The sequence below is a fragment of the Lampetra fluviatilis genome, chromosome 69 (assembly GCF_964198595.1).
Source record: "Lampetra fluviatilis chromosome 69, kcLamFluv1.1, whole genome shotgun sequence".
Lineage (NCBI taxonomy): Eukaryota > Metazoa > Chordata > Hyperoartia > Petromyzontiformes > Petromyzontidae > Lampetra > Lampetra fluviatilis.
Genome location: NC_136343.1, coordinates 4,951,412 through 5,023,010, shown reverse-complemented (window position 1 = coordinate 5,023,010; position 71,599 = coordinate 4,951,412). Strand labels below are relative to the sequence as shown.

At 48.4% G+C, this 71,599-nt stretch overlaps 3 protein-coding genes across 5 annotated transcripts; all 3 read left to right on the top strand.

The window, feature by feature from the left end:
- Positions 1-23,699: 23,699 nt before the first annotated feature.
- LOC144952681 (uncharacterized) lies at positions 23,700-39,352 on the top strand. The gene is made up of 11 exons (XM_078883157.1): positions 23,700-23,760; positions 25,669-25,728; positions 26,420-26,488; positions 27,032-27,088; positions 28,971-29,498; positions 30,723-30,764; positions 31,239-31,304; positions 31,987-32,043; positions 32,772-32,837; positions 37,482-37,523; positions 38,505-39,352. Exons 1-11 carry the CDS (start codon positions 23,700-23,702, stop codon positions 38,579-38,581), a joined length of 1,125 nt encoding a protein of 374 aa, XP_078739283.1. The 3' UTR covers positions 38,582-39,352.
- Positions 39,353-47,183: 7,831 nt separating this feature from the next.
- On the top strand, positions 47,184-54,702 carry LOC144952755 (lamprin 0.9-like). 2 transcript variants are annotated; one of them, XM_078883244.1, is made up of 8 exons: positions 47,184-47,259; positions 48,131-48,190; positions 49,232-49,345; positions 50,135-50,191; positions 51,820-51,894; positions 52,117-52,161; positions 52,812-52,853; positions 53,526-54,702. In XM_078883244.1, the coding sequence occupies exons 1-6, from the start codon at positions 47,199-47,201 to the stop codon at positions 52,149-52,151; spliced, it is 402 nt and encodes a 133-aa protein (XP_078739370.1). In that variant the 5' UTR covers positions 47,184-47,198; the 3' UTR covers positions 52,152-52,161; positions 52,812-52,853; positions 53,526-54,702. The 2 variants fall into 2 exon arrangements, with proteins under 2 accessions (XP_078739370.1, XP_078739371.1); XM_078883245.1 differs by lacking the exon at positions 50,135-50,191.
- Positions 54,703-61,365: 6,663 nt separating this feature from the next.
- LOC144952623 (lamprin 0.9-like) lies at positions 61,366-68,969 on the top strand. Of its 2 annotated transcripts, XM_078883107.1 has the most exons (7): positions 61,366-61,547; positions 62,528-62,587; positions 63,409-63,561; positions 65,961-66,035; positions 66,261-66,305; positions 66,955-66,993; positions 67,670-68,969. In XM_078883107.1, the coding sequence occupies exons 1-5, from the start codon at positions 61,487-61,489 to the stop codon at positions 66,293-66,295; spliced, it is 384 nt and encodes a 127-aa protein (XP_078739233.1). In that variant the 5' UTR covers positions 61,366-61,486; the 3' UTR covers positions 66,296-66,305; positions 66,955-66,993; positions 67,670-68,969. The 2 variants fall into 2 exon arrangements, with proteins under 2 accessions (XP_078739233.1, XP_078739234.1); XM_078883108.1 differs by lacking the exon at positions 66,955-66,993.
- The last annotated feature ends 2,630 nt before the right edge of the window (positions 68,970-71,599 follow it).

Genomic DNA, 71,599 nt, shown 5'->3' with positions numbered 1-71,599 from the left:
GGCTAGGTGCAGGAGGTCACGGGACAGACCCAGCAGGTGCCATGGGTTGACCTTACTGAGATGACCACTGGTAGATGCACCATCAGCTGTAACCCCCCCTACTGTGCCAGGCAATGTGCAGGAGGTCACGGGACAGACCCAGCAGGTGCCATGGGTTGACCTTACTGAGATGACCGCTAGATGCACCACCACCAGCCGTAACCCCCCCTTCCCCCCCGTGATGTCGCCCCCACAGTTCGCTCCCTGCAGTGCTACCAGTGCGTGTCCGTGGGCAGTCTGATTGACTGCGAACGGAACGGCACCGGGCCGTGCGGTGACGGTCAGGACACGTGCATGACCACGGCAGTGACGGTTCTGTCAGGTAAGGGGGAGGGGGGGACCCGCACACAGAGACCCATAGATTCATCATGCAGAGACCCATAGACTCATCACAAAGAGACCCATAGACTCATCACAAAGAGACCCATAGATGCATCTTACAGAGACCAATAGACTCATCACGCAGAGATCCATAGACTCATCACACAGAGACCCATAGACTCACTATACAGAAACCCATAGCCTCATCACACAGAGACCCATAGACTCATCACGCAGAGACCCATAGACTCATCACGCAGAGACCCATAGACTTACTACACAGAGACCCATAGACTCACCACACAGAGACCCATAGACTCACTACACAAAGACCCATAGACTGACCACACAGAGACCCATAGACTGACCACACAGAGACCCATAGACTGACTACACAGAAACCTATAGACTCACCACACAGAGACCCATAGATTGACCACACAGAGACCCATAGACTGACCACACAGAGACCTATAGATTGACCACACAGAGACCCATAGACTGATCACACAGAGACCCATAGACTGACCACACAGAGACCTATAGACTCATCACACAGACACCAATAGAATCATCACGCAGAGACCCATAGACTCACTACACAGAGACCCATAGACTCACCACACAGAGACCCATAGACTGACCACACAGAGAGCCATAGACTGACCACACAGAGACCCATAGACTCACCACACAGAGACCCATAGACTCACCACACAGAGACCCATAGACTCACCACACAGAGACCCATAGACTGACCACACAGAGACCCATAGACTGACCACACAGAGACCTATAGACTCATTACACAGACACCAATAGAATCATCACGCAGAGACCCATAGACTCACTACACAGAGACCCATAGACTCACCACACAGAAATCCATAGACTGACCACACAGAGACCTATAGACTCATCACACAGACACCAATAGAATCATCACGCAGAGACCCATAGACTCACTACACAGAGACCCATAGACTCACCACACAGAAACCCATAGACTGACCACACAGAGACCCATAGACTCACTACACAGAAACCCATAGACTCACCACACAGAGACCCATAGACTGTCTACACAGAAACCCATAGACTCACCACACAGAGACCCATAGACTGGCCACACAGAGACCCATAGACTGACCACACAGAGACCCATAGACTGACCACACAGATACCTATAGACTGGCATAAATTGAAAAATCTGGTAAGAGGCAAACAGCACACAGAGTGTGCTGTCCAGGGGCTGAACTCTGGAAACAAGTAAACCCGTAAAAACAAAGTTTTTCACTATAAATCCTTTATATGCGTGGCGGCTAGAGTCTTCTCGTCCTCTGGCTTGAGATGGCTGCCACCTATGGGTCAGATGATTGTCTGCCAGTATTAAGCAATTGGTAATTAAATATTTCATTTGTTTTCCCTAAACAGTGTAACATTTTGGGATTTTTTTTTCACGAACATTAATTGTCTCGCACAACGAGTCTGTGTGGAAAATGTCAGCTCGATTGGATCACGGGAAGTGGGTTAAAAAACGTCCAAAAGATTTGCACGGTCGTAAGCAAGCAAGCACGCAAGCAAGCAAGCACGCAAGCAAGCAATCGAACTTAATATAAAGGATTTAAAAATCCAGAACCTCGCCACGCTCTCCGGGAGACACGGGGGACCCGATCTTAATTTTTATTGTCATAATTTGCTACTTTAAAATGTTTTTTTTTTTATCACAAATTATCGCTCAGCGAGGTGGCATGGCTTGAGGCGTCACGTTTACTCGGGAGATGTCGACTGCCTCGCCTGGTGTACGGGCGAATCGTAGGAGAATAGGATTTTCCCCTTTTTAAATCCTTTATATTAAGTTCACTTGCTTGCTTGCTTGCGCGCTTACGACCGTGCAAATCTTTCGGTCGTTTTTTAACCCACTTCCCGTGATCCAATCGAGCTGACATTTGCACACAGACTCGTTGTGCGTGACGATTTATTTTCGTGAAAATTTTTTCCCCAAATGTTATACTTTTTAGGAAAAAATAAATTATATTTAATTACCAATTGCTTAATGGTGGCAGGCAATCATCTGACCCATAGGTGGCAGCCATCTCAAGCCAGAGGACGAGAGGACTCTAGCCGCCACGCTTATAAAGGATTTATAGTGAAAAACTTTGTTTTTACGGGTTAGTTTTTTTTATTATGGCAACAAAAACAGCCGTTTTGAGATGTTAAAACACCAAACTGAAACCTTTTACGAGGAATCATGTCACTGCATTAACCACAATACTTGTGGTCGGAATGCAAGGCTTTTTGGCGTCCTCTGGTCTAACACCGAATTTGAGACGAGGCTCAAAATAAAGCTGTCTCTGGTGTGGACCAATCAGTTTCAAAGACGATGCATCATATACTATCAGAGCGTGTTTTTTCTCATATTTTCGTACTGGCAAAGGAGGTCCCATGAGTCGTAGGTTCGATCCGGACCATGACGACTCCTGCTGTATATTTGGAGTCTGCGTCTCCCCCCCCACCATCTCCACCCACCTCGCCCCACCCAACCTCTCCTCCCTTCTCCCTCCCCACCACCACCAAGTCACCACGTACACGAAATGCTACACAGCTCAGTGCGGCCTTACTTAATAAAATAAAATTATTTAGTTGATGTTCTTGGGTTTTTTCGGTAAAGTCACGTAGGTAAAAAATAAAAATTCATAAAAGTGTAGGGCTGTTACGGGAGGGCTGTAAGTGCATACGATCCAATGGGTAACAAACACAGTGGGCGGAGTTACGGGAGTACACGGGGGGGGTGCCCGCAGCGACGTCCGCATCAGGCAGCCTGGGGGGTTGTGATCCTGATGGGGGGTATAAAGGGGGAGGACAAAGAGAGCTCGGGGCTCAGTCTGGGAACAAAGGAGGAAGAGTGAAGATCCTCTAGCTAGAGCCCTGGACTCCCCTCGACGCCGCCCTTGTCAGGGCTGCAGAGGAGCGAGCCAGAGGCATGGTTCCGTGAACCAGGGTTAGACCCTGGGACTCCGGAGACCGTAGCCCGACTCACCAGTGTCGGGCCAGTTAGCCTCCCCTAGCTCGTTAGAGGAGGACTTGGGGATAGGTGAGATTAGCTAGGGGGTATCCCCAGTTATCCGGGTGAGGGGGCCGCTACCCCCTCTAGTGTTGTCCTGTACCGATAAGCTGAAAATAAATATACGTGTGCCTCAACCTGGGTGTCCAGCGTCTTCACCGGTACTTCATCTGGTGTCAGAAGTACTACGGACATGGAAACACGTCAGACAGCTCGAGCCAGAGTACCGGAGGAGGACACTGCTGAAGTCGTTGAGCCCGAGGCGGCTCACCAAGACATGGCGCAGCCGGGGGCCGACGCGTTCCTACCGGGGCATCGGCATGAAGAGGGGCCGCAGCCAGACGCGCTACGGCTGGCTCACGAGAGACTGGCGGAGCTACTGTACGCCGCTGCCGCCACGCTGGAAAACATCACGCGGCTGGGGGCTGGTGGTCCACCACGGGGCGAGGGGAGCCGTCAACCTGAGCGCCTTCCCGCCATTTCTGAAAACTCAAGCTTTGAATTTCCCGCCATCGTCACGGCAGCTGCGGAGGGCGTGGCCGGGCTCAACCTTGGGTCCGACACCGCTCTCGCTGGGACAGCTGCGTCATCTCCAGCGGAGGGAGCGTCATCACATCCGCGACAGGCGATTCCATCTGCCATTCGCGCCGACGCACAGCCGAGTCCCGGGGATAGCAGCCTACAGACGTCCAAGGCGAACGCTGCGCTACAACAACGGCTGCCTCCGCTTAAAGAATTTGTTGGTGCAGAGGGCGACTGGGGCGGCTTCCAGCGACGCCTCATCGCCCACCAAGAAATGGCAAGGTGGTCCGACGATGAAGCCCTCTGCGCGCTGCCGGCGCTCCTCGACGCAGACGCGCTCGCCGCCCTCACATCGGCGCCGAAAGAGAAGCGGTCTACTCTGCCGAAGGCACTACAGCTGCTGGCCGGGGTCTATGGACCTTCAGCGGAATGCAGAGAGCGGTTCTACGAGCGCAAGCGGGGTGAGAAGGAGTCGCCCCTGGCATACAGGACGAGCCTCCTAGCGCTGGCTAAGACGGCTTTTCCCCGTATGGACGACGATGGCGTGGACGCGATGGTCACGGAGAAAATACTCCTCCTGGCAGACGACCTGGACATCGCTGTCGTCGCACAGGAGGACGCCGAGATGACCTCTCTTCAGGCGGCGCGCCTCCTTCACGCCAACCTTCTGACCCTGCGGCGGAAAGCCAGCAGGGCATCGGCAGGGCGTGCGGTGGCTGCAGCCACCCTTCCGACGGAGGAGCTCTTCGCCGTCGACCATCGACGGCAACAGGCGCAAGAAGTACGGTCGGCCCGGGACGGGTCAAGCCGTTTCAACCGCCCGTCGTCTCCACCGGGGCTCCCGCGGTGTTTCAACTGCGGCGTCCGGGGCCACGTCGCCTCGGGGTGCCGCTCTCCTCGACAGCGCGGGACGACGGCTCGACGGGACGCCGGGCCTCCTCCTCCCAAGCTCCAGCAACATGACCCGGCGAGTCGCGGCACCACACATGTTTGGCCAAAGCACCTACCCGTTGCACGCTCTCGCACCACAACAAACGGGGGGCCGATGTCGCGTTGCGAGGGGCTAACGCGGATCACTGCGGGGACTCAAATCGAGCCCAAACAGTGGTCCGTGTTGGCCCATCGCGTGGTAGCCGCGTCGTCAGGGTCGTCGGCCGTAGTCGGACACATTGACGGGGTAGAAGTACGCATCTTGGTCGATACGGGGGCATCGGCGACAATCATTTCGGAATTAATTTACAATATTCTGCCCGTACAAAGCCGGCCTTTACTGCCGGTTAACGTCCCATTCTATGCCGCTAACGGGGGCTCTCTCGGCATCATGGGACAGATTCGAGCGCAAATTTCTATTGGGGACATCAAATTGTCGGGGCCGATTTTCGTTTCCTCCTCGCTGGCGGTTCCGTGCCTGCTGGGGACGGATTTCTTAGGTAAAATGCCCATTCGTATTTTGATCGACCAAGGATGCATTGAGCTTCCATCGGGGCGGCGCATGGCGTTCCTGCCATCCCCTGCGGCAGCTCGGTCGGCGTTCGCGACGGTACCGGCGTTCGTCGTTAAAACTGTTCGTGTGCCGCCGGGAGCTCAAATGCTAGTGCCTCTGAAACTTCGTAGGCCCTTCGCTAAGGGCATAGGGGATCAGGGTGTTTTGCTGGGACCGTCTAGGGCCGGGGTTAATGGGCCTCATTTGATTCCGGCCCAGACCGTCGTAAGAGGGGACGGGGACCCTTTCATCGCGGTCCTCAATGTGGGATCGCAGACGGTGGTGGTTCCTCAAGGGACGGTGCTCGCTCACGCGACACCAGTGCCCTGCGAGGAACCTGTCGCGAACCACGTTGGCACTGCTTCCCGGATGCTCCCACATTCGGACAGCGATGAAGGGTGGATCGACGCGCTTTGTGCGGGATCGACGGACCTGACAAATTCAGAGCGCCAACAGCTTAGAACGCTACTGAGGGAATTTTCCGACGTTTTCAGTCGTGATAAATATGATTTGGGTTGCACTCACCTGCTGCGTCACCATATTGACACGGGTGACAGCGCGCCAATTCGCCAAAATCCGTTTCGGTTAAGTCCCGCCGAAAAGGACCATGTCAAATCGGCTGTTGATGACATGTTAGCCGCCGACATCATTTCTCCCTCCACCAGCCCGTGGGGAGCGCCGATCGTCCTGGTTAAAAAGCAGGACGGCTCGTTGCGGTTTTGCGTTGATTTTCGGCGCCTTAATAAAATTTCGGTTGCCGACGCATACCCGCTCCCACGGATGGACGAATCGCTGGACGCTTTGGCGGGAGCGCGATTCTTCTCCACACTAGATTTACTTTCGGGATTCTGGCAGCTTCCTCTGGACGATGATTCTAAGCCTAAAACTGCTTTCCGTACACCGCACGGCCTGTTCCAATTCAACCGGTTGCCGATGGGCTTACACTCAGCGCCGGCAACTTTCCAGCGATTGATGGAATTGGTTTTGGCTGGATTGCAATGGGAATCGTGCCTGATTTATTTGGATGACGTTATTGTCTTTGGTAAAACTTTTGATGAACATCTCCAGAGGTTGCGGGCGGTTTTCCTAAAGATGCGGGCTGCTAATTTGAAATTTAAGCCCCAAAAATGCCATTTGTTACGCGAGTCGGTGCGTTATTTGGGGCACATCGTAGGGCGCTCGGGTATTGCTACCGATCCCGCCAAAACGCAGTGTGTCAGCTCCTGGCCGACTCCCACCTCGGTGGGAGAGGTCAGGAGTTTTATTGGCTTCGCATCATATTACCGACGCTTCGTCGCTAATTTTGCAACGATTGCCAAACCCCTACACGCGTTAACATCTAAAGGGGTTCGGTTCCACTGGGGTCAGGATGAGGAAGCTGCTTTCTGCTCCCTTCGGGACGCGCTGGTGAAGGCTCCTCCCTTGATTTACCCAGATTTTTCGAGGCCGTTTTTGCTCGACACCGACGCGAGCAACACGGGTATTGGAGGCGTGCTTTCCCAGGTGGTTGACGGCGTGGAACGGGTGGTCGCGTACGGCAGTCGGGTGTTGTCTCCAACGGAGCAAAGATATTGTGTCACCCGTAGGGAACTGTTGGCAATTGTCTATTTCATCCAACAGTATCGCCCATATCTGTACGGTCGGCATTTCACCGTCCGCACAGATCATGCGGCACTGCAGTACGCCCTGAAGGTTCAACAGCCATCGGGACAATTGTCCCGATGGCTGGAGGTCCTCCAGGATTTCAGTTTTGAAACCACTTATCGTAAGGGCGTTCGCCACACCAACGCTGACGCTCTGTCACGGATGCCAACCGCCTCCGAATGCGCATGTCTCCTGGGGTCGGGGCGTTGCAAGCCAGTAGGGGACATGATGGTTCCGGTCCTGGCGGCGGCCGCCGACGATGAAACGGTAGTCCCCATTGATATCGCCGAACAGGGGAGAGATTCCCTGCTTGGATTGCCCGTTGATGAATGGGGGCGCCTCCAGTTGGAGGATGCCTCCCTCCTCGCGTTGCGTCGTCGCGCCGGGGAGAGGGGGCGTGTGACGGGTCATGCCGACGCATGGGAAACCCATGCGGGCTTGCTTATGCATTGGGACGGGAAATCCCAGCGTCACCGGCTGGTGGTCCCTTCTGGCCTACGAGGTAAGGTGGTGTGGGCTGCTCATGAGCGCCTCCTCCACCTAGGTACCCAGAAAACACTCGCCTTGCTCCAGCTGAATTTTTTTTGGCCGGGTATGACAAAGGATGTCACTGATCTGTTGGCGGCATGCCCTCAGTGTGCGCAGCGCAAACCACCGGCACGGGAGTCGAACCCGCCCTTGCAATCCATCCAGGTCTCCAGAATAAATGAACTGGTCGCACTGGATATTCTGGGGCCATTCCCCGCCACCTCCAGGGGAAATAAATATTTGCTTACTGGGGTCGAATATTTTACGCGCTGGCCTATGGCCTGGCCCCTGGCGAATCAGTCGGCAGCAGCCATCGTCGACGCCTTTGTCCAAGGTTATGTCATGGACAAAGGTGCCCCGGAGCGGTTGTTGACCGACCAGGGTAGAAATTTTTCGGGGAAACTCCTAAAACAAGTCTGTGATCTCCTGGGAACGAAAAAAATTCGAACCTCCCCCTATCACCCGCAAACGGACGGGATGGTCGAGCGTCTGCATCGCACCATCACGTCTATGTTGTCGCAGCAAGTTTCGGACTCACAGGCTGATTGGGACTTACATATTCAAGGGGTTCTAGCGGCATACAGATTGGCTCCCCATGCTGCGACGGGGTTTTCACCTTTCTTTCTTATGTATGGCCGCGAACCCGACCCACCTGTTCGGGCACAGTTGCAGATCCCCGTGCCGCTGGGCAAATCTAAATTGGACGATCACGTTAAATTTAATCTTGACAAACTGACTGAGGCGCGGGATGCGGCGAGGCTAAATTCTGACAGGCGTCAGAAGGCGAACGAGCGCCTCAGACTGGCTCGCGCGCACGTGCTGCAGTGGAAGCCGGGGGACAGGGCATGGCTGCACTGTCCCCAGGTACCACTCGCGACCTCCTCTAAACTCGTACGCCCGTGGCGGGGCCCCGTCGAGGTTGTTGAGGTTTTGAGGCCTCAGTGCGTTCGAATCCAATGGGGGAGGCGCCGGTGGTTTGTACACCCCTCTAGGCTGAAGCCGTTTGTTGCGGTGCGGGGGCCCACGCCACGCACGCGAGGCCAAGCATGTGGGGGGTCGACCGACTCGGAGGGTCCGTCGCTGCTCTCGCCTGATGTGTTGCCGGCTGTCCCACCCACAGGTGTACCGGGAATGACGGGCTCACGCCCTGGAACCCCCACAGGTGATGCCGACAGTCGCGCGACTTCAATCGCGACCTCACCTCGAATGGGACAGCCGCCACCGGATGGTCCGCCGTCCGGGGTTGCCCCGTGTGACGGGCCTGCGGCAAGGACGCGCGCTAAAATGCGCAGACTCTTATAATATACAGCAGGAAGAAAAAAAAAAAAAAACTTTTCTTATTTATTTTCCTTCACGTGTCATGGTTACTGTATGCTGCGTCGGTGGTGTGCTCCTTGCACACTGAGTGTGTTGTGTTGTGTGGGCGCGGTGTGTGTGTTGTGGGTGCGTTGTGTGTCGTGGGTGTGCTGTGTGTGATGGGGGAGTTCCTGGCTAGTTGTACATACGTGCTTACGGATTTCGTATTTATGCGGGGGGGGGGGTGCGTCGGACATTCCCTTCGGGGGTATGGTTGTTGTTCTTGTTGTTGTTCTGCTATTTGCATTTTGTTGAAAAAATGAGGCACACACGGGGTCGAGGGGTAATTGTTCCTTTATTTGGAATTGTTGCAGCCGGGACGGCTGCGAGCTGTAATGGGGGGGGTGATGTAGGGCTGTTACGGGAGGGCTGTAAGTGCATACGATCCAATGGGTAACAAACACAGTGGGCGGAGTTACGGGAGTACACGGGGGGGGTGCCCGCAGCGACGTCCGCATCAGGCAGCCTGGGGGGTTGTGATCCTGATGGGGGGTATAAAGGGGGAGGACAAAGAGAGCTCGGGGCTCAGTCTGGGAACAAAGGAGGAAGAGTGAAGATCCTCTAGCTAGAGCCCTGGACTCCCCTCGACGCCGCCCTTGTCAGGGCTGCAGAGGAGCGAGCCAGAGGCATGGTTCCGTGAACCAGGGTTAGACCCTGGGACTCCGGAGACCGTAGCCCGACTCACCAGTGTCGGGCCAGTTAGCCTCCCCTAGCTCGTTAGAGGAGGACTTGGGGATAGGTGAGATTAGCTAGGGGGTATCCCCAGTTATCCGGGTGAGGGGGCCGCTACCCCCTCTAGTGTTGTCCTGTACCGATAAGCTGAAAATAAATATACGTGTGCCTCAACCTGGGTGTCCAGCGTCTTCACCGGTACTTCAAAAGTAAAATAAAAATAAAATAAAAATCACGACGTTTCGGAGGCAACACAAGCTTCCGTCTTCAGGTGGAACCGTCACAGTACGCTTACTATATCAAGTAAATGATTTTACCTACGTGACTTTACCGAAAAAAAACAAGAATATGAATCCTTGCAGTCACGAAAGCTTCAAATCTAGAATTATTTAGTTGATAGTTTCACGTTACCTCTTTCTTGTTCTTTCTCCCCCCACCTCCCCCCACCATCTCCACCCACCTCTCCCCACCTTCACCCACCCAACCTCTCCTCCCTTCTCCCTCCCCCCCCCTCCCCACCAAGTCACCACGTACACCAAGAGCTGCTCCCTGGCCAGCCTCTGCATCCCCACAGACGTGCACGTGGCCGGGATCGGCACCAAGGTCACATGCTGCACCACCGACCTGTGCAACGCGTCTGGGGCTGGGCCCGGCTTCGGACGTCGGACACCGACCACGGCGGGCCCCAGCCTCGCCTTGGCTTTGCTGGTGGCGGTGGCCGGCCGATGTTGACCACCTAGCCTGGTGTGCAGGAGGTCGTGGGTTCGATTTCCGTGACCCTCACGACCCCTGCTCTATGTTTGCAGTTTGCATCTCTCTCTCTCTCTCCCCCCTCTTGGAGATATATTATGATTGTATTCTTGGTTCTTTCGGTAAAGTCACGTAGAAGGGAAATAATAAAATAATAAAACAATTACATTCTCAGGACGTTTCGATTGCAACACAAGCACTCATCATCAGGTGTGAAAACCACGGCAAGGATTTTTTTGTTTAAAAAGTGGCGTTTTTTTCTTAACGTCAGCACCACAGACAGCGACTGGCAGTTGTTCAGATGGACGAGTCCATCTATGTTCGGAAAAGAGGAGGGGTGAGATGAGAATGGAACGCGGTCTGAAAGTCACCGTAAGCATGAACACAATCAATCAAGACCCAGACATGTTTGATCACATCCTTCCAATGATTGCTAAGCCAACAATCCATCTTCTCGGTTGAAATTGTCTCTGTGTTTGTATATGTGGATGGCCTCATGAACGAATCTCTCATGGAGATGTTGACTACCTCGCCTGGTGCGCAGGAGGTCGTGGGTTCGATCCCGTGACCCTCACGACGCCTGCTCGATATACAGGTGTAATAAAGGTCGTTGAGGCGACTTCTGGAATCCGGTCTTTTATTCACTTTGCATTACAGCTTTCCTTCACGCTGCTGACAGGCAGCGTGAGAGGGATAGACAGAGAGAGACGCACTGCCACGTGGGAACCCGGAGCCCCGCCCCCGCGTGGACCCTTTCCTCCGTTCGTTCCCGTTCTGACCACGTGTCGTTCGTCTCCACCCCTATTTAATACCCGGGTCACGTGGTACGTTTCCACCAATCCTGGTTAGCCTCTATGGAATCTTCCAGGCTCCCTCGTAGGCTCCCGGGACCACGCCCCTGACTCATCTCCCCATTGGCTGTGGCCAAAGCCAGCAGAACCAATCATCTACTTACAGCTGTCACCTTTCCATTACGTCAGGGCCACGCCCCTGACTCGTCTCCCCATTGGCTGTGGCCAAAGCCAGCAGAACCAATCATCTACTTGCAGCTGTCACCTTCCCGTGACATCAGGGCCACGCCCCTGACTCGTCTCCCCATTGGCTGTGGCCAAAGCCAGCAGAACCAATCCTTACAGCTGTCACCTTTCCATTACGTCAGGGCCACGCCCCCTAGGCTTCCCCTCATTCATTGGCTATGGACCAGGACCGGCAGAGCCAATCATCGTGACGAGTTGTAATCCGTCAACGACCCGGATATAACCTCACATTACACAGGTAGTCCCCGACTTACGATGGAGATGCGTTACGACGACCCCATCGTAAGTCGAAAATATTGTAAGTCGAAGATGGCCTAGCCTACCCAGGAGTCTTAAAGAATGGTGATAATTTAGTAAAACAGAGCAATTTACAGTACCGTGCTGTATAAACTATATACTGTATATATTAATTGCAATACTGTATTGCACGGTAAAATGTAAAGTAAAAAAAGACAAGGTAAATTCTTAGCCTACCTATATGAACTGCAATTTAATATAAAGTTTTTTCAGGGAACAATCCTATCTGCTATATAAAAAAAAAGTTTTAACATGCATTGAACGTATCGTATCGTGGTAACCCTAAAATGAAATCGCTAAAGCTACGTATCATACATGCCTTGAACGCATCGTAACGTATCATATTGTGCTGTAGTTACCAAGTTTCTGTCCGTCGTCTGCATACTTGAACGTTGTTAGGGTTGTTGATGACATTTTTGTCGTATCGCTATCGCCATCGTAAGATCGAAATATCGCAAGTCGAACCATCGTAACTCGGGGACTATCTGTACATCGAGTTTGCATGTCTCTCTCTCCTCCTTGGAGATGTTGACTACCTCGCCTGGTGTGCAGGGGGTCGTGGGTGCCAACCCAGACGCTGACACCTGCTGCTGTATCTGTGGAGTCTGCACGTCTCATCCCCGTCTCTCTCTCTTCCCGTGGAGATGTTAACTCCCTCGCCTGCTATACAGGGGCTTGCGTGCCTTGTAAACATTAAACACATTTAATCGATTGAATGCAATACTCCTTCTTTGCCTCTCTCTGGGCCCAACACGGTGCCTTGCATGTCAATTCACTGCTGGATGAGTGTGTGGGAAGGGTGCCACGGTGGCTGGGGTAATGTTAACTATCTCGCCGGGTATACAGGAGGTTAAGTGGGTTGTAGGGGCAAGTGCTGTTAGCTAGCGAGTAGCAGCGGCAGTGTTTATGTACTACACACACCACACACACACAGACAAAGCTACCCCAGGTAGTCTCTAGCAGGGCTGTAGGAGCAAGTGCTGTTAGCGAGCGAGTAGCAGTGTCTTTGTACTACACACACCACACGCAGACAAAGCTACCCTACACACACTACACACACACACTACACACACTACACACACACACGACACACACTACACACATACTACACACCACACACACACCACACACACACAGACCACACACACACACAGACTAGACACACACAATACACACACTACACACACACACGGCACACACACACGACACACACACACCACACACACACAATACACACACTACACAACACACTCCACACACACTCGACACACACTACACACACACTACACACACAGACTACACACACACACTACACACACACTACACACACACACTACACACACGACACACTACACACACACAGACTACACACACACAGACTACACACACACTGCACACACACACGACACACACACTACACACACACACTGCACACACACACTGCACACACACACTGCACACACACACACGACACACACTACACACACACACTACACACACACACTACACACACACTACACACACACACTACACACACACGGACTACACACAGACTACACACACACCACACACACACCTCACACACACCTCACACACACCACACACACACCACACACACACCACACACACATAGACTACACACAGACTACACACACACTACACACACAGCCTCTGTCGGCTCGGCCTGCAAGTAGGGAGGGAGAGAGGGAGGGAGCTGGCCAAGAACAATCCCAGACAACCCTCGTCTAGCCACGCTGCTGCCTCTCTCCTACACAGCTCCCTCCCCCTATCCTCTCCCCCCTCCCTCCATCCCCCCTCCTTCCTCTCCCTCCCTCCCTACTCCCTCCCCCCTCCATCCCACCCATCCCCCTCCACCCTCCTCCTCCCCCTCCATCCCCCTCCTCCCTCCCTCCTCCCCCCCTCCATTGCTCCCCCCTCTTCCTCCATCCCTCCCCCCCTCCTCCCTCCCTCCCTCTCATCCCTCCCCCTTCCTCCCCCTCCCTCCCTCCCCCTCTACCTTCCCCGACTCCCTCCTAATCCATCCTCCTACCCCTTTACCTTACACACCACACACACGATCCGATGGCGAGGAAGACGTCAACTAAAACTGCTTCGAACTAAAAAAAATATACCATTGGAACCTCATTTGCCAGTAAAAAAATTATAATTGGTTTTTTACCCTTCTATCTGGCAACAAAACTGACACTTTACTTTTTACAAGGAGTCATGTTTACATAGACCACAATACCTGCGGTCATAATGCAAACAAAAAACATAACTCTGATAATGTATGCACTGTCCTTGAAGTTGATTGGTCCACACCCGAGACAGCTTTCCTTAGAGCCTAGTCTCACATGGGTTGGACCAGATGACGCCAAAAGGCGCACATTATCAGAGTTATGTTTTTTGTTTGCATTATGACCGCAGGTATTGTGGTCTATGTAAACATGACTCCTTGTAAAAAAAAGGTGTCAGTTTTGTTGCCAGATAGAAGGGTAAAAAACCAATTATCATAAAAAATATGTTTATTTCACCACCTCTAAGGTCACACTGAGCTATATTTATACTTTTTCAAAAGTGACCCTGAACATCGCTAAATGATAGTAGTCGGGAAATGTCACGGTGGGCTACGTACGGTGCCAACGAAGTTCAACATACATACTACACTGCTATACACCACACTATACACTACACTACTATACACTACACTATACACTACACTATACACTACACTACTATAAACTACACTATACACTACACTACTATACACCGCAATACACAATCCACTATACACTACACTACTAAACACTCCACTTCTATGCACTACACTTCTATACACTACAATACTCTACACTACACTACCATACACTACACTACCATACACTAGACTACTATACACTACACTACTATACACTACACTACCATACATTACACTAGACTACTATACACTACACTACCATACACTACACTACTATACACTACACTATACACTACACTACGATACACTACACTACTATACACTACACTAATATACACTACTATACACTACACTAATATACACTACTATACACTACACTACCATACACTACACTAATATACACTACTATACACTACACTACTATACACTACACCACTATACACTACACTATACACTACACTATACACTACACTACTATACACTACACTACTATACACTACACTATACACTACACTATACACCAGAGGTGTGGACTCGAGTCATGTGACTTGGACTCGAGTCAGACTCGAGTCATGAATTTGATGACTTGCGACTCGACTTGGACTTGCATAACAATGACTTTGTCCCACCTATGAGATGTGGACTCGAGTCATGTGACTTGGACTCGAGTCAGACTCGAGTCATGAATTTGATGACTTGCGACTCGACTTGGACTTGCATAACAATGACTTTGTCCCACCTCTGCTATACACTACACTACTATACAGCAGCTGAAGGTTGAGTCGCCACGTCGCCGATGGAGATGGCGGGGCAGCAGGGGCAGCAGGGGCAGCAGCGACGGGGAGCTCCTCTTGATCTCCAACACCGACCCAGGCCTCCGATTATATTCGCTCCCCGGCGTCTAAACCCCGCCTCTTGCCACGCCCCTCATAGAAACTTCGGGAGTGTTCCAGAGGCCTCCCGGGTGGCTCCGCCATTTTACCTTTGGCCGAGATGTACTCCTTCCCCTAAACAACCCATAACTGAAACGTCGTGAGAATTATTTTATTATGTTTTATTTTTATTATTTTATTACTTCCCTTCTACGTGACTTTACCGAAAGAACCAAGAAGATGAACCCATAACTGTATATCACCCCACACCCCACACATAATACAGGAGATGGCGCTCTCATTACAAAAGTATAGAAAATTGGCTGTTATTGTGCCCCACAAACTTTGCTTTTGTGACCGGGACTTCGCGTGACGGAATGACACGAATGCACGCCACGTTTTCTCAGTGACAATAGGAACATTTAAAAATATCCCTGTCGTGGTCACAAAAGCAAAGTTTGTGGGCCACAATAATAGCCAATTGACTGTACCTTTGAGACATAAGCAAGTTGGAAAAAAACCCTAACTACTCAGGAACAAAAAAAATATTATAAATTTGTTACAAAGTGTTCGAATCAACGTCGCCACGCTGCGGTTTAAGAGTAATTTTGCCCACTGCTATGCATGTCCACACAATGATGATGACGATGATACCAGCCAATTGTTTGAGATGCTGTCAAGGCGTGATGGCTTGTCTGAAAATCAAGCTACACAACAGCTGAGCGGGGCCTTACAGCTGGTAACGTAAACAGAGTTTAGTGTTCGTATGCGTCTCGATGAGTGTGGGTCTCTATGAGTGTGGATATCTGTGGGTCTCTACGGGTCCCTGTGATTCTAAATGAGTCTCTGAATCTCTGTGCATCTCTCCGATTCTGGGTTCCTATGAGTACTGATCTGTATGGGTCTCATGAGTATGGGTCTCTATGCGTATGGGTTTCTATGAGTATGGGTCTCTATGAGTATGGATCTCTATGTGTTTCTATGAGCATGGGTCTCTGTGGGTCTCTATTAGTATGGGGTTCTGTGGGTCTATGTGGGTCTCTATGAGTTAAGGTCTCTATGTGTCTTTTTAAGTATGGGTCTCTATGGGTTTCTATAAGTCTGTAGGAACGTGGGTTTAGAGTATTTGGCTGCTATGAATTCCCAAGTGATGATATCCGCCACTTAATTGAGCTATCAAGGTGTGATGGACAGTTCGCTTATGAAAAAGAGCTACACAGGGCAGTGGGGACTTAGCTGGTACAATAAATAAAATAGTTTCGTTTTAGTATGGGTCTCGATGAGTATGTGTTTTTGTGGGTTTCTGTGGGTCTCTATGAGTCTCTGGATCAATGTGCGGGTCGCTATGAGGATGGGTCTCCATGGATCTCTATAAATATTGGTCTCTGTGGGTCTCGGTGAGTATGAGTCTCTGTGGGTCTATGTGGGTTTCTGTGGGTCTCTATGGTTCTATATGAGTCTCCGAATCTCTGTGGGTCCCTATGGGACTCGATGAGTACGGGTCTCGATGAGTATCGGTCTCTGTGGGTCTCAATGAGTATGGGTCTCGATGGGTCTCTGTGGGTCTCTTTGGGTTTATATGAGTATGGATCTTTGTGTCTCTATGGGTCTATGGGTCTCTTTGAGTCTATGGGTCTCTATGGGTCTCTATTAATGTGGGTCTCTATGAGTGTGGGTCTCTATGAGTGTGGGTCTCTATGATTGTGGATCTCTGTGGGTCTATATGAGTATGGGTCTCTATGAGTGTGGGTCTCTATGAGTGTGGGTCTCTATGATTGTGGATCTCTGTGAGTCTATATGAGTATGGGTCTCTATGAGTGTGGGTCTTTATGAGAGTGGGTCTCTATGAGAGTGGGTCTCTATGAGCATGGGTCTCTGTGGGTCTCTATGAGTGTAGATCTCTGTGGGTCTCTATGAGTGTGGGTCTCTATGAGTGTGGGTCTTTATGGGTGTGGCTCTCTGTGGGTCTCTATGAGTGTCGATCTCTGTGGATCTCTATGGGTCTTAAAGAGTATGGGTGTCTGTAGGTCTCTATGGGTCTCTATGAGTATGAATCTCTGTGGGTCTCTAGGGGTCTCTATGAGTATGGATCTCTGTGGGTCTCTGTGGGTCTCTATGAGTATGGATCTTTGTGGGTCTCTACGAGTGTGGATGTCTGTGGGTCTCTATGAGTATAGATCTCTGTGGGTCTCTATGGGTCTCTATGAGTATGGATCTTTGTGGGTCTCTACGAGTGTGGGTCTCTATGAGTGTGGGTCTCTATGGGTGTAGATCTCTGTGGGTCTCTGAGTGTGGATCTCTATGAGTGTGGGTCTCTATGGGTGTGGATCTCTGTGGGTCTCTATGGGTCTTTATGAGTGTGGATCTCTGTGGGCTCTATGAGTGTGGGTCTCCATGAGTATCGATTGCTATGGGTCTCTATGAGTATGGATCTCTGGGTCTCTATGAGTGTTGGTCTCTATGAGTGTGAGTCTCTATGAGTGTGGGCATCTGAGTGTGGATATGTGGGTCTCTATGGGTCTCTATGGGTGGGTCTCTACGAGTGTTGATCTATGTGGGTCTCTATGAGTGTGGGTCTCTATGAGTATGGATCTCTGTGGGTGTCTATTGGTCTCTATGAGTATGGATCTTTGTGGGTCTCTACGAGTGTGGATGTCTGTGGGTCTCTATGAGTATAGATCTCTGTGGGTCTCTATGGGTCTCTATGAGTATGGATCTTTGTGGGTCTCTACGAGTGTGGGTCTCTATGAGTGTGGGTCTCTATGGGTGTAGATCTCTGTGGGTCTCTGAGTGTGGATCTCTATGAGTGTGGGTCTCTATGGGTGTGGATCTCTGTGGGTCTCTATGGGTCTTTATGAGTGTGGATCTCTGTGGGCTCTATGAGTGTGGGTCTCCATGAGTATCGATTGCTATGGGTCTCTGAGTATGGATCTCTGGGTCTCTATGAGTGTTGGTCTCTATGAGTGTGAGTCTCTATGAGTGTGGGCATCTGAGTGTGGATATGTGGGTCTCTATGGGTCTCTATGGGTGGGTCTCTACGAGTGTTGATCTATGTGGGTCTCTATGAGTGTGGGTCTCTATGAGTATGGATCTCTGTGGGTGTCTATTGGTCTCTATGAGTGTGGGTCATTTGTGATTGACAGGTCGCTTCTGAAAACCCGCTACACAGTAGCTCAGTGGGGAACTTACACCTGGCAAAATAAAAAAATAAAACGTTTGTAGTTTTTGGCTGCTACTACAAATGTCCACGCGACGATTAGCCACTTCGCTGAGCCGCTATGATTCATCACCACCGAAAAAGAGGCTACTACATAACCCAGTAGTGGGGTCTTGCACCTGGCAAAATAAAATACGGTTTCAGTATGGGCCTCCATGAGTATGGGTTTCTATGGTTCTTTGTGGGGATTATGTGGGTATCTATGGTTCTATATGAGTTCCTGGATCACTCTGGGTCTCTGAGTCTGGGTTTCTATGGTTATGGGTCTCTGTGGGTCTCTATGGGTCTCTATGAGTATGGATCTCTGTGGGTCTCTATATCATTATGGGTCTCTGTGGGTCACTATGAGTATGGGTCTATGTGGGTCTCGATGAGTATGGGTCTCTATGGGTCTCTTTGGGTCTCTATATCAGTATGGGTCTCTGTGGGTCTATGGGTCTCTATAGTTCTACATGAGTCTCTGTATCTCTGTGGGTTTCTATGAGTATGGGTCTATATGGATGTTTTGTGGGGATTCTGCGGGTCTCTATGGTTATCTATGAGTCTCTGGATCTCTGTGGGTCTCTATCAGTATGGTTCTCTATGGATCTTTGTGGGGATTCTGTTGGTCACTATAATTATGAGTATCTGGATCTCTTTGGGTCTCTGAGAATGGGTCTCTATGGGTCTCTATATCAGTATGGGTCTCTGTGGGTCTCTCTGAGTATGGGTCTCTGTGGGTCTCTCTGAGTCTGGGACTCTATGGGTCTATATGAGTCTGGGTCTCTGTGGGTCTCTCTGAGTCTGGGTCTCTGTGGGTTTCTATGAGTCTGGCACTCTATGGGTCTCTATGAATCTGGGTCTATGTGGGTCTCTATGAGTCTGGGTCTATGTGGGTCTCTCTGAGTCTGGGTCTATGTGGGTCTCTCTGAGTCTGGGTCTCTGTGGGTCTCTCTGAGTATGGGTCTCTGTGGGTCTCTATGAGTCTGGGTCTCTGTGGGTCTCTCTGAGTCTGGGTCTCTGTGGGTCTCTCTGAGTCTGGGTCTCTGTGGGTCTCTCTGAGTCTGGGTCTTCATGGTTCTCTGTGGGTCTCTATGTGGGTCTCTATGGTTCTATATGAGCCTCTGGATCTCAGTGGGTCTCCGAGTCTGTAGAAGCATCATTTCCCACTGATGATGATATCAGACACAACAGCTACACAGATCCGTATTTGAGGGCCGCACATCTGGCTAAACAAATGTTTTTTTAAAACCATTTCTGGTTTAGTTTTTTTTTATTCGGGGCGACTTCGCGGGGTAAACTGGGTAAGGAGCGGCCAGACGGAAGACATTGGAGGAGTGTCCACAGGGTGGGTGTGGTGATTTGAGTGGAAATCTACGCATGGTTCGACAGGGTAAAACATCGTATTCTTGGTTCTTTCGGTAAAAGTCACGTAGTTATGAAATAAAAGTAATAAATTGAAAATAATAAAAGCAAAAAAAACCGCCCACGACGTTTCGATCGTAACACAATAATAATAAAATAAAAAAATATTTTACAAATTTAATATTACATTTTATTACTTTTTTATTTTATATCTATGTGACGTCGTGGGGGGGGGGGGGTTGCTCTTCTTATTTTTAACGTTTTTTTTATATTTAAAATTTAATTATTTTTAATTTTTTTATTTTCTATCTACGTCAACTTTACCTAAAGAACCTAAAATATGAATTCCCGCAGTCACGAAAATTTGAAATCAAAGGGTAAAAACATAAAAAAAAATTCAAACCCTCCCTCCCAGCCCAAACAAAACATTTCAGCGAGGCTTCAATGCCTCCCCTTATTGCCCCACTCGGGGATGTTGCAAACGAAGCTACCGCCCGACCACCATCACCACCACCACCACCACCGCCTCAACGTCCGTGAACTCTTTGAACGCAAAAGACATTGGACCCCCATTCAGACAGCCACCCATCACCCACCCCCCCCGCCCCAGAGTTGATATTTCGTCTGCCCACTTCCCCGGTGGGGGGGGGGGGGGCATGGCGAGAAGTGGAGGGCAATTTGGGGGGGGGGGGTGGAGGTAGTCAAAACAGCTACGGGAATAGGGGGTCCCCTTGTGTGCTTTTCTGTGTTTTTTTGGGGGGGGGGGGCAAGGGGAGAAAGCCGCCCACATCGATGGCCAAGCGACTCTCCGTCGGCCGGGTTGGCAAAGGAAGGCGGTGGGGGAGGGTGTGTGGGTGTGGGGGGGTGGGTGAGTGTGTGGGTGTGTGTGGATGTGTGGGTGTGTGTGTGTGGGTGTGGGGGGATGGGTGAGTGTGTGGATGGGTGTGTGAGTGTGTGTGTGGGTGTGTGGGTGTGGGGGAGGGTGTGTGGGTGTGTGTGGATGTGTGGGTGGGTGAGTGTGTGGGTGTGTGTGTGTGTGAGTGGGTGGATGTGTGTGTGAGTGGGTGAGTGTGTGAGTGTGTGTGTGGGTGTGGGGGGGTGGGTGAGTGTGTGGGTGTGTGGGTGTGGGGGGGTGGGTTAGTGTGTGTGTGGGTGTGTGTGGATGTGTGGGTGGGTGTGTGGGTGTGTGAGTGTGTGGGTGGGTGTGGGGGAGGGTGTGTGGGTGTGTGGGTGGGTGTGTGTGTGTGTGAGTGGGTGTGTGTGTGTGTGTGAGTGTGGATGTGTGGGTGGGTGTGTGAGTGTGTGGGTTTGTGAGTGTGTGTGTGTGGGGGAGGGTGTGGGTGGGTGTGTGGGTGTGGGGGAGGGTGTGTGGGTGGGTGTGGGTGTGAGTGTGTGGGTGTGTGTGGATGGGTGGGTGGGTGTGTGGGTGGGTGGCTGTGTGGGTGGGAGCGGGGGAGGGTGTGTGGGGGTGGGTGGGTGTGTGAGTGTGTGGGTGGTTATGTGGGTGTGTGTGGATGGGTGGGTGTGTGGGTGGGTGTGTGAGTGTGTGAGTGGGTGGGTGTGTGAGTGTGTGTGTGGGGGAGGGTGTGGTTGGGTGTGTGGGTGTGGGGGAGGGTGTGTGGGTGGGTGTGTGGGTGTGGGTGGGTGTGTGAGTGTGTGGGTGTGTGTGGATGGGTGGGTGGGTGTGTGGGTGGGTGGCTGTGTGGGTGGGTGTGGGGGAGGGTTTGTGGGTGTGTGGGGGTGGGTGGGTGTGTGAGTGTGTGGGTGGCTGTGTGGGTGTCTGTGGATGGGTGGGTGGGTGTGTGGGTGTGTGAGTGGGTGTGTGTGTGTGAGTGGGTGGGTGTGTGAGTGTGTGTGTGGGTGGGTGTGTGGGTGTAGGGGAGGGTGTGTGGGTGGGTGAGTGTGTGGGTGGCTGTGTGGGTGTGTGGATGGGTGTGTGGGTGTGTGGGTGGGTGTGTGGGTGTGTGAGTGTGTGAGTAGGTGGGTGTGTGAGTGGGTGGGTGGTGTGTGAATGTGTGTGTGGGTGTGTGGGAGGGTGTGTGGGTGGGTGTGTGGGTGGGGGTTTGGGTGGCTTTGTGGGTGGGTGTGGGTGAGGGTGTGTGTGTGTGTGGGTGTGTGGGTGTGTGGGTGGGTGTGTGGGTATCTGGGTGTGTGGGTATGTGGGTGGGTGTGGGTGTGTGGGTGGGTGTGTGGGTGTATGGGTGTGGTCGTGTGTGTGGGTCGCTGTGTGGGTGTCTGGGTGTGTGGGTATGTGGGTGGGTGTGTGGGTGTGTGTGGGGTGTAGGTGTGTGGGTGGGTGTGTGGCTATGTGGGTGGGTGTGTGGGTGCGTGTGTGTGGGTGTGTGGTGTCTGGGTGTGTGGGCGTGTGTGATCGTGTGTGTGGGTGGCTGTGTGTGTGGGTGGGTGTGTGCGTGTGTGTGTGGGTGTTTGGGTGTGTGGGTATGTGGGTGGGTGTGTGAGTGTGTGGATGTGTGTGGGTGGGTGTGTGTGGGGGTGGGTTGGTGTGTGGGTGGATGTGTGGATGTGTGGGTGGATGTGTGGGTGTGTGTGTGGGTGTCTGTGTGGGCGTGTGTAGGTGTGTGGGCTGGTGTGTGGGTGTGTGTGTGGGGGTGAGATCTGTCGCAGGCCTAGCGTGTGTGTGTGTTGTGACGGTGTTATGATTACGATTCCGAGTTACGCATTTCGCAAAAAGTTGGACCTCCGTCCCCCCACACACACCACGCACAGACAAAGCTACCCCAGGTAGCCTCTAGCAAGGCTGTAGGGGCAAGTGCTGTTAGCGAGCACCTATGAAGGCTGGCACGGCACACGAGGGGGTGGGTGGCCAGCACCACGCCCGGCCGCCTTTGTCTCTCCACCCAGTGCTGGCTGGCGATGTTCACTCCACACCGCTCCACCAGGTAACTAATTTTGAGGCTGAGTTGACCTAGGGGAGGCCCAAGTACCGGTCCAGAGAATCGAACCCGGGTCGCCAGGTTCGCAGCGCAGCGCTAATCACTGCACCACCACTCACGATGCACCTGTAACTCGAGGCTCAAGAAAAGATCCCCAATTCTGTTGCTCGATTGCATTGCTCTGCAATCGTGACGATGCATGATGGTGATGATTCGCTATAAATCACAGATTCATCGATACAAAAGTATCAGTTCCATCGACTTTGCCATCATCGGAGACTTTACATTTCGCTAAAGATGTATTTTTTGTGTATCTCTCTCTCTCTCTGCCTATGTCTGTAGTTACATGCACACCATTTATTTTTTTCTAACGTCGTCGCTTTTGCGATACTTTGAACATGAAAGCCGCGTTATAAAACAGGGGGTTATTATCGCTATTTAATGTATTCGCTTATTTATTTTAAAATTATGGGAGGAAAGGTGGGTGGTGGTGGTGGGGGAGTGAGTGAGTGGCTGGCTGGGTGAATGGGTCAGTGGACGTTTCAGCACCCAGTTATTTGAACAGCAAATACATTCGGAATTATTTCATTATTTTGCGCGCGCGCGCGCGCGCATGATATCTGTGTGTGGACACCTCGCGTTTAACTTGACGGGGGCCATTTACCAGCCTCCATCCCTCCCAACCCCCCTATACACTGGCACCTATTGAGAAACCCTAGGCCCCCCCCCTCTCTGTTTGCCGGCTGGCTGTGGGCGTCTTCTTCACCGAGTCTGGGTGCCAAGTCGTCGGTAGCCCATCTCGGTTCTGATCCGCCCCTTTAAAAAGGCACAAGCCTAGAACCTCGACACCCAGTCACTCCGAAGTTTCAACTTCTCAGTATCCTCGACGACTCAAGGGGTCCTCATCATCATCATCCTCCTCCTCCTCAGCGAAAGGCAGACGACTCACCAAGCTAGAAACATGTCTGGAGCCCTGCAAACTCTCTTCCTCCTCGCCCTTCTTCACCTCGCCACCCAGACACGTAAGTTTGGATGGTGATCTCTGCCTGTATGTGTGTGTGTAGTCTGCTGTGTGTGTGTGTAGTCTACTGTGTGTGTGTGTGTAGTCTGCTGTGTGTGTGTGTGTAGTCTGCTGTGTGTGTAGTCTGCTGTGTGTGTGTGGACTGTGTGTGTGTGTGGTGTGTGGTGTGTGCGTGTGGTGTGTGCGTGTGTGGTGTAGTCTGCTGTGTGTGTGTAGTCTGCTGTGTGTGTGAACTGTGTGTGTGTGTAGTCTGCTGTGTGTGTGCAGTCTGCTGTGTGTGTGTAGTCTGCTGTGTGTGTGAACTGTGTGAGTGTGTGGTGTGTGTGTGCGTGTGGTGTGTAGTCTGCTGTGTGTGTGTGTAGTCTGCTGTGTGTGTAGTCTGCAGTGTGTGTGTGTAGTCTGCAGTGTGTGTGTGTAGTCTGCCGTGTGTGTGTAGTCTGCTGTGTGTGTGTGGTGTGTGTGTAGTCTGCAGTGTGTGTGTGTAGTCTGCAGTGTGTGTGTGTAGTCTGCCGTGTGTGTGTAGTCTGCTGTGTGTGTGTGGTGTGTATGTAGTCTGCTGTGTGTGTAGTCTGCTGTGTGTGTGTGGTGTGTGTGTAGTCTGCTGTGTGTGTGTAGTCTGTGTGTGTGTAGTCTGCAGTGTGTGTGTGTAGTCTGCTGTGTGTGTGTAGTCTGTGTGTGTGTGGTGTGTGTGTAGTCTGCTGTGTGTGTGTGTAGTCTGCTGTGTGTGTGTAGTCTGCTGTGTGTGTAGTCTGCTGTGTGTGTGTGTAGTCTGTGTGTGTATGTATTTATAGTCTGCTGTGTGTGTGTGTAGTCTGATGTGTGTGTGTGTAGTCTGCTGTGTGTGTGTGGTGTGTGTGTAGTCTGCTGTGTGTGTGTGTAGTTTTCTGTGTGTGTGTAGTCTGCTGTGTGTGTGTAGTTTGCTGTGTGTGTAGTCTGCTGTGTGTGTGTGTAGTCTGTGTGTGTATGTATTTGTAGTCTGCTGTGTGTGTGTGTAGTCTGATGTGTGTGTAGTCTGCTGTGTGTGTGGACTGTGTGTGTGTGTGGTGTGTGCGTGTGGTGTGGGTGGTGCGTGTGTGGTGTGTGTGTGTAGTCTGCTGTGTGTGTAGTCTGCTGTGTGTGTGTAGTCTGCTGTGTGTGTAGTCTGTGTGTGTGTGGAGTTTGCTGTGTGTGGTCTGCTGTGTGAGTGTGGACTGTGTGTGGTGTATGCGTGGTGTGTGCGTGTGGTGTGTGTGATGTGTGTGTAGTCTGCTGTGTGTGTGTAGTCTGCTGTGTGTGTGTGTAGTCTACTGTGTGTGTGGTGGAGCCATGGTGCCTGGGAGATGTTAACTACCTCTCCTGGTATACAGGAGGTCTTTGTGGGGTCCTGTGGGTCTCCATGGTTCTATGTGAGTCTCTGGATCTCTGTGGATCTCAATGAGTATGGGTCTCTATGGGCCTCTGTGGTTCTATGTGAATCTCTGGATCTCTGTGGATCTCAATGAGTATGGGTCTCTGTGGGGTTCTATGGGTCTCTATGGTTTTATGTGAATATATGGATCTCTGTTGATCTCAATGAGTATGGGCCTCTATGGGTGTCTATGGTTCTGTGTAAGTAACCCGCAGATACCCGAACTTCGATTCCCGTTCACGGCCAAAATCAGTGACGATTATCTGAACCGGTCCTGGGTCGCCCCGAGGTGAACTCAGCCTCAAATGAGTACCTTGTGCAGTGGTGGTGCTGGTGGTGGTGCAGTAAATATCGACACTGGGGAGAGACAAAGGCGGCCGGGTGTGGTGCTGGCCACCCACCCCCTCGTGTGTGCCACAGTGCCGGTAGCCTTCATAGGTACTGCTACTCGCTAGCTAACTGTACTTGCCCCGGAAGTATGTCAAGGCTACTCGGGGGATCTTTGGCTTTGTCTTATCACAGCTGTCAGTGCCAAGTCGAAGGTGAGCACTTTCAGGACCGGATTTCTGGGGCACGCAGTCGGTGAGTGAGAACTTTACACTCACCACCACACTCACCACCACCACACTCACCACAACACTCACCACCACACTCACCACCACCACCACACTCACCACCACCACCACACTCACCAGAACACTCACCACCACCTCCACACTCACCACCACACTCACCACCACCACCACACTCACCACAACACTCACCACCACCTCCACACTCACCACCACACTCACCACCACCACCAGACTCACCAGAACACTCACCACCACCTCCACACTCACCACCACCACCACACTCACTACCACCACCTCCACACTCACCACAACACTTCTCACACTCACCACCACTCTCACCACAACACTTCTCACCACCACCACCACCACACTCAATACAACACTTCTCACACTCACCACCACCACACTCACCACCTGAATGAGCCTATTCTATATAAATAAAAGCGTACACACATATCTTTAAACATATATACGCGCACACACGCTCTTTCTCCGGGTCCTTCGGTTTTTTCCTCCACTTTTAGAATCAACATCACGCATATTTGGCTGCTATAAATTTCCACGCGATAAGCTGCTCCATTGAACTATCATCTGTGATCGCTTCTGAAAGATAGCTACACAGCTCAGTGGGAACTTACTTGAACCTGACTCCACACACTCTCTATTCTATCCCCCCCTCTCCTCTCTCGCTCTTACAGGAGGTCTGGGCTATGGTGGTCTAGCCTATCCCGGAGCGGCGATTGCAAGAGGCTACAAGCACCACACAAGTAAGAAATCTCCCCAACCTCCCCCCCACCCACCCCCAACTAGCCCACACTCTCGAACCGGCTCACACACATCGCGTGTCCCGAACGACCACCTTAAATTATGCCCGGACAATTTTAGGCTCAGCTGCTCCATACAACTGAACGTCGAAACTCCGCCCACTTTGCATGGCCATGCCCACTCCACCACTAGCACCCCCCCCCATCCCGTAGACCACCACCTACTCATCTTCCAGCCCCGCCCAGGCCACTACTCAGGTAGGCTCACTCCCATGCCCATATAAGAGGTTCATTACGAGTCTCAAATAAAACATTTTAGTAGTCCGGTACAAAATCAAAATTTTCATGGAAACAGTAGTTTATGGACCCATCGGGGGACGGTCCCAAGTGACAGCAGGGCGGCAGGTCAGCAGGCAGTCTTTAGCCGTTTGCCATAAGCCAAAGCCACGACCAACCCTATCAAATCAATCCCTCACCAATCTCACCACTGAACCCCCCCCCCCCACCCCGTGCATTAAACACGAAACAACTGTGTCTCCCCGGCAGCTGGACTCGTCCAGTCTTATGGTGGGCTCGGATACCTTGGGGGCCCCTACCACCATGGTGGGTATGCCGCCGAATGTGCATGAGCTTGCATGTACCCCCTACCTCGCCCCTACCCCTTCCTAATTAACACATTCCTGCGGAGGGAACTGGTAGGAACGTTGGGTTGCTCGGTCAATGGCCAGGGTCAATGGCGGCGTGGTGTATTCCGCAAATATGGCCGACTGTGAGGGCGGGCACAAGCCGGCGTGAGTGGGTTAAATGTTGAGTTTTATAAGGGCACCACGGGGTGACCAGCCCCTCACCACCCAGCCCCACCCCTCCCACCCCCCACCCTCCCCACCCAGCCCCTCCCCACCCAGCCCCTCCCCACCCTTCCCACCCAGTCCCTCCCCACCCAGCCCCTCCCCACCCAGCCCCACCCCTCCCATTTTTGGATGCACGACGGACAGACGGACGGACGGACACAATAATCCCCTGTGGGCTGTTGGAACCAGGTGGTTCCTACCAGTAATATTTTCAATCCCTCCCCCCACTACCACTACCACGACGACATAGACGACGCGAGTCGCGGGCAAATTTGCTGCGATGAGTTCAGTCAACATTGAATTGATTACAGCAGAAAGGTGCCTATGGGAATGAGGTTTAAATCCCATTCTTATTCTAGTCATGGATAAAGGTACACCCCAACAACTGCCACTGGTTCACCAGAGGTAAACTCTTGAGAGGATATTTTCTTTGCCAGACTTAATTTTCCATGCCGGCACTGCGGCATCGACAGCGGTCGGAGTCAGAATCAGAATACTTATTTGCTCACGCTTTACCTCCACCACACGCATGTCTGCCGATGGACAAAAACTCTGCTGAACCCATTCTATATTGCCGGGTGAACAGGGGCAACGGAGGCATTGAGAAACTGGTCACATTGATTCATTCATAACGGTTAGCGAAACGGGAGTCGTAATCCGGAGGACGCCACTTCCGATTCGATTTTTTCCGACGCGACAGTTAAAACGATATCGCGATTAAACCCTTTCCAAATTTCGATGACGTGCGTACATACGTGTACATCATGCACTTTTCCTTAAGATTCTGTTCTGATGACGTTATATATGCGTCATCGGAACGGAATTGGAAAAGGCCATGCGCGGGAAGGGCGTGTGGCACACTTTTGGCGCCAGCTATCATAGAGTGGGCGGCAGTCATGTCGCTATGGTTTATAAAAACAGCAGTGCTACTACTACTTCGCCTGTCTATATAAAATGAAGGCTGGGCCGCTTGCGCGTTCTGAGATTCGGCGGTGAACGGGACATCCACCACCATGCAAGTTGCAGACATCTCAGAACGGGAAATGGGTTAAATCCCTCCACCCACTTCCAACCGACCCACCTGTCCACCGCCTCTTGTCAATCCAGAACGTACTCCCAGATGTCGTTGGATATTGGAAGCTAAGCAGAGTTGAGCATGGACAGCGCCTGATTGGGTCACCAAATGCCATGCATGGACCCAGTGTTATAAGCTGCTGGAATTGAGTTTGTTTAGTTATTTCTGTGGCAATTAAATGCAATCCCTCTAACTTGCAGTACTCCACTCCCCCTACCCCACACCCCCCTCTCTATCTCTCCTCCCTGGCTCTTCTCCCCTCTCTTACCTATATAGCCTCTTGTTACAGAAGCCCTTTTGCCCACTTCAGCAATTGTTTCTTGCTGTGGTTGTCCCCCCTGATGACGGACGCTTGTGTTGAGCCCGAAACGTCGTGATTTAATTGATGTGATTTTATACCTACGAGACTTTACCGAAAGAACCAAAGAGTTTGGTTTTTGTTATGCTGCAGAAGTGTGGCTGGTTGAGGAGTTTTAACCTCTGACCTACGTTACGCATCCGTGATACCCGACCCCCACCCTCGGCCCATCCCACCCTGTCTTGTCTCTGCACGTTGTAGGCATCGGTGGACTTGGCTACCCACTGGGCGCCATTGGTGCCGGTGTCGTAGCAGCTCCCCACCTGGTGAACAGCAAAGTCGGCTACCCACTGGGCGCCATTCGTGCCGGTGTCGTAGCAGCTCCCCACCTGGTGAACAGCAAAGTCGGCTACCCCCTGGGCGTCGTTGGCGCCGGTGTCGTCGCTCCCCGCGTGGTCACGAGCAAAGTCGGCTACCCTCTGGGCGCAATTAGTGCCGGTGTCGTAGCAGCTCCCCACGTGGTGAACAGCAAAATCGGCTACCCCCTGGGCGTCGTTGGCGCCGGTGTCGTCGCTCCCCGCGTGGTCACGAGCAAAGTCGGCTACCCTCTGGGCGCCATTAGTGCCGGTGTCGTAGCAGCTCCCCGTGTGGTGAACAGCAAAGTCGGCTACCCCCTGGGTGCCTTTGGTGCCGGTGTCGTAGCAGCTCCCCACCTGGTGAACAGCAAAGTCGGCTACCCCCTGGGCGCCGGTGTCGTAGCAGCTCCCCACGTGGTCAACAGCAAAGTCGGTGAGGGGTTTCTCTTCATAATGCAGATTTTGTTTATGCGTTAGATCGCGAAAACATATAAATGTTGCGTCGTGAAATCCACCGCCACATGACACAGCTAATTAGTAAGCTTTAGTGTCATGTAAACAGAAGGTGGCCAATTTGTTACTGGTACAGCAGCCACACTGGTTGTGAATTGGAGAGCAAAGCCACATTGACAATCTGAGTATGGCGTTTTGCCAGTAATTACGAGCTTCAGCAGGCGACAGCCACAAATCTGGCTGTCGCCTAATGAAACTAGTTGTAATATTACACGACTATACACTACACTACTTATCAACCAATGGGGGTCTTGAAATGCACGGGAATTTCCCAATGCGTTCTCTTTTAATTTTTAGTAGTATTTTTTTTTTACTTTATCGATAATTAATAACTTAATTGAGTTTAATGAAGCAAATAACTCATGAACGCATGTTTAATAAGTACGTGTTATACGTTGAACTTCTTTTGTGCCGTACATAGACAACCGTGCAAATGCATCAACATCTCAAGAACATTGCTTATGGAAATAATAGATATTAATAACATTTAGTTCATTAACAGACTGGCTAAAGCGGATGGATTACATCATGTCGGCCATTTTTTAAAGGGGGGACGTCACGGCAGCCATTTTGCATGGGTGACATCATGGTGGCCATTTTGCACCGGTGACTTAATGATGGCAATGTTGCGTTGGAGGTTGTCTTCCTCGTAGCTGATTGGTCGACTGATGATATAAACCACAGTGTTGCAAACATCACTACAATATTGCCATCTCGATCCGTTTTCTCTTACATTCCAGATTTTTGCTATAATCGTAGCCTTCCAGAACTCAACAAATCTTATGAGCATTTTCTGCATTTAAGACCCCCTGCTGTGGAGTGTTTGTGTGGGTACATACGGGGCTTCCAGAATTTAATTCCCGCTCACAATCAATAACACGGACGAATATTTGTACCGGTCCTGGGCCTTCCCTAGGCTGACTGAGTCTCCAATGAGTGCTTGGTGCAGTGTGTAAACATTGCCACTGGGGAATCAAAGGCGGCCGGGCATGGTACTGGTCACCCATTCCCTCGTGTGCTATGCCGGCCTTTATAGGTGCTTGCTAACAGCACTTGCGCCAATAGTTTGATAAGGCTACACGGGGGGAATTTTTGTCTGTATGGAGATGTGATGTCATGGGATTCTCTCTCCCCTTGTTTGTAGCACAACCCTTAGCTGCTGTGGCCGCTCCCCACCTCCTGCCCGGTGAGTATGGGGCGCATGCACACACCCAGGATCCACTCCTTACATGGTTGGGGACTAGTGGCTAAGTGGGTGAGCCATTGGTAGAGAGGGCGGGGCTACCCCACAGTGAGTCGGGTTTCTGGGCAGTAGTCTTCATCTACTGAGAAAACAGGTGCAAAGTGTGATGTGGTGAATATTGTATCGAACAAAGACAGTCGCTGCATCACGCGCTTTCAGATGGGCTTCTGCGGCTGTCTGGAATGCTCCTCCTTCCGATATCAGAAAGCCACTGTGAGAGATGCAATTTTAATTCATTGAGACTAACAAACACATTTTTTCAGAACTGCTTTTTTGCGTTTAGTTTGTCTTTCCCTCACACCTCCGATTATCATGGTTGGCTATGTACGGTGCAAAAGAAGTTCAAAATACATACATATAACAGGCGTGCGTGAATCTTAGTGACCCGTTCAACTTTGCTTGTGGTGGTGGGTGTAGGTGCCGCGTATGCAGCTGCCCCCTTCGCACCCGCTGTTGCTGATCCCGGCCCCGAGGTGGTCGCTGGTAAGTGACGCTCGCAGAGACACAATAGGTTCACGCGGAGACCCATAACTTATCCAGAGACCCACACACGTATACAGAGACTCAAACACGTACCCAGACACCCATACACCTACCCAGAAACCCCATACATCTACCTAGAGACCCACACACTTATACAGAGACTCAAACACTTACCCAGGGATCCATACACCTACCCAGAGCCCCATAATAAACTATTTATAATTGACCAGATAAGGCCCCTGAGCTACATAGCTATTTTCAGAAGCGACCTGGTTATCACAAATTATAGCTCAACGAAGTGGCTCATCACGGGGAAATTGATAGCAGACAAATATTCTAGTCGCATGTTTCTAAATGTGGATGGAAAAACTGGAGGCCCTGGAGAAAAATTCACACGACCCCGGGGAGAACATGCAAACTCAAAATATACAACAGGCATCATCAGGGTCGGAACTGAACCGACGACCTCCTGCATACCAGGAGAGGAAGTTAACATATCATAACCACCATGGCACGCTGAACTGTCGATGATACACGGGGTGGTAAGGATCAAAGTAACAAACATTACATCACAAGGAATCGTGAGAGTTGGTGGAGTGGCTTGTTTGGAGAGACAAAGAAGCGGAGGCCTTCATCCAGCAGTGGATTGACCCCAGCCAACGTTTGATCTATCTCGTTTCAGAGGAAGGCATTGATGTGGAGGTCGAGGAAGAGGCTCCTCTCCCCGTCATCCCTGAAGGTCAGTCTCTATTCGCTACTCCTCTAGAGAACGGATGAGTTGAGAGTATGTGTATAATAGTGTAGTGTATATTAGTGTAGTGTATAGTAGTGTAGTATGTTGAATACCCTGTCACACTGTACGTAACCAACCATTGCTAATCGGAGGTGCGAGTGAGTGAGCGAGTGTGCAGTTTTGTGGAGCAATGATGGAATTCATATTCCTGTGATTAAGACCCAAGAGACTCACACAGAGAGACGCACACATGCTGACTTGTACACAAAGCCAAACTGATTATCGTCCATCACTGCACTTGCCTGGTGAGTCCGACTGGAGTGGAACCGGTCAACAGTTGTCTGTCTGTTCCCTCCCGCGTCATGGAATGGCATCTGCTTCAGATCTGTCCTTGCAACTTGGTGGTCGAGACGATGATAATAATACGGCCACATTTTGAGCTCTCTTTCGAGTTGGTGGTCTCGACAAGGCCACCCACTCAATCATCTACCCACCCACAACACTCACCCACCCACCCACCACACAGCACCCAAACACCCACCGAATCACCCACCCAACCATGCACCCACCCACCGATTGGTTCAACCAACCCCCACCTCGTGTGCGCCAGTGCTGGCCTTCATAGGCGCTGCTGCTGCTCGCTAACGGCATTCACCCCCCCCCCCCAGCATTCTGTTGAAGACTATACTTTGTGTGTCTTTGTTCCTTGCATGTGCTCTGTCTCGGCTCTGCTGATGTGACGCTGCATGGTCGGGAACAATTGGTTCCGCTTCGGTGCTCGACAAAGATCGCTACTGACGGTGTGTGCTTGTAAACGGACGTCGTCATCACCGTGGTGACCTAACTCCTCGCGTGTCCATATTTTATATACACAAAGCACTCACCTGCGATTCATAATTAGTTTCTGTCACGTTAGATCGTCCTTAGATCCCTTCTCTCTCGCTCCCCCTCCTTGCACCCCTCCACTGGAGTCAACTTCCCCTGTACGTTAAGCGGCGCTGCCCCGTAGACTTAACGTTCTGACCCATAGACTCAACAATGTGACCCATAGACTCAACACTGTGACCCATAGACTCAACACTGCGACCCATAGACTCAACACTGTGACCCATAGACTCAACACTATGACCCGTATACTCAACACTGTGACCAATAGACTCAACACTGTGACCCATAAACTCAACACTGTGACCCATAGACTCAACACTGTGACCCATAGACTCAACACTGTGACCCATAGCCCCAAAACTGTGACCCATAGACTTAACAATGACCATAGACTCAACACTGTGACCCATAGACTCAACACTGAGACCCATAGACTCAACACTGTGACCCATAGACTCAACACTGTGACCCATAGACCCAAAACTGTGACCCATAGACTTAACAATGACCATAGACTCAACACTGTGACCCATAGACTCAACACTGTGACCCATAGACTCAACACTGTGACCCATAGACCCAACACTGTGACTTATAGACTTAACAATGACCATAAACTCAACACTCTGACCCATAGACTCAAAACTGTGACCCATAGACGTAACGCTGCAACATAGACTCAACACTGCCCTTGTACATTAAGCACCCCCCCCCTCTTCCTCCTCAAATTCATTCCGTTCCTCTCTTCAGGCCTAATTTCTTCTCTATCACCCTTTATCTTTCCCTTCCCTCACCTCGCCCACTCCACTCTTTCCCATCCCTCCCCTAACCTTCCCTAACCCCGACATATCTCTCGACCGTGACCACCTCCCCTACCCTGTTCCCTCTATTGTGACCAGCTCCCCCTATTCCTCCCCTACCCTTCCCGATCCCCTACTCACCTCTATAGCGTGAATACCTCCGCTACCCTTTCTCAATCGCTGTTACTCGATCCTCGATACTGTAACCGCACCCCCCCCCCCACCAATCAACCTGACGACAGAGCAAAAAAAACATTAAAAGGTGTCACGTCATTTGGGCAGGATACGCCAATTGCATTTGTGGCGATATTTGGAAAAGTTCGAGCGGAATTTCCGACTGATTTAATACGAACGGGCATGTTTTGATGTTTTGCCTGGGATTATCACAAGCAGCGTAAATATTCGTGTTAAAACACAAACCCATAACCAAATTGATTTGAAGCTTTCGTGACTGTAGGAATCCATACTCTTCGGTTCTTTCAGTAAAGTCACGTAGTTAGAAATAAAATAAATCACGTTTTGATCGCAACAAAGCGGTCGTCATCATCTCCTTTGCCTGATGACGACCGCTTGTGTTGCGATCAAAACGTCGTGATGTTTGATTTTATTTTATTTCTAACTATGTGCCTTCACCGAAAGAACCAAAGAGTACATAACCAAATTGGCAATATTTTTGCCCATTACGTGAAAACTTTGATTTTGTTGGCTCTGTCATTGGGTGCTGGGAGGTTATAGTTACAGCAAAAAGTGACATCATAACCTTACACGACGATCTAACCGTAAAGAAATCAATTATAAAATCACACTGGTTTTGAAAGCCTACATATAAAGTAAAGATAAACTTTGAGATATATTTTTTTTGAAAAAAGCAAATGCAGTTGTTGAGTCATTCGATTGTCCAGAGAGAATGCATTGTTTTTATCAGCTGGAATGATGTGGCTTTTAATCAAGTTGTTTAGAATGCAGCAAACCCTTCCCTCTCGCAGGTTTAGCTATCGCGATTTTTTGCGTCAAATCCATTGAGGTACCATTCACCCGATCACGCCTCGACCATTCGAGACTGACCGCGAGATTCCCATACGCCTCCTAACTGCACTGTCCGCGATGACGCTGCTGCTGCCGCCACGGATGAAGGCACGCAACGACTTCTTGTCTCCCATCTCGTCTCCATCCTGTCTGTCCTGTCTCTTGTCTCCATCCTGTCACTGTCTTGTCCCCATCTTGCCTCCGTCTTGTTTCTATCGTCTCCATCCTGTCCATCTCCATCTTGTTTCCCATCTAATCTCCATTTTGTCTCTGTCGTCTCCATCCTGTTCCTGTCCCCATCTTGTTTCCCATCTCATCTCCGTCTTGTCTCTATCTTGTTTCCATCTTGTCTCCCTATCGTCTCCATCATGTCCCTGTCTTGTCTCCATCTTATTTCCCATCTTGTCTCTGTCGTCTACATCCTGTCCCCGTCTCCATCTTATCTCCGTCCTGTCTAACGTCTTGTCTCCCATCTTGCCTCCCATGTGGCCCTAGGCCACGCGGTGTCTTCCAGCCTCCAACGAGGCAGCGAAATTTGAGCCGTGCGATTTTCCTGTAGTGTAGAGCACTGTACTGTACACGGATACGTGTACAGTGCTGCACAGACACTGTACATACAGTACAGCATGCATATACTGTACGTGTACAGTATACTACATTAAAACTACATTAAAATTTAGACTTAAAATTTTCGTGACTGCAGGAATTCATATTCTTGGCTCTTTCGGTAAAGTCACGTTGATAGAAAATACAAATAAAATATTAATTAAAATAAAAAGCAAAAAACCACGATGTTTCGATCGCAACACAAGCGGTCTTCATCAAGCTTGTGTTATTGTTTTTTGTCTACGTGACTTTACGGAAAGAACCAAGAATATACTCCATTGATTTTTTTCTCATTCGATACATTTGCCGTACAAGTTGTATTTAACCCTAGAAAACATGAATCGGATTTTCCATTCAAAATGCTTTCCTGCTTCACGATTGGGTTAATGCAGAGTAACTTAAAACAAAAAGGTAGAGGAGGTGATGGGTGTCATTACGAACAGTTAACCAAACCTCTAGCTTTCCCATCGACGCCTTTGGATTCACGGATCGCGGATTTTGCCTATTGCCCGCTATTTTCAAGAACGTCACCGGACCCGCGTTTGCTGTGCATCTTTTTTGCCGAAGATAAATCTCCACAGCAATAGGAATACCAGTCTGTTCGCCGATGACGCGTGTTTTCACAACAATGTGTTAAGGGAACACATTTTTTTACTACGTAGATGCAAATTGGATATAACGCAATTGCGCGAGACATTGGGATGCTGCTGGATGGTTCCAGATGCTATCCACGCGCCTCAAGTCTTTGTTCGGCCTCCGTACGCATCTCGTGCCTTATCGCGGACTGCACTTAACCCTATTTTATATATTCTCATGATAAAGCCATTTTTACATAATGCAGTGTTCTTCAGGGTACGCAACTACTACTGCGTTATAGAATAGACTATATATATATCGTCTTTGGCGGCAGGCTGGCCACACACAGTGGTGTAACACTTAACAGCAAGGAGTCCTGACTCAGACATCCCGTTTTCTATGCAGAGTTTGCATCTCCTGCCCATGTTGGGCAGAGTGTGCCTGATCGATGCCCGGGTGTAGGCAAGAGGATGGCTCCCTATTGGTCAACCATGTTACATATGCTGATGATCTGGTGATTGCTGCTCACTCTCAGGAGTTGGAGACTCTATTGCTCAATTTGGAGCATGCTGCGAAGAGATGGGCAATTGCCACGAAGCCTGACCAAAACATGCTCCCATCTCTCCACTCTCCACGAATGATAAGGCAGAAAGTAGAGAAGTTTATGTACCTAGGGCCATGTGCGTATGACCAGCTCCGGTTTGACAGCTGAGGTCTCACTCAGAATCAGTTGAGTGGCATTGTTTTTTTATCAACTGAGTAACGTTGTGTGGAAGCTGCCTGGCCTATCACTCTCGACCACAGGAGCCTTCTAAGAGAACATCTGCGCTGGTTTGAAACATTCAGGTGAGCCTGCCTATGATCCATCCTGGGTTTAACCAGACTGGATCACAGTGTGAGGAGCTCACAGATCCTTCAAATATCTGGACAAAGGCACATCAGTGAGCTCTGACAAGCGAGGCTGTATTAGCTGGAGTCACGTAGCCCGCATGCTTGGCCACTGTATGCCCATGCAGCTTCTGTTTCGCTGGATAGAGGGGCTAGTCCATGCCCCCTCTAAACAATAACGGTGGCGCGGGTTTAGAGAAGAGATGGGCCGATTCAGATTGGCCTCTGTGGAGCCTCGTAAAGGATGCTGCTGGACAATTGGAGGCAGTCACCCTCCAACCACAACGGAGGGCGGAGGAACGACGCTCACAACAACGAGAGGAGCGCCGGGCATCTAAAACGCAACAAGTTGGCACAGCGGGGAGCACAGGTGGTACATCTGCCAGTCTTTTCTGTCAATCAACCCACAGCACCTATGTATGTACGTATGTATGTTAAACCTCTATCGCACCATACGAAGCCAACTGCTAATTGTAGGTGCGGAACAGTCCTGGGTCTGTCTCATGACCTCATGCCAGCAGCAAGAGCCTTCCACACTTCACGTGATGGCCTCAAATGTGCACCTAGCCTGGCAAAAAAACGCTGTGATGACATCACCGCCACTTAGTGGCGATTGGCAGCTGTTGTGTAAATATGTTGTCTGTGTCTGTCCGTGTACAGTGGCACCAGGATTTCTGGGCAATCCTTGCCTCGCCGCACCAGGTAACTATTCTGTCTCATTGCATTGAATTACAGTCGGCACGCATTTGAAATGTATTGCTGCATGATACAGCATCTAAACTGCACCCAAAGAGTGACCGATTTCGAAGAAAAAGGTTGCACATAGAAGAAGAGGAGATGCAGGCAGTGATGAAATGGAAACTGGCACTATTTGGACACGGGACAATTAAAGGTGTTTTTTTCTTTTATTAAAAAAACAAAGCGAAGAAACACTTAACAGAGAATGGCTTGACGACAACTCAAGAGACCAGGAACCTCAAAGATCCACAAACTCAGATTCAGATATGTATGAAGTTATAGAGACCCATAGAGACTCGTAGAGACCCATTGCTATCCATTGAGAATCGTACAGAGACTCAGATCCATCAGGAACCAGAGACTTATAGAGACCCATTGAGACTCGTAGATACCCACTGAGACTCAGAGAGACCCATAGCTATATGTAGAGACTCACAGAGGAAGACCAAACTGAGAATGAGATAAGTGCCAGAAAGATGTGGCCGCTATTTGAGCAGATTTGCACAAGACAGAGGAAAGTGGAAACAACACACCGACTGCGGGGCTATGTGCACATGGGCCGTGATCATGATCACGAGACTCGGCACTAGTTAGCCTGTCGCCACAATCTGCGGCGTTACATTTGTGCCACCTGCTGCACTCATTTTGGTGCTATGTTTTAATTTCCTTAAATCAGTGGTTCTCAAAAGAGCCATCCCCGCTATCCACCAGTGGTCCGTGACGGTCCTCCCGAGTGGGGCCACGGTGGCTGTGATGCAAATGCAGCTCGATCCGGAAATGAAGTCTATTGTACCTTTTGTTTTCAGACGTAAATTTATATTTTACCCTCACGTGGATCTCACCCGCGAATCGACTGCCAATGGTAACATCGGAATGGCGAAAAGCCCTCCGCATTTGTTGACCGTGCCCGACCTAACAATGTGCGACGTGTGCGCGTGTGCCCAGCCCTGCGTCCCATCTGCAGTCACTTCGGCCAGAAGTGCTGCCTGTCGAAGGGACTCAAGACTCTGGTGAAGAAGTAACTTGACGACACGTTCCGGACAGATGCCGCCTACCATCCTCCCCACAGCTGCCCGCTTACTCGCTCGCTCACACCCCCCCACCCCATCCCATCAAGCGCTTCTAATTAGATCAACGTCCAAATCCACGAGCCCCGTCGCCTCTGTAAAGTCACAGCTCAGCCTCAGGAACCGACCCATTCCTGCCGGAGTGTTGAATTGACATGTTCACGATCTGAGGTCACAGCTCTGCGCCAGGCTAGGTGCACTCCCGAGGCCATGGTGCATTGTGATGCATCATGCACACACACAAACAGGTGCGCAGGTTCACGTGCACACAGCTCAGAATCTGTTGCTGCCACTGCTGATATCAATAATTCCATTCGAGTTGATTCAGCTGACATACGATCAGTCTGCGTGTGTGCATGTCAGTCATCTCAGTCAGTCAAACCCGTTGCACCTCCTGGGTCTGTCCCATGATATTCTCCTGTCAGCAACGAGCCTTCGACACTTCAAGTGATAGCCTGAATAGGTACCTGGCCTGACACAGGTGCCGTGGCGAATGGGGGTTATTGGTATTGGTCTGTGTGTGTCGGTGCATTGCCAAGTCTAAGTTCACCCGCGGACGCAAGCCTTGACTCTCGCACAAATTCTCACCGTGGGCGTGATGGTGCCGCTTCACCGTTCGTTAAGTTCCCTGACCACCCCTGCACGTGGGGCAGCGAGTCTAAATTTACATCCCACCTCCCTCCCCCTCCATTTTGCGATCGGCGAATTGTACCGGGGCTCGCGTTGAGTTGCAATAAAAACGTTTAAAATAAAAAAAAGTCTCTGACCAATCTATGCCAATTTCATACGGATCGGACCCTTGAAGTGTGAGTGAGCGAGCGAGCGTATGGATGTTGGACTTCTTTCGCACCGTAATATAGCCAATCGTTGCTAATCGGAGGCGTGGGGGAAGGACAACAAACTCAACATATGTACGTATGTTGAACTTATTTCGCACTGTAACGTAGCCAACTGCACCAATCGGAGGTGCGGGGGGGGACAACAAACTAAACACAAAAAGCAGTTTTGAGTGAGTAAGTGAGCGAGCGAACCGGTGTATGTCCATGGAATACAAAAAACTAAATTTTTTTATTAACCCTGGCGTTCATCATAAAAGTAAAAACCTGGTGATGGTGGGGGGGGAGGGGGGGCTGCATTTCCACGGATTTCCGATTCAGCCATCGGGGGCACCGAATCGATTGGGCGGCTGAATTTAAGTCCGTTATTAAAGATATTTGCGCAAAACGAAACAATAGACCATTTAATTGAAATGGGGCCTAGGAACTGACCGTGTGACTCATCACCAGCGTTTAACGCAGTCACCTCAGCCTCCTCGGCAAGCCAGCAGACAACCACGTCACAAACAGTGGAGTGTATCATCGCTGTGATGTCTCTATTAGTCTATGGGACTCTCTCTGAGCCTGAGTCTAAAAATAGACTCTGGGTCTGGGTCTCCACGGATCTCTGTGAGTCTCTATGAGTCTCTGTGAGTCGCTATGGGTCTGGGAGTCTCTGAACGTCTATGAGTCTGGATCTCGATGGGTATCTAGGAGTCTCTTCCTCGTCCGTACGTCTGCTGATGTAGATGCAGAGACAACTACAATTTCACATTCAGGTGGTCAAGCTAAACAATCGCGTCAGGAGCAGCGGAATAGTGTATCATGGCTGCTGTGATGCCTCCTTCTTCGTACTTGTGGATGGGGCATTGCGTCGTTATACATTGTACGGTCTCTGTTCTGGGTGACCCACGGGGGCACACTTAAGGATAATGTCTTAATCTTACATTTGTAAATCAGGTATCATTCGCATCTTGCTGGTGCCATGGTGAACCAGTTACTCTAAGACGTCCGTACACCATGGCTTCCTAAGGCGCCCAGCCTTTCCATCTCTATACTCTTAGGTTTTTTCGGTAAAGTCACGTAGGTAAAAAATCTAATTAATAAAAGTAAAATTAAAAATCACGACGTTTCGGAGGCAACACAAGCTTCCGTCTTCAGATGGAACCGTCACAGCACGATTGCTCTCTCCATCTCTGTGTGTGCCCCCCCCCGCCCGCACTGAGTATACGTCTATCATTATTTAGCTCTCGTCCGCTCCAGAGATTTGTTTTAATGAGTCGAAAAGTGAGGACACCTACAAATTCTCCCCTAAGAATTTGAGAACGTTGCGGGTCAAAGGTCCGATCGACTTTTACCCCAAAACGTTTGATAGTGGTCCGTAGAAATTTGGCGACACCAGATTGTGTGCGTGTCTGCTAACCCCAACGGTCACGAACAGCTCCTGTGGTTTCGCCACTCGCGATTACGACGTTGGCTATGAAAATCAATCACATACTGCTGACGACGGACGTCGTTACGTTACCAGTGACTTCCTTGCGACGATTCGCAGAGGTGAGAGAACCGGTAAGCGACTGGTACTTGGAAGAGCAAACAAAAGAACCAAATTTTGTTTTATATTTTTTTTCTTCCAACTTTTGCCAAACCTACGCTTGGGTAATTGTGTGTACCTCCTCGTATCTGTGGGTTGAACGAGTTGGCATATGAGATTGTACGGGTGTCCGTGTGATAGTTTGAGAAAGGTTAATAAGTCCTTGATTGATCTCACGTGACTTGGGTGGGGGTGTTCTGTGCAATGTCCTTCTTGTGTTCTGGATTAAAATAAAAAATCTGTACTCACTGCCCTTATGCGTACCATTGCCTGTGTCGTGCACCTATGATTGCATGTGTGTGTGTGCGCACGTGTATATGTAGAACTTCTTCGGCACTTTACATAGCCAACCGTGCTAATCTGAGGGGTGGGGGAAGGACAACAAACTAACCACAGGAAGTAGTAAAAAAGAAATGAGTTTTAAATCTAGATTTAAAAGTTGCAAAGCTCCCAGTGCCTTCCTTATATCGGAAGAGCATTCCAGTCGGCCACAGAAGCGCATCCGAAAGCGCGCGTTGCGGTGAACATCTTTTTCCGACGGTTAGCTAAAAGCCAATGCCAGGATGAGCAGAGTTCGCGTGATGATGGTTTTGATGAGATCAGCGAGGTATTGTGGTTCACTTGTAACAAGCACTGTGTGCGTGATGAGTATGACTTTATAACGCTATATTCCTTCGGTGAGCCCCGGACGGACACGGTCTGATATTGAAGTACCCCATCACCAAATAATTGAGCCTTGCAGATACTATGCTGCACGCCATCGTGTTGGCTATGATGAGAGGCTTGCCGAGCCCCAAGTGGTTTCACATTGGAGAGGTCCCAGACGCACTCCATATTTTCCGTCCATCTGCAATCTGAGTGGGACATACATTTATGCTTTATTGACCTGGTCAACAGCAACCTCCAAATAGTATGGTTGGCTACGTACGGTACAAAAGAAGTTCAACATACATACATGAGTACTGAGTTATTCTGCATGCTTTCAGAGTCCCTGCCCCTTTGCTCATAATCACCGTGGAGTCATTTAAAGGAGCATCTGCTTCAATATGAAAGATTCAGGCTGGATGTGTCTACAATAATTACTTCTGAATAAAGATGGCTAAACGGGCATGGCATTGTCTATCGAAGAAATGGACTGATACTGTAAAAGAGGATATGGAGTTGAGTGGACTTGCCAATGACTGGTACCAGCCGTGTTAAGATTGGCCTCTGGAGGAGGAGGCTCGTGAAGGACGCTCCTGGGCAGTCGGAGGCAGAGGAAAGACGCTCACAAAAACGAGCAGAGTACCGGGTGGCTAAAACAAAACAAGTTGGCACAGTGGGAAGTACTAATGGTATATCTGTCAGTCATCTCAGTCAGCAACCCATAGGACCTGGGTCTGTCCCGTGACCTCCGGCCAGCGGGCGTTTGACACTTCACGTGGCCTTAAAGTGCGCCTCGCCTGACACAAGCGCCGTGGTGATATTAAAGAATATATCATCACCACTTAGCGGCAAATGGCGGTTATTGTTGTATGGGGTTGAGAATGGTGGGGTTGGCCTGATAAGTGTGGGTGTGGTGAGGCTGAGGTGAGAGTGAGGAGGGGGTGTGTAAGTATATTATTGTGTAGTTAGTTTAGTGTAAGTATGTTGAACTTGCTTGGCACCCTACGTAGAGCTATGAAGGGGGAAGGACAACAACATTAAACACAAAAAGCCGTTACAAATACATTATTTTTCAATGTAGATTATATAAAAGTGCACAGTTCCAGTGGGTTCCTATCATCGGAATGGAAAGCATTCCGGACATCGATGCGCCCTAATATGAGAGTCTAATAACCCCTCCACCTGACACTTTATTTTGTTATCACACACCCCGATGAAAACAGCCAATTAAGCTTTGTGCTGGAGGCCCCGGGGGGATAGGAGTTTACGATCCCTTCTGGCCAAAGCCCATTTGACGGAGCCAGACTGAACCTCTCCCCTCCCCCCTTGGGGTTCCTCCAAAAACAGTTAAACCACTTTGGTTGGCCACGTGGAATATTCGCACTCTTACTGCAGAGGAGAGGCTGCCACTCCTCTTCTGTTGAGTTCTGGACCGATACTACCTGGACCTCTGAAATACAGGTCTGGTGGACTGGTTCTAGCTCCAATCACCACGAGGGGTGGACAGTTCTCCACTCAGGGCATACAACTGGGAGCGACATTGCGTTTAAACAAAATAATTATGTGGGTGGGGTGCTTGGAGGTGAGGTGTGGGAAAATGTCAGTCCCAGGCCACTGTGGGCTTGACTCATCAACAGGAGGCGAGGAATGGTAGTCGTTGCTTAACCCACACCTAAGATGAACATCAAAGGAGGGATGCAGGTAGAGTCGGATGCCTTCTATGACCTCCTGTCACAGGTGCTATCTATAGTGGCTTCTCCGGATAGTCATCCTGTTGGGTGAATGCAATGCCCGAGTTGGTCAAGATGCAAACACGTGGGACAGCGTGATTGTAAGACATGGGCCAGATTAGCTCAATAACAACGGTAGGAGGCTGCTCGACTTACGTGGAATGAGGAGGCTTACCACAGCCTTTGCTCGGTGGTTCAGAAAGCTGTGCGGCACTACACGGATGAGTGGTGGTCGCAGGTTGCTGAGGAGATACAAACTCCCTCAGTAGCACGCGATAATAAATCACTTTTTAACTCCATAACAATTGTAACTGACAGCGCCACACTTATTACTATCCTTAAGGAGAAGAACAACGGTAATGTAATCTGTAAGGTATTTGGAGGAGGGGAAACAATGCAAAATCATAGTGCAAGGTGGGGTTGATTCTTCTAGTGTTTTTGTGCCTCAAATATTAGAGAGATTTGCTGCTCACTGTGAGTGGTTTGGCTGAGGTGTCAGTTGTTGAGGAGGTTCGAAGGTCGCTCCGGAGCTTGAGACTAAGTAGAGTACCAAGTAGAGATGACCTCTCAAGCAAATTGCTGAGGGTGGCGTCTGTGTGCAGACTGCCGTGTGATATCATTATAACTGCCTGGTCCACAGGACGGGTTCCACAGAATTGGAAGAATGCCCTGGTGGTCCCCATTTTTGAAAAGGGGCACTGCACTGATTGCAACAACTACCGAGGAATGTCCCTCCTCAGTGTGTCGGTAAAATCCTGGCAAGGAATATTCAACATCGCTTTGCCAGGCACGCTGAGAAGAGGCTTGTGGAGCCCCAATGTGGTTCAAAGCCAGGGCGGTCCTGCGCAGATACGATATTTTCTGTCCGTCTGCTACAGCAGAGGTGTAGGGAATTCCAACATGACCTACATCTCTGCTTTAAATCTATGATACCATCATCAATAGGCCACGGCTCTGGGTTGTTCTTCGTACTTTCAGGCTCCCTGACTGCTCACACTCACTAATAACCGTCATGATGATGGCCAGGCCCGGGTAAAGTTGCGTGGCCAGGAGTCAAGAGTAATTTTGCATTCCAGAATCTTTCCATGGATGTACCGGTGTAATTTCCATCTGCTATATATACAATGGGATCAATGCCCAATAGGGATGGCTCCCGATTGGTCAACCATCTTATGTATGTCGATGATCTCGTAATTGCTGCTGATTCAGAGGAGGAGTTGGAGGCACTGCTGCTGAACCTGGAGCATGCGACTAAGAGATTGGGCCTTGCCATCAGCCCCCTGAAAACAAAGCACCTGCCTGGGTATTTTATGTCATCAAATGCTCCCCTCTTTTTACTTTCCATGACTGATAAGGCAGAGAGTGGAGAAGTTTCTGTACCTGTGCCATGTGCGTATGACCAGCTCCAATTTGGCAGCCGAGGTCTCACTCCGAATAAGTTGAGTGGCATTTTTTTTTTATCAACTGAGTAACGTTGTGTGGAAGCTGCCTGGCCTATAACTCCATCAAAAGCTCCGGTTCTTCTAGATCACAGGAGCCTTCTAAGGGAATATCTGCGCTGGTTTGAAACATTCAGGCGAACCTGCCTATGAACCATCCTGGGTTTATCCTGAACAAAGTCCCATCAGTGAGCTCCTCTGGCAATCGAGGGTGCGTTGGCTGGGTCATGTAGCCCGCATACCCAAGCAGCTTGTGTTTGGTTGGAGAGAGGGGGCTAAACGGGCGCTGCACGGGCTAAAGAAGATATGGACTAATGCGGTAGGGAAGGATGTGCAGCTGATTGGACTTGCCGATGACCGGTACCAGCGGTGTTAAGAAGGCTCGTTAAGGATGATGCTGGGGAGTTAGAAGCAGTCACCGACCAGTAACAACGAAGGGCAGAGAAGCGATGCTCACAACAACAAGCAGAGCTTAGGACGAATACAATGCAGTAGAGCACAGTTGGTACATCTGACCGTCATCTCAGTCAGTCAACCCATTAAAGGTGGGTCCTTTCTGTGAGCTACTGCAAGGGGGCATTTGATACTTCACGTGGCCTTAAAGTGCACTTAGCATGGTGAAAGTGCTGGGAGAGATCATCACAATGTATTTTAACGGCAGTTGTTGTCTGTCTGCGAATGTGTACGTTTGTCTGTATGTCTTTGTATGTATGTAGAATATTCATGTGTGTGTGTATATATATCGAGTCCTTGTGAATGCGTGTGCATAAGTGAAAGTAAATACGTATAAGCGTACATACGTGAGTTTGTGTGTGTCTGTGTATATACAGTATGTGTTTATGTGTGATGACCGATGGCCAGAAATAACAGGCTGTGTGTAGACGCGATGAGTGAAGGCCAAACCAGCTCGTGAGTCTAAACTTGAAATAAAAACAATAAAGCATTAAAACGAATTAAAATAATCACACACTATGAATTAAGATGAATTATTTATAGGAACAATGTAGGTGTAAAAAGTATATATCATATATCTATGGGACCTTTTTCCCAGTATCAACGGTTCCATAGATGTATAAAAGTATATTTTGATATTGCCAAAAAAGGTATCCCATAGATATAGCTACTCAACCAGAGCTATACATGCTCTGATAATTGCATTGTATTTGTTTTCCTTTTGGCATTCTCTGGTCTGACATTGGTGAGGCAAGGCTACACAGAAGGCTGTCTCTAGTGTAGGCCAATCAGTTACAACGACAGCGCATTTATTATCAGAGTATCTTTCGTTGCATGTTTTATCACATGCAAAGAAAGATACGTGTGATTAAGGCAGACCTGACTCGTTAAATAAGGTATCTATGTTGTGTTGTTTGAGGATCTTAATACAACTCCTGTTTTATTGCCATAAAGGGTAAAACCTGTTCATATTTTATTGATACGTAGATGTGTATTGAAAAAACCTGCACCATTGCCCCCCATTCCCCGCAGGCCTAATTCCACGTGGCATAAGTTGTTAATATCATACGCTGTGCTGGAATTCACGAAGGTCGAACAAAGTTGCCAAGTTAATAAGCAGCCGACCAAGGCGTCGGAAGTCCTCAGTCGGGGTTTTAATATCGAGGCAAATGTGACATTCAGAGGTGTCGAGTGTAAATGTACAGAAGCTCCATTCAAAAAAACTAAGCCCAAAAACATTTAGTGAGACTTCAACGCCTCCCTGTTGGCTGTGTTTATCCGCCCAGTGTTCAAATGAAGTCCCTTATATGCGTTGAGAAAAAAGTTAAAAGACATGGTGCCCCATTCAGACGCAACCAGTTGACATTTCATCTGCCCAGCCTTTGGGAAAACAGGAACTGAAAGGTCCCTGTTTCTGTTTGGGAACATCTCTCAAAGAGGACGCCTCTTCATCGGCCAATGGCAGTAGTCTGAGGCCGCCCTCCATGTTTGTTATGGTATTATTTTTTGTATTAAGCTTTTCACAAAATGTTGGCTCTTCCGCATTTTAATTCTGAATGAATAAACTGGATCCCTTATTTCAATCGACTCCTGAATATTATTTAAAATATGTTATTTATGTTCAGGGGGAAGGAGAGAGAACGTTTCAGCGCTCATATTTTGACAGCAAATAAGAGCGAGCCTATTTTTTGCCTTGCTTTTGCTTTTGGCCTCAGCCAGCACTACACTGCACCTATTGAGGCCAGGCCTTGTCCTGGCTGGGTCAGAGCCAAGCCAGCCCCTTTAAAAGCCAGGGCTCAAACTCCAGGCTCGTCACTCCGAAGTGAAGCTTCATCAGCCTCAACTCAAGCCCTCCTCTCATTGTCGTCGACAGCGAAAAAAAAAATCTCTAAAATCAAAATGGCCGCCGCTATGCAAGCTCTGCTCGTCATCGCCCTCCTTCACCTCGCCACCGCGACGCGTAAGTTGGAAGGAATCTCTGTGTGAGTGTGAGTCTGTGTCTTTGTGTGTCTATCTGTGGATCTCTGTGTGAGCCTGTGTCTATGGATGTCTGTGTGTGAATCTATCTTTGACTGTATGTGTCTATGGATGTTTGAGTGTGAGTCTGTGTCTTTGACCTTTCACTTTGTGCGAGTCTGAATATGTGAGTATCCTTGACTTTGTCTTTGTGTCTATGCATGTCTGTGGGTCTCTGACTTTCTGTGTCTATACATGTGTGTGTTTGTGTCCTTTTATGTGCATGTGTCTATGGATGTCTGTGTACGTATCTGAGTGGGTCTGTGTGTCTATGCACTTGACCAAACATATCTTTAAGGCTATACGGGGACTCTTTGTTTAGTGTGGGGGCTAAGCAGTCATGAGATATTAACACCCTCGCCTGATTTGCAGGAGATCGTGACCCTGACGCCTGTATATTTGGAGTTTGCATGTCTCTCTCCTGGTAGTTGTGTGGATTTTATCCGTGTCCTCCAGTTTTTCCCTTCACATTCATAAACATGCATTTAGAGTATTTGGCTGCTACTATAAATTTCCACGTGCTAAGCCAGTTTGTTGAGCTACATAGGTCAGTGAACCTCATGTTGTAAAAAAAATTGCGTGAAAATATATCTTTGTCTATTTGTGTGTATTTGTGCACGCATCTGCGACTCTGTCTTTGTGTTAGTCTGTGTGTGCATGTGGTGCTGGCCACCCACCCCTTCGTGTGCTGTACCGGCCTTCATAGATGCTACTCGCTAACAGTGCTTGCCCCAACATGCTATGCAGGCCATGAAGGGGATTGTTTTTTTGTCTGTGTCTATTTGCGTTGCATGCGTGTCTCTGTCTTACCACAGCTGTCGTTACCAAGCAAAAAGTGAGCACTTTCAGTACTGGATATCTGGGACACCCTGTGGGTGAGTGATGTTCATCACACTCAAGACCACCAACACCACCACCACGCTCACTGAATCACGATGCTAAAAGGTTTAAACGGTGTTGCTGCCAGGGCATTGGAAAAATATCAATCACTCGAGTGCCCAATTCGTGTGGCTAAGATGCTCGCATGTCCGATTAGCACGGTTGGCGATTAACGGTGTGAAAAAAGTTCAACATACATAGTGGTGAATGCATATCGTACATTATATTGCTCTAAGGGGATTTCTGAGTTATCGTAGAGCGTGGTCTAAATAGACGAGGGGGCGACGGGGCATGATCAGGAAGTCCAAATAAGTGACTTCCAATTAAATTTAAAAAGCACAAATCTGCGACTCACAAAAAAAATGTCGACTTGTTAAAAACACACACACGCACACAACCCATATAAAGGAGGAACCCCTCAAATATATGAAAGTAGAGCATCCAATAAGTCCAGCAGGCAGCAGAATCTTAATGCTTCAAATGTGGCCAAAGGCCAACGCGCACACTCATTCTCACGCATACATCCTAACTTACTCGCATTCTCACGCACCCAGACTCACACACACAAAGACAGTCAACGATCCCCATGTACAGTCTTAACAGACTGTTAGGGAAAGTGCTGTTCACGAGCACCTATGAAGGCTGGCATGGCACACGAGGGGATGAGTGACCAGCACCATGTCCGGCGGCCTTTGTCTCCCTAGTAGCGATGTTGTTCGTACAGCACCATATATTCAATTGAGACTGAGTCGACCTAGGAGAGGTCCAGGACAGGATCAAATAATCATGACCAGTGGTGGTCGTGAGAGGGAATTGAAATTGGGTTGCCGGGTTCGTAGCGCAGCACGCTAACTGCTAAACCTCGTCGTATTTCGTTTAAAGCCTGGATAAGCGAGTGGATGGGTGACCGCCATTATGCACAACACAGGTGTCATAGGCCACTTGCAACGACCATGCAATGTGGGGGGAGAACCTCATCCAGCAGCGGAATGAGGCTGAATCCACATTCTCCAAACTATCCCCCCTCGCTCTTACAGGAGCCCTGGGCTATGGAGGCCTGGGCTATGGAGGTCTGGGCTATGCTGGTCTAGGCTATGGTGGTCTGGGCTATCACGGAGCGGCCCTTGGAGGTGCCTACGCGCACCATGCTGGTAAGAGATCCATACGCTATGCCACACACTCGATCATCCATTAAAAACAAGTCATGGTCAAATTAGCATTGGAAATTCCACACTCCCATGGCAAGGGGCGAGTTGATCCACACGACAAACTATTGTTGATCTTCCCTAATAAGTGTACTTGTTTTAGCCATCAACCAATATTTGAACTCTCAACTTCATGATTGTGAGCTGCTCAGCTCTATGGCGGAGCCACCCGGTCAGTTAGGCTCAGCTGCTCCCTAAACGAACATCAGCACCCGCCCACTTCGGAGAGCCACGTCCACCCGCCCCCTAGCACCGCCCACTGATGACAGGTCCCACCTAAATATATTCTAACCCTGTTCACTTCTGAGAGAGACCCTCTCCTGTTGACAAAAGGAGTTGAACACGAGGCCAAAACATATTTTCTTAACTGGGCACATAAACCAGATTTTCATGAGAACATAAACAACCATCATGAACCCATTGGGACTGTGCCAGTCAAAGCAGAGTGCTTTGGTAGGCCCAGTAAGATATGCAGCTATTTTAAAGAACCGACCTGGCCACAAATGATAGCCCAACGAAATGTCTTATCATGTGGAAAATTAAACCAGGCAAACACTCTGAACGCATGTTTCTAAATGTGGAGGTGAAATAAAAACCCCACGCGACCCACGAACATCCTGTATACCAGGCGAGGTAGTTAACATCTCAAACACCGTTTCACATCTATCCCTCGTCAACCTCACATCGAACCTCCTCCCCCCGCGCATTAAACACGGAATTGTCTTTCCCTGGCAGCTGGGATCGTTCACCCTTATGGTGGGCTCGGATACCATGCGGCCCCCTATCACCACGGTGGGTATGCTGCATGTGCATGAGCTTGCATGTGGCCGCGACCTAAATGTTTGAATAAAGTATGAAAATCCACATTCCCCCCCCCCCCATTAACACCATCACGACACCCAAAGATGAACGTGAGTCACGACAAAAATTCGTTGCGATGATTTCAGTCAACATTTAATTATGGTAGAAGGGTGTAAAATGTATGGATGATAAAGGTATTATGGGAATAAGGGTGCAGCGAAACTACTGGCACTGGTGGCAGAAGGTGCCTTCTCCAGAGGTCAGCTCTAGAGGATCTTTTTTTTTTATCCGGCCTATTTTTCCATGCCGGCACAGAGGAGTTGACGGAGGTGGGAGTCACTTCCCACAGTTCCCCTCCACCACACGCAATCTGCCGATCGGCAAAATTGTGCCTGAGTCTATTTCAAATTTCCAGGTGAAAAGATGCAGAACCGCATCTGCCCAATGTCATCATATCTCAGAAGTAAAGCAGATGTTGAGCCTGGATAGTGCTTTGATTGAGCGACAAACCGCCAAGCAAGTACGGGGTGTCCAGGGCTGTTATAATTGTTTCCGTAAAGTTATCGCCACGTTAATTCAGTGGCCACCGCTTCTATTTGTGCGGAGCATTTTCGCTTCGAAACGCGAAGGTTCAAACGTTTAGGAATGTCGGGCCGGCGGTGGATGGGCGGTGGGGGGGGATTATAACAAAATAGACTAATCTTTAACGATCATCATCGATATAATTAATTTCCACAACCACTGCTGTTGTTTTATAATGAGACCTAACCTGTATTTTGTCCGAGGTTATAGCAACAGCAGTGGGGCATGCGCACGAATGATGATACCTGGCGTCGATGATGATTTGTGTTGATCACAATAGTGATAATGCTCTTGTCATTATTGCTATTATCCTGACGGATAACAACACAGCTCGGGTCAATCAGCAGAAATAGTCTTTGCAGTGTTAGCTGTGAGCACCGCTAACGTTATTGCGAGTTTGCACAAGCCACGAGGCGAGTGGAAAGGGAGCCGCAAACCTGCAGCAAGTGATGGTGAGAGGGGACAGGTAGTAGTGTAGATGGAGAGAATAGAGCATTGATTATTTAAATCAGAGGAGCCTCAAGTAGGCCGATGACAAGACGCAAGTCGAACCATGAGTATTTTGTTGATTACCGAAGGCAGAGGAACCTTACATATGCCATCGGGATTAGGGAAAATCTGTTGATTCCTAAAAGAGAATGCAAACTTGATCTATAGCATAACACAAGTACGTATGTTGAACTTCCTTCGCATCGTACCTAGCCAACTTTGCTAATTGGAGGTGCGGAGGAAGGACAACTAAACAAAAGAAGTTCGCTAGAAATTAGTTTTCGATCTAGATGACATAAAAGTGCACAGCTCCAGTGGCTTCCTAATATCAGAAGAGCATTGCAGATGGCCGCATAAGTGCATCTGAAAGGGCCGGGCGATGATGCGGTTACGGTCTTTGTTTGATGGCCAGCCAAAAGCCGCTGTGAGTGTGTGTATGTATGTTGCAAACCGTGCTAATATGGACGTGCGGAGGGAGTGTAGCTGGGTAAGGTTGAATTTGTAACCACTATTTAACCCTCCCTCCTGTGTGTGTGTGTTGTTTGCAGCCCTCGGCGGACTTGGCTACCCCCTGGGCATTGGCGCCGGTGTGGTGGCTCCTCATGTGGTGAACAGCAAAATCGGTGAGGATTTCTCTTTCCCACTGGCAAATGCCCGGCGCAAAAATGTTCATTCGTTTATACAGCTATGGAGTGTGTATTTAGCGCGTGTTTTGAGGACTGTGTTGGTTGACTCTGTTGGAGGCGTCATTTCCTCTAATCAAAGTCTGTTGTGGTCAATATTATATTGTAACACGCACGTGAATCTCCGTTAACCTTTGCCTGCAATGTGTGCCGCGTATGCAGCTGCCCCATTGGCGCCTGTTGTTGCTGCCATCTAGGTCTTCACCGGTAAGTGAAGCTCGCAGAGACACCAAAGACTCACGCAGAGACCCGTACACTAAGACAGAGACTCATACACCTACCCAGACTCCCAAAACACTTATCCAGAGACCCATAACTGTTCCCAGACATCCATACACTTACAGAAACTCAAAGACTTATACAGAGATCCTCAAACTTGACAAAATAATAGCCAAAACCTCCCGAACCGAGTATAACCTTCCAAAATAGAGTATTGAAGCTTCTGGGTGGATTTGTTGCAAAGCGATTAAAAGTGTAGAGATGCACATTCCTCGACACAGTGGAGGGACACGTGGATTAGAGATCACATGAAGGTTATTGTCCCCCCCAACGACAACAATAGGGGGTAACACTCACAACAATGACCAGAACAACCAGGTGGATGCTAAAATGTGGTAAGTTAACATAGTGATGAGAACATCTGCAAGTCATCTCAGTCAGTCAGTACATAGCAGCTCCGTTTATAACCATGACCTGCTAGCATCAAGTGCCTCCCAAACATCACCTGACCCCGTCAACGTGCACCTAGCCTGGCAAAAGCATCATTGTGACGTCACCATCACTTTAGTGGTGATTCGACCGGGGCTGTTGTTGCTGTTGTCTAAATGTGTCGTGTGTGTTTGTATGTTCGTGTACAGTGACAGAAGAATTGCTGGGCGATCGTTGACTTGCCACCCCAGGTAACTATTCCATGTAATTGTTCCATTATTCTTGGCACTAATTGACCCATGCCCGCATTTGCGGCGTTAAGTTCGTGCTGCCTTCTGCACTTATTTTACGCGATGCTTTAATTTCCTTAGATCAACAGGGAAGTTCGTGGTTCACGAATTCCTCCTCTGTATGCGGAGTTTTATTCCCCAGGCCCCACCCCTCCGGAGGCCCCACCCCTTTATCACAAGGACTCACCCATTCTCCCAGACACAAGCATGGCTTGTTGTTTTTAAAGGAGGTGCCAATTTATTTTCACCCCATGTGGGATCTAGAAACTCTGGGCTAAACCCGAGTCGATTTCAGTGAGAAATTGTGAGAGGGTTTGATCGGGGTTGTGGAAGGAGGTGAGGGGATACGTATAAGTTAACCTTCTTTGGCGCCGTACGTAGCCAACTGCGCTCATCGGAAGTGTTGGAGGACAACCAACTGAACACAAAAAGCTGGTCTAAAGAAATGAGTTATCAATCTAGATGATTTAAAAGTTTATAGCTCCAATGGTGAAGAGTTCTTATAGGATTCTTAGAGATACAGATTTGGTCTGATCTTTGTGTGGGCCTAACTCACAAATTGATTATTTATAATGCTGGCCATGAAGGCCGACTACGTTTGTTGATCTGTCATGCGTGCGTGTCTGTGCCCAGCCCTGCGTCCCTTCTGCAGTCTCTTCAAACAAAAGTGGTGACTGCGGAAGTGACTCAAGACTCTGGTGAAGAAGTGACTTGATTAAGGTTATGGACAGCCTCCTTCAACCACCACCCACCAAAGGGAGCATAGGTTCACCACCTACTCCCCTCCCTATCTTTTTGCCGTTCGTTAAGTTCCTGACCCCCTACTCCCATGTCAATTTCCTGCAAGTTACGCCATTCGGACCCTTGAGTGCATGAGTGTCATCGTGAGAGAGTGTCGTGATGCAAGTGGGTGGGCGGGTTTGCCGGCATCTGTCCATAATGTTTTTCTGAACTTCTCGGCATTAACACAAATGACGATGAATGAACACGACCTGGAAAACAAAATTTACCACGAATAGCAAAAAATATATATATTTTAAAACGAACCCTGACATTAATCGTAAAAAACTAAAAATTCTGGTGGCGAGGGAAGCACGCACACGGATTCCGATTCTGAAATTTGTGGGAGTAAATAAATTTGGTGACTGAAATTAGTCTGTGATGAAAGCTGTTAAAGAAAAGATATTAACATTCTTATCATAATGGGACTTAGGAATCGACTGTTCGACTGGACAGAAACCAAAAATAAATCAGCTGGATTGGGATGGTGGGTGCAATGCCAATGGGAGTTTGATTCACAGATGAATATATATACGAATGATATCTGGGTTCCAAACGCCCCCTCCCCCATCTCTGTGTGTGCCCCCCTTCCCCTGTACTGAGTATACACCTATCGTTACTTAGCTTTTGTTAGCTCCAGAGTTTTGTTTTAACCGGTCGTGAAGTGAGGACACCTCCAAATCCTCCTCCAAGAATTCGAGATCATTGTGGGTCAAAGATCTGGTTGACTTTGGCCCCAAAACGTTTGATAGTGGTCGGTCTAAAATTTTCGACACCGGATTATGTGTGTCTGCTAACGCCAAGGGTCATTAACAGCTGTCCTGGTTTTGTCATTCACGATTATGATTTCATTGGCCGGGAAGTCAGTTGCACGGTGGATAACGGATGTAAAGTTACGAGTGGCTTAACGATTGATTTACTCGGCCGATGAGATGGGACAGGTGTCTGTATGATAGTATGATAAAGGTTAAGTTCTGGATTGATCGGACGCGACTTGGGTGGGTGTGTTCTGTGAAACGTCCTTCTTGTGTTCCGGATTAAAACAAAAATCTGTACTCACTGACCTTACGTGTGCCATTGCGTCATAAACCAACTACCGTGTATGTGTGTAGTATTGTAAATTACGGCGGGAGACCACTTGACGGGTAGCACACTTTATTAACACTTGTCTTGCCACAATAACACGTGTGGTCACTACAGCTCACGCTACACGTTCCACCCGGCTACACACACACAGGCATTCCAGCCCCGTAGCATCCGGGGGAACCTACAGACCCACCCCAGCTTGGGTATGGGTCACGACCACTGGGTCCCGTGGCCCGGCCCTCACACGGACGTCCGGCCCCGGGTCCCAAGGTCCCGCCTCTGAGCCACACAGGGTCCCGGTCCTTACAAGGACAGCGGGACTAGGTGTCTCAGGGCCCTATCTCTTCCTCCTCCGTCTTCCGTCTTCACTGGTCACCAACTCCTCGAGCGCCTGCGCGCACCGCCTTATATAGCCCTCCGCTCCCGAGGAGACGGAGCCTATGCGGACCGCGATGTGAGCACCCACCCTAGTCGACCAATCACCACGCGCTGCCACACGATCCCTTTTTCCAGCTTGTGTCAGCGCACACAACCAATCACCACGCGCTGCCACACGATCCATCACTGTCAGCGCGCGTCACCACTACACAGCCAATCACCACGCACTGCCCCACGATCCCTACTGCCAGCGCGTATCACCCCTACATGTGCATGCAAACGGGTGCGTGAAGTACATTGTTACACACCAACTCTCACATGACCCAATCGTTAACCAAAGCAACCAAAGTATGGAAATCGTACACAGTAGTAAACCGTTTACCTTCTAGTCCATTCACGTATAAAAGAAATTAACCTGCCAGACACCCGGTCACCCAGACTCTTGAATTACAGATACAGCTTGCACAGATTCAGCATAGCCACACAGCACATTAGCTTCACAAGAATTCTATGAAAGGGAAAAACCAGTGGAATCAGAGAAAAATCCACGCAAGCACGGGCAGAACATGCAAACTTCAAATATACATTCGTTAAGAGTCAGGATCGAACCCACATCCTCCTGTATACCAGGCAAGGTCGTTAACATACTGCCATCATGGCGAAATGCTGGGAGACCAGCACTGAGGCTTCAGGCCTGCAGTTTCTTCAGGTTGGCAATCAGAAACATGCTGATCCACCCTTATTGGACTTCTGTGAAAAAGAGCTTCATAGCTGATCGCATTCCTATAGTCTAAATAAAGATTCTGATTCTATTGGCATTTGAAATTTATTTCTACTGGAGCCAAAGAGTAACCAATGTCGAATTAAGAAAAGGGTCGCGCATAAAAGAAGACGAATTGATGATGCAGGCAGTAATGAGAAGGAAACTGGCACTATCCGGACACACATGAGGATGGACAAAAGGAAAATGTAAATTGTTAGGCAAAATTGAAGGAACCAGAAAGAGGAAGACACCCACTACGGGACATCTGCCCATGGATCATGATTCTTCTATCGTATATTCTTTGGGTCTTTCGGTAAAGTCACGGAGATTGTTTCAAATTTAATTAAATAAGCAAAAAAATATTTTATTTGTATCAATTTGAACCTATCTACGTGAATTTTTTTCTCTCCGCCTGATGACGACCACTTGTGTTGCGATGGAAACGTAGTTTTATTTTTTATTAATTTAACTTATCTACGTGACTTTACCGAAAGATGCAAATAATATGAATTTCTGCAGTCACGAAAGCTTTAAGTCAATATCTTCTTTCGTACATCATGGGAGGCGTGGGGGAGATTAGAAGCAACAGTTTGTACAGATGATGTCTTAGTTGAATGTCAAGGTTTTTCAATTATTCCATGGCAGCAGTAACTGCTGTACGGATTGCAGCGATACCGCCAGGGTGTGGAGTGGAAGGTGCAACTCTTCGGCTATGGGTTTGACGGTTTGGTGCTTCACCACGGTCGCAGTTTGGCGATTCTTTGACATTTTCTATTCATGGAACGACGTGTACGCCGAGCGTCTCCCGTGCTTGCTTCCGAGCGTGGTTCAGTGTGGGTCCACAGCTGTCGTCAAAGACAAAGGATCCCGATTACTTCCACTTTTGGGTGGTCGATAATTTTTTTGTTTGCTACGTTCATAGATGCCCCCACCATTCGGACCAATAGATTGTGACGATGAGACACTGCCCTATGTACGTGTGTATGTTGAACTTCTTTCAGACGGTAGGTAGCCAACCATACACATCGCAGGATGCTGGGAAGAACAAGAAACCAAATACAAAATCAGTTTTAAAGAAATGTTTTTACTACGAGTTTTCCTGTGTTCTCTGCTGCCCAAAGCCATCATGCAAAATCACACAATGGAAATGTCGGCGTGGGGTAGAAATAAACTTATTTAAAAAAGTTTTTGAAAAAAAACGGTTCGCTTACCTTACGGTCGAGAAGTACGTCAATGGCGCCTGAGACACGTGGCGCCTGTTCTTGTGCGAGCCGATTCCACAGTTTAGGGACCGCGGTGTTTTCTACATACACAAATATATAAATAATAAGGCGTTCACGCAAAATGTCAATTGCTAACACTTTATTCAAAAGTACTCTCCTGAGTCACTTTTGTATCTAAAACATTACACATTTTTACATTATCAAGTAAGACCGACTGAGCAACCTGGCTATCACAGATCACAGCTCAAGGAAATGACTCATCACGCGGCAAAAATACTTTAAATGCATGTTTCTACAAACTCAAGAGACCCAGGAGATCAAGATTCATATATAACCAGAGACCCACAGAAATCCAGAGACCTGTGAAGACCAAATGAGACCCATGCTCTTCGAGACTCATACTAAAATGAATCTATTTTTAATTTCTACCAGGCAAGGCCATCCCACTGGGAGATGAAGCTCTTTTTCAGAAACGACCTGGCCACAATATAATCGTTCAACGAAGTGCCTTGTCACGTGGAAATGTATAGCAGCCCAATACTCTTAAAAACACGACGATTATGAATATGGAGGGATATACCGGAGGACAGGTAAACAAAATCCACGCGACCACATGGAGAGAGAGACTTTTAGAAACAAATGATAGGCTAATGAAGTGGCTTATGTGGAAATTTAGAGCAGTAGCTAAATACTCTAAACCCGTTTTTGATTCTACATCTGGAGGAACCAGAAAAAAATCCGCACGACCACGGGGAGAACTTGCAACTCCAAATACGCAGCATGCCTAAGGGTCGATCGGTTTTGAAGCCACGATCTTCTGTATACCAGGCAAAGTAGTTAACATCTCATAGCCAACGTGGCGTTCTGGAACGGTGGCCAAGAGACATAAGCCGACACGCCACAAACACTTCCACTGTTCATTCCCCCAGTCGCTCTCACTGATCCAGCACTGAATGCATGTAAACACGTATATCGCAGACATTGTATATTGGTTTAGCCTAGATTTACTCTTCAAAAACGCTACATTTTACGTTAATAAAACATTTACTTGTAAAATATTATTTTACACATCTGTTGAGACAAATAATAGTGTTCTGATAACGAATTCATAAAATTACCTTTTTCTAATCTGAATCAACAATGAAAGTATTCTGTACCCATCAACGCATTAATCTGAATTTCAAGTCCGAGGATACAGGGCGGCCATTCTGCGCATTTTAAAAATGAAAACTGAAAAAATAAAAAACATTTAACAACCCGAATAATGGCCTCTGTTTTTTTGTTTGTTCACAAACCATAATGTATTAATCACCTTTCGATTACTGTATACGCCTTAATTCACCTCCGATTGACCAAAAACAGCGAAGTTATTGATGCTTGTGAACGTAATTCAACAAAGGCGGCCATTGAGGGGGATCTCGGACGCCATTTTGTTTTGATACACTTTGGGGGCCAAAAAACGAGGCCCGGCCAATTACACAAAAATAAACACCGAAAGTTCAGATCTCGTCCCTGCAACAGTTGCCAAGAGACACCACATCGGCCCAAACGCCACGCAACATCACACTGCTCAATCCTCCCATAGACTGAATCAAGCAAAGAGGTGCTTTGTGGACGGACAGTATGTTGAAATTATTTTGCAGTGTACGTAGTCAACCATTTTGAGATCGCCGCTGCCAAAAATCGCCAGAGCTGCACATTCAAATGCCCAGAATCGACTATGAGCACATATATTCATCATTCATTATGCCTTCCAAGCCTCCCTTGCATCACAGGGGGAAAGGGTGAAATCTTATTAATGCCGGCACACAAGAACGACCCAACAGATGTCACTACTCAATAAAATCAACAGTCAGCATTGCTTTTTATTGAGATATTCTATTTTAACAATATTAATGACTGTCAATGATGTCCAGTAATTTTGGACGGGTCGCTGCAGCCAAACCTCTTGAGCACGAATCCGTGCAGGTGCCTGTCTGGGCGTGGCCTATACACGTGCACGTGCGGCTCAGGAGCCAATCCCCGAGTCGCCGTTTTGCGTCACGTGGCGGAGCACGCGACCGACCCTGTCAATTACACACCGAGAACGCAACGGCAGCAAGATGCAGGGCAAGACGAATACTACTGGGCACCGATGGACTGAAATAAAAACCCCAGCTTTGTTCGGTTTAACATTCAGGCCAAATAATAAAGTCTGTTTTGGGGGTTAGATCCCTTGAATATGAATGTCTCATTCAGACTCTGCCTTCTCGGCAGACCTGTTCTCCACCTGAAGACGGCTGCTTGCGTTGTGGCCGAAACGTCGTGAGAATTATTTTATGTTTTATTTTTATTATTTTCCTTCTACGTGACTTTACCGAAAGAACCAAGAAGTAATATGAATGTCTCGTTAACCCACCACCAGTCGACAGAATACGTTCACGGGTTTGTCACGCAAACGAAACGTATTAATTAAGTTACTTCGGCACTCGCTGGTGTTGTAAATGTTGTGGATTCAGAGAAAATAGGACTGCGTATCTTCGTCGTGTGAATATACTTTACGTGTGTGCATTTGGAAATATGACCGTACTGTATATACGCGTTTGTGTGTCCATGTGTATGTTTTAATTAGTGAGGTGCACTATAAAAACGTTGCCACTGGTGGAGACATGGGCGGTCGGAAGTGTTGGCTACAAACTCCCTCGTGTACGGTGTGGGCCGACAAGTGCTCGCTAACAGCACTTGCCCCAACAGTCTGTTAAGGCTATACGGGCGAGCTTTGTCTAATTAATGTACAAAGCTCATGCGAATATATTTTTGCATGTATATGTCTGCATGCTCTACGTGTGCGCGTGTATGTCAATTAATCTGAATCGGTGTATGTGGCAAGCTGTTAACTACCTCGCCTTGTACACAGGAAATCGTGGGTTCGATCTCGACCCTGATGCCTGTATATTTGGAGTTTGCATGTTCTCCCCGTGGTCGTGTGGATTTGTTTCCCTCCGCATTAAGAAACATGCGTTTAGAGTGGCTGCTGCTACAGTTTTACACGTGTTAAGCCACTTCATTAGCCAATTATTTGTGGGCAGGTCACTTCTGAAAAAGTGCTACCTCGCTCAATGCGTCTTACCTGAAAAAATAAAAAATAAACTTTTTTTTAATATGTGAAAGTAAATATAAGCTTATAAAAGTATGTGTACATATACACAGAATGTGTGTTTATGCGTGATGAACGGTGGCCAGGAAAAACAGGTTGTGCGTGGTGGCGGTTACAGAAGGCCAAGTCAAGTTGTGAGTTGAATGGTTAAAAGCAAACCCACCCCCCCCCCTAAAAACTAGTGCAAAACTAATATTAAGATCAATGAAATGAAATAGATTACTATATAAAAGGGTGAAAAAGATACGAAATAATAGCAGCCGGCAACAGAGGCATGCTTGCTTCTGCAGCCGTCTGGAACACTTCCGATACTAGGAAAGCACTGGGAGCTGTGCGCTCTTAAATCTCGATTGAAAACCAATTTCTAAAGAACTGCTTTTCGTGTTTAGTTGATTGTCCTTCCCTCGCACCTCTAATTATCACGTTTTCAAACGTACGGCGCAGAAGAAGTTCAACATACATACACACGCTTTGGTTTTTTCAGTAAAGTCACAGTTCTTGCAGTCACGAAAGCTCCAAATCATTCATACACACATTCTTGTCCACGTCCCCTGCTAGTCTCATTTAATTTGGATGAGGTCCTAATACAATAATACCTCGATTCACATCTCCCCCTTTTGCATCGTTTCGCCAAGACTTCATCACTTTATGAATACCGCTCCCCGATTTGCGTCACCTCAATCCCATACTTGCGTCGACAGCATCGTTCATCCTTTCTCATTATCCGTCGTCTCTCAGCCTTCGCCTCTACCACCGTACCCTGTAGACCGCTTCATCAGCCACTTCGTTGTACTATCATTTGTGATGGCCAGGTTGTTTCTGAAAGAGCCATATTAACAGTGGACCTTACCTGGCAAAAAAAATAGTTTAGTTTTAGTTTAATATCGAGGCAAATGCGACATTTAGTGGTGTCGAGTGGAAATGTACTGAAACTCAAGTAAAAAAAACCCAAAACCCCATAAATATTTGGAGAGGCTTCAATGCCTCCCGTATTTTGACAGGAAATAGACGCGGTGCTTTGCTTTTGGCGTTTGCCAACGCTACACTGGAGCTATTGAGGCTCGGTCTTGTCTTGGCTGGGTCAAAGCCAAGCCAGCCCCTGGTTGCTGCCTTTAAAAGCTGGGGCTCAAACTCCAGGCTCGTCACTCCGAAGTGAAGCTTCATCAGCCTCAACTCAAGCCCTTCTTTCTTGTCGTCGACAGCGAAAGCAGAAAACCCCGAAAGCAAAATGGCCGCCGCTATTCAAGCTCTCCTCGTCCTCGCCCTCCTTCACCTCGCCACTGCGACGCGTAAGTTGGATGGAATCTCTGTGTGAGTGTGAGTCTGTGTCTTTGTGTGTCTATCTGTGGATCTCTGTGTGAGCCTGTGTTTATGGATATCTGTGTGTGAATCTATCTTTGACTGTATGTGTCTATGGATGTTTGAGTGTGAGTCTGTGTCTTTGATCTTTCACTTTGTGCGAGTCTGAGTATGAGTATCCTTGACTTTGTCTTTGTGTCTATGCATGTCTGTGAGTGTTTTTGTGTGTCTATCTGTGGATCTCTGTGAGTGCGAGACTGCGTCTGACTTTGAGTGTCTATGGATGACTCTGTGCGAGTCTGTGTGGTGGTGAGGATTTTTATCCAGGTTCTATAATTTTCCCCTCCACATTCAGAAACATGTGTTTAGAGTGTTTGGCTGCTGCTATACATTTTCACATCAGCCACTTTGTTAAGCTATCATTCGTGACCAGGTCGCTTCTGAAAAAAAGCTACATAGCTCAATCGACCTTACCTGGTAAAATAAAAAAAATATTAAGTCAGTGCATCTATTTGTGTGTCCGTGTGCACGCGTCTATGGCTGTCTTTATATTTTTGATTTCTGTGGTGCTGGTCATTCACCCGCTTGTGTGCCGTTACTTGCCTAAATAATTGCTACTCGTGAACGACACTTGCCCCACCAGTTTGTTAAGGCTATAGGGGGAATCCTTATGGGAGCATTGTGGTGTAGTGTTTAGCGCACTGTGCTATACACCAGTGACCTGAGTTCGATTCCCGCTCACAACTAATAACGGTGGAGAATATTTGAACTGGTCCTGGGCCTTTCTTTGACTCAGCATTAAATATAGTTGTAGGGGTCAGTGTATAAACATCACCAGTGGGGAGACAAAGGCGGCTGGCCGTTGTGCATTCTAACAGCACTTGCCCCAACATGCTATGTAGGCAATGAAGGGGCTTGTTTTTGTCTCTGTGTCTATTTGTGTTGCGTGCGTGTCTCTGCCTTGCCACAGCTGTCATTGGCAAGCAGAGTGTGAGCACTGTATCTACGGGATATCTGGGCCACCCTGTGGGTGAGTGTGGTTCATTACAACTCACCACCACTACACTCACTAACTGAATCACAATGCTAAACGGTCTAAACAGTGCTGTTGCCAGTGCATTGGAAAAATGTGAATGAATGGAGTGCCCAATTAGTGCGGTTATGATGGCTCGAACCTTCGATTAACACGGTTGGCTCTGTAGGGTGCGAAAGATGTTCAACATAGTGACAGAGTCATATCGTATTTTATATTTCTCTAAGGCGATTTTAGTTAACGTCTAAAATTTAAATAGACATGTGGATGACGGGGCATGATGAGAAATGCCAAATAAGTGACCTCCAATTAAATAAATAAAAATCTGTAACTTGCAAAAAAAATCGCGACATGTTAAAAACACACACACACAACCCATATAAAGGAGGGACCATTCAAAGAAATGAAAGCATAGGCCAGCAGGCAGCATAGTTCAGCAGTCGGCAGAATCTTAATTCTTTAAATGTGGCCACAGGCCAACACGCACACTCATATTCTCACGCGTACATAGTCGCTCACATCCTAATACTCACTCACATTTTCATGCACCCACTCACACATGCTCACAAACACTCACACATTCTTACATGCACATAAACTCTCATTTGTGTACGCATTTGAACGTGTTTTTTTTACAATGTGTCTCCCTACCTCCCGATGTCTCATCGTTAACCCGTGGACAACTTATAGTGGGTAAAGCGTTGGCCCATTTTACTCACATCAGTCTCACGAATAACCCTGTTCTATATACATCTATATGCAACGCATGATAGAGCCTGAACCCACATTCTCCATTCAATACCCTCTCGCTATTATAGGAGGCCTGGGCTATGGAGGCCTGGGCTATGGAGGCCTAGGCTATGGAGGCCTGGGCTATGGAGGTCTGGGCTATGGAGGCCTGGGCTATGGAGGTCTGGGCTATGGTGGTCTGGGCTATGGTGGTCTCGGCTATCACGGAGCGGCCCTTGGAGGTGCCTACACGCACCATGCTTGTAACAGATCCATACACTATGCCACACACTCGACCACCCGTACAAAACAAGTCATGGTGAAATTAGCATTGGAAATTCCACACTCCCATGGCAAGGGGAGAGTTGATCCACACGACAAACCACTGTTGATCTTCCCTACTAAGTGTACTTGTTTTAGCCATCAACCAAGATTTTAACTCTCAACTTCATGATTGCGAGCTGCTCAGCTCTATGGCGGAGCCACCTGGTCAGTTAGGCTCAGCTGCTCTCTAAACGAACATCAGCACCCGTCCTCTTCGGACAGCCACGCCCACTCGACTCATCTGGACTGTGCCAGTCAAAGCAGAGCGGTTGGTAGGCCCACTAAGATATGCAGCTATTTATCAGAAGCGACCTGGCCACAAACGATAGCCCAACGAAATGTCTTATCACGTGGAAAATTAAATCAGGCAAACACTCTGAACGCATGTTTTTCAATGTGGAGGTGAAATACAACCCCCACGTGACCACCACGGGAGAGAACACACAAACTCCAAATACAGAACATGCATCGTCTGGGTCGGAATCGAACCCATGACCTCTTCTATACCAGGCGAGGTTGTTAACATCTCAACCACCGTTTCACATCAATCCCTCGTCAACCTTACATCGAATCTCCTCCCCCCGCCCATTAAACACAGAACTGTCTTTCCCTGGCAGCTGAGCTCGTTCACCCTTATGGTGGGCTCGGATACCATGCACCCCCTATCACCGCGGTGGGTATGCTGCATGTGCATGCCCTTGCATGTGCCCCCCACCCCTACCTAATTGTTTGAATTGAATCTTAAAATCCCCTCCCCTACTAACACCATCACCACGACATCCAAAGATGAACGTGAGTCACGAGCAAAATTGGTTTGCCATGATTGCAGTCAACATTGAATCTATTACGGTAGAAGGGAGTGGAAAAATGTATGTATAGGAATAAGGATACATCCTATTCTGAAGAATAGGTTTTCCCATTTTTTCTGGCAACAAAACAGGTGTTAAAATGTTAAAACACCAAACTTAAACCTTTTGCAAAGAATTATATCTGCATTAACCACATGTTCTTTTGGTGAAAATACAAACAAAAAACATGCTCTGAAAATATATGATGCATTGTCTTTGAAACTGATTGGTCCACACCAGAGAAAGCTTTCTTTTAGAGCTTAGTCTCAAACAGTGTTAGACCAGAGGACGCCAAATCATATTCTTATTCTCATCATGGATGAAGGTGCAGCAATACAACTGCCACCGGTGGCAGGTGCCTCAATGAGAGGTGAGCTCTACAGGATATTTGATTTATCCGGTTTAATTTTCAATGCCGGCACGTAGGAGTTCACGGAGGTGGGAGTCACTTCCCACAGTTCCCCTCCACCGCACGCAATCTGGCGATCGGCAAAAACTGTGCCGAGCCTATTTAATATTTCCGGGTGAAGAGATGCAGAACTGCATTTCCTCAATGAAATCATATCTCAGAAGTTAAGCAGATCTTGAGCCTGGATAGATCTTTGATTGGGCGAAAAACCGCCAAGCATGGACCGGGTGTCAAGGGCTGTTATAATTGGTTCTGTAAAGTTATTGCCACGTTAATTCAGTGGCGACCGGTTCTATTTGTGCGGAATATTTTCGCTTCGAAATGCAAAGGCTCAAACGTTCGGGAATGTCGTGTCGGTGGTGTATGGGGATTTAAACAGAATAGTCAAATCTTTAACGATCATCATCGATATCATTAATTTCAACAACCACTGTTGTTGTTTTATAATGAAACCTAACCGGTAGTTTGTCCGAGGTTAAAGCAACAGCAACCGATGACAAGACGGTAGTTGGACCATGAGTATTTTGTGGAATAAAAGTGACGACGTTTCGATCACAACACAAGCAATGACGATCGCTTGTGTTGTGATCGAAAACTCGTAATTTTAATTTAATTAACTTTTCGTTTTTATATTTTTTCATATCTACGTGACTTTACCGAAATAACCAAGAATATGAATTCCTGCAGTTTTAAGTCAAACCACAAAACACGTACCTAGCCAACTGTGCTAATCGGAGGTGTGGAGGAAGGACAACTAAATACGAGAAGTAGTTCGCAAGAAATCAGTTTTCAATCTAGATGATGTAAAATTACCACAGCTCCAGTGGCTTCCTAATATCGGAAGAGCGTTGCAGATGGCCGCAGAAGCCATCTGAAAGGGCCGCGCGATGATGCGGTGACGGTCTTTGTTCGATGGCCAGCCAAAAGCCGCTGCGAGCGTGTGTATGTTAGAACAACTATCACACCCGTTCGTTGCAAACCGTGCTAATTCGAAACGTGCTGGGTGAGGTTTAATGTTTAACCACCATTTAACCCTCCCTCCTGTGTGTGTTGTTTGCAGCCCTCGGCGGACTCGGCTACCCCCTCGGCATTGGCGCCGGTGTGGTGGCTCCTCACGCGGTGAAAGGCAAAATCGGTGAGGGTTTCTCTTTCCCGCCGGCAAATTCCCGGCGCATAAATGTTCCTTCGTTTATACAGCTCAGCTACGGAGTGTTGTTTAATGCGTGTATTAAGGACTGTGCTCGTTGACTGTTGGATGCGTCATTTACTCTCAAAAAAGTCTGCTGTGGTCAATATTATATTGTAACAGGCACGTGAATCTCCGTTAACCTTTGTACTGCGATATGTGCTGTGTATGCAGCTGCCCCGTTGGCGCCTTTTGTTGGTGCCATCTAGGTCGTCACCGGTAAGTGAAGGTCGCAGAGACACCAGAGGCTCACGCAGAGACCCGTACACTAAGACAGAGACTCATACACCTACCGAGACACCCTAAACACTTATCCAGAGACCCATAACTGTTCCCAGACAACCATACACTTACAGAAACTCAAAGACTTATGCAGAGATCCTCAAACTTGACAAAATAATAGCCAAAACCTCCCGAACCGAGTATAACCTTCCCAAATAGAGTATTGAAGCTCCTGGGTGGATTGGTGGCAAAGCGATTAAAAGTGTAGAGATGCACATTTCTCGACACAGTGGAGGGACACGTGGATTAGAGATCACATGAAGGTTATTGTCCCCCCCAACGACAACAATAGGGGGTAACGCTCACAATGACCAGAGCAACCAGATGGATGATAAAATGTGTCAAGTTAACACAGTGATGAGCACATCTGCAAGTCATCTCAGTCAGTGCATAGCAGCTCGGTTTGTAACCATGACCTGCTAGCATCAAGTGCCTCCCAAACATCACCTGACCCCGTCAACGTGCACCTAGCCTAGCAAAAGCACCATTGTGACCATCACTTTAGTGGTGATTCGACCGGGGCTGTTGTTGCTGTTGTTGCTGTTGTCTAAATGTGTCGTGTATGTGTTTGTATGTCTGTGTACAGTGACAGAATTGCTAGGCGATCGTTGACTTGCCGCACCAGGTAACTATTCCATGTAATTGTTCCATTATTCTTGGCACCAATTGGCCCATGCCCGCATTTGCGGCATTAAGTTCGTGCTGCCTTCTGCACTTATTTGACGCGATGCATTAATTTCCTTAGATCATCTGGAAAGTTCGTGGTTCACGAATTCCTCCTCTGTATGTGGAGTTTTATTCCCCAGGCCCCATCCCTTTATCATTATGCCTCACCCATCCCCCCAGACAAGGCATGGCTTGTTCTTTTAAAAGGAAGTGGCAATTAGTTTTCACCCCACGTGGGAACTAGCAAACTCTGGGCTAAACCCGAGTCGATTTCAGTGAGAAATTGTGAGAGTGTATGATCGGGGTTGTGGAAGGAGGGGAGGGGACACGTATTATGTATATGTTGAACTTCTTTGGCGCCGTACGTAGCCAACCGCGCTCATCGGAAGTGCGGAAGGACAACCAACTGAACACAAAAAGTTGTTCTAAAGAAATGCGTTATAAATCTAGATGATTTAAAAGTTTATAGCTCCAGTGGTGAAGGGTTCTTAAAATATTCTTAGAGATACAGGTTTGGTCCGATCTTTATGTGGGCCTAACCCACAGATTGATGATTTATAATGCTGGCTATGAAGGTAGACTACGTTTGTTGAGTGCAATTTAATGATCTGGGATGCGTGCGCGTCTGTGCCCAGCCCTGCGTCCCATCTGCAGTCACTTCAAACAGAAGTGGTGCCTGTGGAAGTGACTCAAGACTCCGGTGAAGAAGTGACTTGAGGAAGGTTATGGACAGCCTCGCCAACCACCCACCAAAGGGAGCATAGGTTCACCACCTACTCCCCTCCCATACCTGCCCATTCATACCGACTGACCCACCCATCCTACCCAAGCCCTTGACTCTCACACGAATTCTCATCGGTGCAATACTATCATTTCGCCGTTCGTTAAGTTCCTCACCCCCTACTCCTATGCCAATTTCCTGCAAATTACGCCATTCGGACCCTTGAGTGCGTGCGTGAGTGAGTGTGTCATCGTGTGACAGAGTGAGTGTCGTGATGCAAGTGGGTGGGCGGGTTTGCCGGCGTCTGTCCATAATGTTTTTCTGAACTTCTCGGCATTAACACAAATGACGATGAATGAAAACGACCTGGAAAACAAAATCTACCACGAATAGAAAAAAATATATATATATTCTTTTTTTAAAACGAACCCTGACATTAATCGTAAAAAAAAAATATCTGGTGGCGAGGGAAGCACGCACACGGATTCCGATTCTGAAATTTGGGGGAGTAAATACATTTGGTGGCTGAAATTAGTCTGTGATGAAAGCTGTTAAAGAAAATATATTAACATTTTAATCATAATGGGACTTAGGAATCGACTCTTCGACTGGACAGAAACCAAAAATAAATCAGCTGGATTGGGATGGTGGGTGCAATGCCAATGGGAGTTTGATTCACAGATGAATATATATACACGAATGATATCTGGGTTCCAAACGCCCCCTCCCCCATCTCTATGTGTGCCCCCCTCCCCCTGCACTGAGTATACACCTATCGTTACTTAGCTCTTGTCAGCTCCAGAGTTTTGTTTTAACCGGTCGTGAAGTGAGGACACTTCCAAATCCTCCTCCAAGAATTCGAGATCATTGTGGGTCAAATATCTGGTTGACTTTGGCCCCAAAACGCTTAATAGTGGTCGGTCGAAAATTTTCGACACCGGATTATGTGTGTCTGCTCACGCCAAGTGTCATTAACAGCTGTCGTGGTTTTGTCATTCACGATTATGATTTCATTGGCCGGGAATTCAGTTACACTGTGGATAACGGATGTAAAGTTACGAGTGGCTTAACGATTGAATTACTCGGCCGATGAGATAGGACAGGTGTCTGTTGGATAGTATGATGAAGGTTGTTAAGTTCTGAATTGATCCGACGCGACTTGGGTGGGTATGTTCTGTGAAACGTCCTTCTTGTGTTCCGGATTAAAATAAAAATCTGTACTCACTGCCCTTACGCGTGCCATTGCGTCATAAACCAACTACCGTGTATGTGCATGCAAACGGGTGCGTGAAGTACATTGTTACACACCAACTCTCACATGACCCAATCGTTAACCAAAGTATGGAAATCGTACACAGTAGTAAACAGTTTACCTTCTAGTCCATTCACGTATAAAAGAGATTAACCTGCCATACACCTGGTCACCCAGACTCTTCAGTGCAGTTAAACTGTTACGGCTTGAATTAAAGATACAGCTTGCACAGATTCAGCATAGCCACACAGCACATTAGCTTCACAAGAATTATTTGAAAGGGAAAAACCAGAGGAATTAGAGAACAATCCACGCAAGCACGGGCAGAACATGCAAACTTCAAATATACAGTCCTTAAGAGTCGGGGTCGAACCCACATCCTCCTGTATACCAGGCAAGGTAGTAAACATACTGACATCATGGCGATATGCTGGGAGACCAGCACTGAGGCTTCACGCCTGCAGTCTCTAACTTTAGGTAATATGCTGATCCGCCATTATTGGACTTACGTGAAAAAGAGCTTCATAGCTGATCCATTCCTCTCGTCTAAATAAAGGTTCTGATTCTATTGGTATTTGAAATGTATTGCTACAGGATACTGCGTCTGAACTGGAGCCATAGAGTAACCAATGTCGAAGTAAGAAAAGGGTCGCGCATAAAAGAAGACGAATTGATGATGCAGGCAGTAATGAGAAGGAAACTTGCACTATCCGGACACACATGAGGATGGACAAAAGGAAAATGTAAATTATGTTAAGCAAAATTGAAGGAACCAGAAAGAGGAAGACACCCACTACGGGACCTCTGCCCATGGATCATGATTCTTCTATCGTATATTCTTTGGGTCTTTCGTTAAAGTCACGGAGATAGGTTCAAATTAAATGAAACAAAAAAATATTTTATTTTTTATCAATTTGAACCTATCTACGTGAATTTTTTTCTCTCCGCCTGATGACGACCACTTGTGTTGAGATGGAAACGTCGTAGTGTTATTTTTCTATTAATTTTAACCTATCTACGTGCCTTTACCGAAAGATGCAAATAATATGAATTTCTGCAGTCACGAAAGCTTTAAGTCAATATCTTCTTTCGTACATCATGGGAGGCGTGGGGGAGATTAGAAGCAACAGTTTGTACATATGATGTCTTAGTTGAATGTCAAGGTTTTTCAATTGTTCCATGGCAGCAGTAGCTGCTGTACAGATTGCAGCGATACCGCCAGGGTGTGGAGTGGAAGGTGCAACTCTTCGGCTATGGGTTTGACGGTTTGGTGCTTCACCACGGTCGCAGTTTGGCGATTCTTTGACATTTTCTATTCATGGAACGACGTGTACGCCGAGCGTCTCCCGTGCTTGCTTCCGAGCGCAGTTCAGTGTGGGTCCACAGCTGTCGTCAAAGACAAAGGATCCCGATTACTTCCACTTTTGGGTGGTCGATAATTTTTTTGTTTGCTACGTTCATAGATGCCCCCACCATTCGGACCAATAGATTGTGACGATGAGACACTGCCCTATGTACGTGTGTATGTTGAACTTCTTTCAGACGGTAGGTAGCCAACCATACACATCGCAGGATGCTGGGAAGAACAAGAAACCAAATCCAAAATCAGTTTTAAAGAAATGTTTTTACTACGAGTTTTCCTGTGTTCTCTGCTGCCCAAAGCCATCATGCAAAACCACACAATGGAAATGTCGGCGTGGGGTAGAAATAAACTTATTTAAAAAAGTTTTTGAAAACAACGGTTTTATTCAACGGCTCGATTAACTAACGGTCGAGAAGTACGTCAATGGCGCCTGAGACACGTGGCGCCTGTTCTTGTGCGAACCGATTCCATAGTTTAGGGACCGCGGCGTTTTTTACATACACAAATATATAAATAATAAGGCGTTCATGCAAAATGTCAATTGCTAACACTTTATTCAAAAGTACTCTCCTGAGTCACTTTTGTATCTAAAACATTAAACATTTTTACATTATCAAGTAAGACCGACTGTGCAACCTGGCTATCACAGATCACAGCTCAAGGAAATGACTCATCATGAGGCAAAAATACTTTAAATGCATGTTTCTACAAACTCAAGAGACCCAGGAGATCAAGATTCATATATAACCAGAGACCCACAGAAATCCAGAGACCTGTGAAGACCAATTGAGACCCATGCTCTTCGAGACTCATAATAAAATGAATCTATTTTTAATTTCTATCAGGCAAGGCCATCCCACTGGGAGATGAAGCTCTTTTTCAGAAACGACCTAGCCACAATTTAATCGTTCAACGAAGTGCCTTGTCACGTGGAAATGTATAGCAGCCAAATATTCTTAAACACACGCCGATTATGAATATGGAGGATATACCGGACAGGTAAACAAAATCCACGCGACCACATGGAGAGAGAGACTTTTAGAAACAAATGATAGGCTAATGAAGTGGCTTATGTGGAAATTTAGAGCAGTAGCTAAATACTCTAAACCCGTTTTTGATTCTACATCTGGAGGAACCAGAAAAAAATCCGCACGACCACGGGGAGAACTTGCAACTCCAAATACGATCGGTATCGAAGCCACGATCTTCTGTATACCAGGCAAAGTAGT

Bases quoted from the DNA above. Each gene is read 5' to 3' on its own strand.
- LOC144952681 (XM_078883157.1), top strand. From the start codon at position 23,700: ATGTCTGGAGCCCTGCAAACTCTCTTCCTCCTCGCCCTTCTTCACCTC. The intron at 29,499-30,722 runs GTGAGGGGTTTC...CCTTGTTTGTAG, and splicing joins CGTGGTCAACAGCAAAGTCG to CACAACCCTTAGCTGCTGTG. The intron at 32,838-37,481 runs GTGTGTGCTTGT...GTCCGTGTACAG, and splicing joins GACAAAGATCGCTACTGACG to TGGCACCAGGATTTCTGGGC.
- LOC144952755 (XM_078883244.1), top strand. From the start codon at position 47,199: ATGGCCGCCGCTATGCAAGCTCTGCTCGTCATCGCCCTCCTTCACCTC. The intron at 48,191-49,231 runs GTGAGTGATGTT...TCGCTCTTACAG, and splicing joins ATATCTGGGACACCCTGTGG to GAGCCCTGGGCTATGGAGGC. The intron at 51,895-52,116 runs GTGAGGATTTCT...CCGCGTATGCAG, and splicing joins TGTGGTGAACAGCAAAATCG to CTGCCCCATTGGCGCCTGTT.
- LOC144952623 (XM_078883108.1), top strand. From the start codon at position 61,487: ATGGCCGCCGCTATTCAAGCTCTCCTCGTCCTCGCCCTCCTTCACCTC. The intron at 62,588-63,408 runs GTGAGTGTGGTT...TCGCTATTATAG, and splicing joins ATATCTGGGCCACCCTGTGG to GAGGCCTGGGCTATGGAGGC. The intron at 66,036-66,260 runs GTGAGGGTTTCT...CTGTGTATGCAG, and splicing joins CGCGGTGAAAGGCAAAATCG to CTGCCCCGTTGGCGCCTTTT.